This window comes from Pelophylax lessonae (genome assembly GCF_965119305.1).
Source record: "Pelophylax lessonae genome assembly, chromosome: 13".
Classification (NCBI taxonomy): Eukaryota; Metazoa; Chordata; class Amphibia; order Anura; family Ranidae; genus Pelophylax; species Pelophylax lessonae.
In genome coordinates this window covers 54,899,910-54,971,998 of record NC_138780.1, presented here as the reverse complement: position 1 = coordinate 54,971,998, position 72,089 = coordinate 54,899,910, and positions in this window count along the sequence as shown.

The window sequence follows — 72,089 nt, the reverse complement described above, 5'->3', positions numbered from 1 at the left end:
GGTTTAAATAGGCCACTGGGCGTCGCTGCATTAGTGTGGGCAGAAGATTCAGCTCTCTTGTGGGAAGTTCCCTGACAGTGCCCCCCCCCAAAGGGCAGCCTCCGGATGCCCAATTGGGCCTGCTTCTCAGGATGCTTGTTGAAAAATTCTCTAAGAAGTTTGGGGGCATGAACGTTATTTGCAGGCTCCCATGAACTTTCCTCAGGTGAATACCCTTTCCACTTAATCAGGTATTGGACCTGTCTTCCCCTCTTTCGGCAGTCTAGGATGGCCTCTACCTCATACTCAAATTCCTCACCCACAGAGATGGGAGGTGGAGGTGGATCACCCCTTCCTGAGAAAGGGCCAGAAGAGGCAGACTTGAGCAAGGAGATATGGAAAACAGGATGGATCCTGTAGGAATCCGGTAAGGAAAGTTCGAAGGCTACAGGGTTGATTTCCTTCTTGATTTTGAAAGGGCCAATGTACCTTGGACCCAACTTCCGTGATGGGCAGGGTAGTTTGAGGTTTGCCGTTGAGAGCCACACTTCATCCCCCATTTTCAAGGCTGGATTCTCCTTTCTCTTCTTGTCATATGACCTCTTGTAATCTTCCTGCGCTTTACGCATGGTTGCCTGGAGGGTTAGGTAGTTCTCTTGGATAAAGGTTAATCTATCCTGAACCGCAGGTACCGTTGCTTCTGGCACAGGGTTGGGTAAAAAAGAGGGGTGAAAGCCGTAATTGGCCCAGAATTGGGACTGGTTGGTGGTGGCATGAATAGAGTTATTGTAAGCAAACTCTGCGCAGGGCAGTAAGGCCACCCAATTATCCTGTGAGAAGGAAGAAAAACAACGAAGGTATTGTTCCAATGTTTGATTTGTTCTCTCCGTTTGGCCATTGCTCTGGGGGTGATAGGCAGAAGATAGGCAAATCTTGATATCCAAAGCCTTGCAAAGGGCCCTCCAGAATCGAGAGGTGAATTGTACCCCCCTGTCCGAGACAATACTGTTTGGTAGCCTTACAATCTCCTTGATGAAGATATGTGCTGTGTCCATGGCTGAGGGAGTGCCCACCATAGACAGGAAGTGTGCCATCTTTGATAAGCGGTCTACTACTACCAGGATAGTGGAAAAACCTTCAGAAGGGGGCAGTTCTACAATAAAGTCCATAGACAACATCCTCCAAGGCTGGTCCGGAACAGGCAGAGGTCTTAGCAAGCCCCAAGTCTGCGTGAGACTTCCTTTACTTCGGGTACAGGTCGTACAAGAACTTACATAGTCTTTGCAGTCCTGTCTAAGGTTGGGCCACCAATAGGAACGTTGGATCAGTTCTAATGTCTTGCGGACCCCAAAATGGCCTGCCAGCTGGTGGTCGTGGAACGTTTTAAGAACCTGGACTCTGGCTCCCTCGGATAAAAATCTTATCCCCGTGCCACAAAAGACCTTCCTGCCTTCTAAGTGTGGGGATTTCGGACTCAGGGCACCGGGCAGAAACCTGTTCCAGGGTGGCCCTTAGATCAGGCTGGATAAGAAGAAAATTCTGGGGAGACAGAATGGTGCTGGGGGTGGCAGTATTTGGGGTCTCAGGGAACATTCGTGACAGAGCATCCGCTTTACCATTCTTGGATCCTGGGCGATAGGTGAGGTGAAAATTAAACCTTGAGAAAAACAAGGCCCACCTGGCCTGTCGTGGTCTTAAGCGTTTGGCAGATCTGAGATACTCCAAGTTCTTATGGTCGGTGAAAATCATAATTGGGTGCGCTGCACCCTCCAGGAGATATCTCCACTCCTCCAGAGCGATTTTGATGGCCAGCAGTTCCCGATCCCCAACATCATAGTTCCTTTCCGGCTGAGAGAGCTTTCGGGAGAAGAAAGCCACTGGATGCAAAAGTGCTTTAGGGCCCAGACGTTGAGATAGGACGGCCCCTGTGGCGACTTCAGATGCATCAACCTCCAGTACGTAGGGCAGGGCGGGGTCGGGATGCTGCAGGACAGGGGCAGAAGTGAATAACGCCTTTAATTTATCAAAAGCCTCTTGAGCCTCTTGGGACCACTGGAAGCGGCAGTGTTGGCGGGTTTGCTGGGTAATCGGGGCGATAATGCCAGAAAAGTCCTTGATGAACCTCCGATAGAAATTCGCAAACCCTACGAACCTCTGAATGCCCTTTTTGTCCGTGGGAGCTGGCCACTCCAGGATGGCAGATACCTTCTGGGGGTCCATGGCTACCCCATCAATGGAAATGATCAGACCCAAAAATTGTATAGAAGTCTTTTCAAAGGAACACTTCTCTGCTTTTGCATAGAGTCCATGTGCCCTTAGTGTGGACAGCACTTTCTTGACATGGATTCTATGTAGTTCCAGGGTAGGGGAGAAGACAAGAATGTCGTCCAGGTACACAATCATGAAGTTATCCAGGTATTCTCTAAAGATATTATTCACAAAGTGCTGAAAGGTAGCTGGAGCATTACATAGACCAAAGGGCATAACCAGGTACTCAAAATGGCCAAAACGTGTTCGAAAGGCTGTTTTCCATTCATCGCCCTCGCGAATGCGTACTAGGTTGTAGGCACCGCGCAAGTCCAATTTAGTAAAGACCCGGGCGGTACGGAACCTCTAAAAGAGCTCAGGAACAAGTGGAAGAGGGTACCGGTTTTTAATGGTGATTTTATTGAGCTCTCTGTAATCCACACAGAGTCTGGGGGTATGATCTTTCTTTTCTACGAAGAAAATTCCGGCGCCAGCTGGAGAAGATGAGGGGCGGATGAATCCCTTCTTTAGGTTTTCATCAATGTACTGGCGCAACACCTCAAGCTCAGTCTCTGAAAGTGGAAAAATCCTTCCAAAGGGAACTTCTGCACCAGGTAATAGCTCGATAGGGCAGTCGTAGGGGCGATGAGGTGGTAGTATATCGGCCTTCTTTTTGTCAAAGACGTCCAGGAAATCCTGGTAAACTGGAGGAACGTCCTGGCTGGAGTCGGAGACTGGCTGGACGGTCAGGCAACTGTAAGGAGACACAGGTTTGGGCATCAGACAGTGCTGAAGGCAGTAGGAGGACCCAAAGAAGATCTCCCTTCGGATCCAGTCTATCTGCGGGTTGTGTGCCTGCAACCATGGTATCCCCAGAATTATGGGGAACATGGGGGAACTTAAAATATCAAACGTCAGGAACTCTTGATGGCCACAGTCAGTAATGGTAAGAATAGGTACCGTCTCGTGAGTAACAGGCCCGGATCGAGGAGTGGTACCGTTGGCCAACTGGACCTTGAGTTTAAGTTCTTTAGTCTGAATAGGAATCCGGAAGTCCTTGGCAAGGGTTACATCCATGAAGCAACTACATGCCCCAGAGTCAATTATTGCTGGGAGTCGGACCTCCCCTTTCGCTACCTGTAGGGAGACATGGAGAACAAGATGACTAAGGGAAGATCCTGAGACTTGCTGATACATGGAGTTGTGTGGGGAAGACTTACTGGGCCTCACAGGGCAGTTGCGGAGAAAGTGTCCAGCCTCCCCACAGTAGAGGCAGAGGTTAGCCCGCCTGCGGCGGAGTCTCTCATCAGAGGTCAGGGCAGAATGAACCATGCCAATTTGCATAGGTTCTCCTTCAGAGGAAGTTGGTGTGGCCAGAATAGGTGCAGGGACAACTGGGACCTTAGGCAGCATCCAGGAAGGCCGGAAGGACTGAACACGCTCAGATCGCCGCTCCTGCAGGCATCTGTCCAGTTGGATGGCGAGCTGAATGAGGCCCTCCAAACTGGTGGGGCTTTCTACTCATGCCAGCTCATCTTTGAGGGCCTCAGATAGGCCAAGTCGGTACTGGTACCTGAGGGCGGCATTGTTCCATTCAGTATCCGCTGACCATTTGCGGAAATCCACAGTGTAGTCTTCAGCAGGGCGCCCCCCCTGCTGCAAGGTATGGAGAGCGGCCTCTGCAGTGGCCCTGCGTTGTGGGTCATCATATAGTTGGCCCATGGCTTCAAAAAAGGTGTCCAAAGTGTTGATGACAGGACTTTTTTGTTCCAACAGGTGATGAGCCCAGGACTGCGGTTCATCGGAGAGCAGAGAGATGACAAATCCCACTTTAACTGTTTCCAGGGAGAAGGTCCTTGGTTGCAAAGCCAGGTAGAGAGAACAGGCATTCTTAAAGGCCCTGAACTTCCACCGATCGCCCGAAAAACGCTCTGGAGTGGGCACCCTTGGTTCAGGAGGAGGAGCCATAGGAGTGGGTGAGTGACACTCCGGAGTCAGTGAGGCTGAGGCAAGACCTGCAGAAGGAGGAGCTGTAGTTGCGGAAGATACTGCCAAGTTCTGTAAACGACCCTCCAACTGGAAGTACCCATCCTGTAGGTTGGTCACTGCTTGAGTGAGGGCTGCGACTTGCTGGCACAGAGCCTCGAGCTGGGAAGCACCTCTGTCGGCCTCTGACATATTGTGGCTGGATGATACTATCACGTACCTGATCAGAGGCCGAGGTGCTGAGAGGGCTTCCCTTGTGGCTAAGTGCAAGGCACCCCTGGAGGTGGAGACAGGGAATGCTGTGCCCAAAGGAACAGGGGTCGCCAGCTGCGGCAAGCTCCGGTGAAGAGGTGACTGCTGTGGTAGTAGACACGTAGTGCGTGCTGAAATGCAGGATACCTTGAAGGTGACTGGAGGAGGTAGCCAGGCGTGCGACAAGAGCGAGGTCAAGGTCAAGCCAAGGGGTCAAACACAGTTCATCAAGCAGCAGAGGAGTCCGTAGGAGCAAGCCGGGGGTCATACACGGGAACAGCAGACTGGAGCAGAGTAGGTAAAACAAGCTGATGGTCGGAGCCAGGAGCCACAAGACAGGTGAGACAAGCCGGGTCGGTAACAGGTAATCCAAGTAAACAGGAACAGGAACTCAGGAAACAGGAAGCTGAAGATCATCCAGCAACTAATGGCTGGAGCAGGCTGGTTTAAATAGGCCACTGGGCGTCACTGCATTAGTGTGGGCGGAAGATTCAGCTCTCTTGTGGGAAGTTCCCTGACAGGGATAGTCTGTGTTGGTACGTGTGAGATCCACCTTTCCAAGTTTTTGGGGTTCATCTCATACTTCTGAAGATTTGAGGGTGCTGCCTGTTCCATACTCCCCCTACTCCTCATCCATCCTTTAAGGGTACAAACAATAGTAATTGGGGCCTAGTGTGGTTGTGTACGTGTGAGATACATACATTTTTTTGGATCATATTTTCTTTTCCGCTATTTAATCAAAAACCTTTGGGGATCAGTTAAATTGGAGGATAGTCTGTGTTGGTACGTGTGGGAGAGATTCACCTTTCCAAGTTTTTGGGGTTCATCTCATACTTCTGAAGATTTGAGGGTGCTGCCTGTTCCATACTCCTCCTACTCCTCATCCTGCCTTTAGGGGTACAAACAATAGTAATTGGGGCCTAGTGTGGTTGTGTACGTGTGATATACATACACTTTTTTTTGGATCATATTTTCTATTCCCCTATTTAATCAAAACCTTTGGGTATAAACAATTAAATTGCGTGATAGTCTGTGTCGGTACGTGTGAGATACACCTTTCCAATTTTTGGGGCGCATCTCATACTGCCGAGGATTTGAGGGTGCTTCAGTCTGCCTCCTGCCCTTTCCGAACTCCTCCTACTCCTCATCCTGCCTTTAGGGTACAAAAAATTGTAATCGGGGCCTAGTTGGTGTTTGTACGTGTGAGATACGCCATTTTGTAAAATTTGTCCTATTCCGCTATTCAATATACACCCTCTTTGAGTGTAAACAAATTAAATTGCGGGATAGTCTGTACCGGTACATGTGAGATACACCTTTTTAAATTGGTTTGGTGCATCTCCTTCTACCGCCGAGGATTGCAGGGCGCTTCAGTTTGCCTCCTGTTCCCAACTCCTCCTACTCCTCTTCCTCATCCTGCCTTTAGGGTACAAAAAATTGTAATCGGGGCCTAGTTGGTGTTTGTACGTGTGAGATACACCGTTTTGTAAAATTTGTCCTATTCCGCTATTCAATATACACCCTGTTTGAGTGTAAAAAATTTAATTGCGGGATAGTCTGTACCGGTACATGTGAGATACACCTTTTTAAATTGGTTTGGCGCATCTCCTTCTACCGCCGAGGATTGCAGGGCGCTTCAGTTTGCCTCCTGTTCCCAACTCCTCCTACTCCTCTTCCTCATCCTGCCTTTAGGGTACAAAAAATTGTAATCGGGGCCTAGTTGGTGTTTGTACGTGTGAGATACACCGTTTTGTAAAATTTGTCCTATTCCGCTATTCAATATACACCCTGTTTGAGTGTAAAAAATTAAATTGCGGGATAGTCTGTACCGGTACATGTGAGATACACCTTTTTAAATTGGTTTGGCGCATCTCCTTCTACCGCCAAGGATTGCAGGGCACTTCAGTTTGCCTCCTGTTCCCAACTCCTTCTACTCCTCTTCCTCATCCTGCCTTTAGGGTACAAAAAATTTGAATCCGGGTCTAGTCTGTGTTTGTACGTGTGAGATACACCGTTTTTTATCCTTTTTCCTATTCCGCTATTCAATATACACCCTTTTGGGGTAAAAAACATTAAATTGCGGCATAGTTTGCATATTTGACTGATACACCCGTGCGATACTGTTGTTGTTTTGTTCCGCTATTCAATAAACACCTTTCTAGGGCAAGATCATAAATTACAGAAATATGAGGAGACCGCCAAATAGGGGCCGTGGCCTGGGTCGTGGTGCTGCTGGTAGAGCTCCTGTTGCAAGGAGAGGACGTGGTCGATCTGTGCCAGCTACACGCACAAGTGAAACACCTTCCACAAGTGTGAGTAGGCGACAGAACCTGCATCAGTATTTGGTAGGGCATCATGCGCCTCTAGACGTGATGAGGCCTGAAGAAGTACAGGCGATAGTAGATTGGGTTGCTGACAGTGCCTCCGGTTCCTTCACATTGTCTCCCACCCAGTCTACTGCAGAAAGGTCATAGTTGGCACCTGCAGCCAATGTCCAACCGTCTTTCACCACACCCCCTTGGAAATCAGGCAAGCAGTCTGAGCCCCAATCCATACAGCAGTCTCTTCTTCTTTTTGAGGACTCTGTCAGCAGGGTTTCCCAGGGCCATCCACCTAGCCCTGCCCCAGAAGTTGAAGAGATTAAGTGCAGCGATGCCCAACCACTTATTTCTCAAGATGAGTACATGCAAGGACCATCGCAGCACGTCTCCGATGATGACGAAACGCAGGTGCCAACTGCTGTGCCGTTCAGCATTGTGGAGACCGACAAGGAGGGCAGGGGTGAAGACTGGGTGGAAGATGATGTGGAGGACGATGATGTCCTCGACCCCACATGGAATGAAGGTCAGTTTGGAGGAAGAGGCAGTGGTCGCGCAGAGCCACCAGCACAGCAGAAGAGGGAGCAGGGTGCAGAAGTGGAGCGGCCGTGCCCTAGACACTACGCCCGCTACTGCCCAACGCAGCAAGGGAACGAGCGCACCAAAGTCAGCTCAAAGGAGTTCTCTAGCGTGGAAGTTCTTTAGAAAATGTGCTGATGACAGGACACGAGTGGTTTGCACCCTGTGCAATCAGAGCCTGAAGCGAGGCATAAACCTTCTCAACCTGAGCACAACCTGCATGATCAGGCATCTAAGTGCAAAGCACGAGCTGCAGTGGAGTAGACACCTTCAAAACCAAGAAACGTCTCTGGCTGATCCTGCTTCCTCTTCTGCTGCAGTCTCGGCCGCTCCAGCCACATCTGTAGTGATACCGGCACCTGCCACCCCGCAAACAGAGGATCTGTCAGCAACACCACCACCTGGGTCACCAACCATCTCCACAATGTCCCGTGGAAGCGTTCAGCTTTCCATCTCCCAAACACTTGAGAGGAAGAGGAAGTACCCCCCTACCCACCCGCGATCCCTGGCCCTGAATGCCAGCATTTCAAAATTCTTGGCCTTTGAAATGCTGTCATTCCGTCTGGTGGAGACGCACAGTTTTAAAAACCTTATGTCGATGGCTGTCCCACAGTACGTCGTGCCCAGCCGCCACTACTTTTCCAGGCAAGCCATCCCTTCCCTGCACAACCAAGTGGGGGAAAAAATCAGGTGTGCACTGCGCAACGCCATCTCTGGCAAGGTACACCTAACTACCGATACGTGGACCAGTAAGCACGGTCAGGGGCGTTATATCTCCCTAACGGCACACTGGGTAAATGCAGTGGCGGATGCGCCTGAGGCGGATAGCAATTTGGCGCATGTCCTTCCACCACCGAGGATTGCAGGGCGCTTCAGTTTGCCTCCTGTTCCTAACTCCTCCTACTCCGCTTCCTCATCCTCTACCGCCTCCTCATCCAGACAGCATAACACCTTCACCACCAACTTCAGCACGGCCAGGGGTAAACGACAGCAGGCAGTTTTACAACTTGCCTGTTTGGGGGACAAACCACACACCGCGCAGGAGATGTGGAGGAGCATGGAACAGCAGACAAATGAGTGGTTGCTGCCAGCGAGCCTCAAGCCCGGCCTGGTGGTGTACGATAACGGGCGAAATCTCATAGCAGCTCTGGGCCTAGCCGGTTTGACGCACATCCCTTGCCTGGCACATGTGCTGAATTTGGTGGTGCAGAGGTTCCTTAAAAACTACCCCGATATGTCAGAGCTGCTGCAGAAAGTGCGGGCCGTCTGTGCGCACTTTCGGCGTTCTCACCCTGCTGCTGCTCGCCTGTCAGCGCTGCAGCGTAACTTCGGCCTTCCCGCTCACCGCCTCATATGTGACGTGCCCACAAGGTGGAACTCCACCTTGCACATGCTGCAAAGACTGTGCGAGCAGCAGCAGGCCATAGTGGAGTTTCAGCTGCAGCACGCACGCGTGAGTCGCTCTGCAGAACAGCACCACTTCACCACCAATAACTGGGCCTCCATGCGAGACCTGTGTGCCTTGTTGCGCTGTTTTGAGTACTCAACCAACATGGCCAGTGGCGATGACGCCGTTCTCAGCTTAACTATCCGACTTCTATGCCTCCTTGAAAAAACAATTCGGGCGATGATGGAAGAGGATGTGGCACAGGATGAGGAGGAGGAGGAGGAGGATGAGGAGGTAACATTTCCAAGGCTTTCAGTGCAGTCATTCGCAAGGGGCTCCGAGGGTGGGTTCCTGCACACACAAACGCCAGGGACACAATTGTCCAGCAGGGGCACAGTTCTGGAGGATGAGGAGGAGGAGCTGGAGGAGGAGATGGAACCATGTTCACAGCAGGGTGGCACCCAGGCCAGCTCATGGCCATCACTGGTGCATGGCTTGGGGGATACAGAGGACACGGACGATACACCTCCCACAGAGGACAGCCTTTCGTTGCCTCTGGGCAGCCTGGCACACATGAGCGATTACATGCTGCAGTGTCTCCACAACGACCACCAAGTTGCCCACATTCTAACTTTTGCTGATTACTGGGTGGCCACGCTGCTGGATCCCCGTTACAAGGACAACGTACCGTCCTTAATTCACTCACTGGAGTGCGATCGCAAGATACGCGAGTACAAGCGCACGCTGGTAGACGCCATGCTGCTGGCATTCCCACCTGACAGCGGGGCCACAGTGGAAGCACAAGGCAGAGGAGGAGGAGGAGGAGGAGGAGGAGGAAGAGGAAGAGGTCGCCAACGCAACCAGGGCACCGCCAGCACCTCAGAAGGCAGGGTTAGCATGGCCGAAATGTGGAAAAGCTTTGTCAGCGCGCCACAACAAACAGCAGCACCAGCAGCTCAGATGGAACGTCTTAGCAGGAGGCAGCATTTTACCAACATGGTGGAGCAGTATGTGTGCACACGCCTAGACGTACTGAATGAGGGGTCTGCCCCCTTCAACTTCTGGGTCTCCAAGTTGGGCACATGGCCTGAGCTTGCCCTTTACGCCTTGGAGGTGCTGGCGTGCCCTGCAGCCAGTGTATTATCTGAACGGGTATTTAGCACGGCTGGGGGCGTTATCACAGACAAGCGCAGCCGCCCGTCCAGAGACAATGTGGACAAGCTCACGTTCATTAAAATGAACCAGGCGTGGATCCCACGGGACTTTTCCGTACCTTGTGCAGAATAGCGATGGATACCGACCTTACCCACCCATTGTTCCATGGATTTGTAAAAAAATCTGATCACTTTTATTGCTGTCACAAGCAATGTAAACATCCCTTGTGACACCAATATGTAGTGACAGGTACACTTTATGGAGGGATCGAGGGTCTAAAAGACCCTAGACCCCTCCACTACACTTCCCTGTATGCAAAACGCCGAAAACGGCATTTTTGCATACAGCCGTTTTTCAAATGTGCCGCCTTTTGCCGCACAGTAACCCGGAAGTGACGTCATGGACGCCGCCTCCGGGTTACGTCATCAGAGACCCGATCTATGCCGTTTCCAGCATTCATCGGGACTCCATCCAGCCGGCGAACGTGCCACGGAAGGACGTCCCCTCTCACCCCCCCCGGGTAAGGATCGAGCGGCTCCCGAGCCGCATCGGTCGTTACCGACGGAAAGCCGACCATCGGCTTCAAACAACGGTAATGGGATGATGCCTCTAGTTAGAGGCATCATCCCGGTATAACCCCTTAAAGTCAGCCGACATAGGTCTACGTGGCTAGACGTTAAATGGTTAATTATAAAGAGCGTCTGCAATCGCTTGATTTATTCTCCCTGGAGAAGAGACGCCTGAGGGGGGACATGATAGCAATTTTTAAATATCTCAATGGGGATCTCAGCTTAGAAAAAAAGCTGTTCAGTCGAAGGGATTGCATGAGGACTCGGGGGCATACAGTGCGATTAGAGGAGAAGCGTTTTAACCTCAGGCAACGTGAGGGGTTCTTTACGGTTAGAGCTACAAGATTGTGGAATTCTCTACCACAAGAGGTGGTTTCTGCGGGTAGTATGGTGGCTTTCAAAAGACTATTAGACGTACATCTCAAGGATCAGAACATACAGGGGTATTTGAGATGATTGCAGCCACACACACCTACACAGGTTGAACTGGATGGACTGTTGTCTTTATTCAACCTCACCTACTATGTAACTATGTAAATTATTAAGGGGGACTCCGACGGCATTATTAAGGGGGACTCTGACCGCATTATTAAGGGGGGACTCTGACCGCATTATTAAGGGGGGACTCTGACCACATTATTAAGGGGGACTCTGACCGCATTATTAAGGGGGGACTCTGACTGCATTATTAAGGGGGACTCTGATGGCATTATTAAGGGGGACTCCGACCGCATTATTAAGGGGGACTCCGACCGCATTATTAAAGGGGGACTCCGACCGCATTATTAAAGGGGGACTCTGAACAGGGGCACTTTAACCGGGGCTCATACAGGGGAACTCTGACCCGAAAACATAAAGGAACACTGATGTAAGGAGGCACTCCGATGGGGACACTGATGTAAGGAGGCGCTCCGATGGGGACACTGATGTAAGGGAGCACTCCGATGGGGACACTGATGTAAGGAGGCACTCCGATGGGGACACTGATGTAAGGGAGCACTCCGATGGGGACACTGATGTAAGGGGGCACTACAATGGGGACACTGATGTAAGGGAGCACTCCAATGGGGACACTGATGTAAGGGAGCACTCCGATGGGGACACTGATGTAAGGGAGCACTCTCCAGTGGGGACACTGATGTAAGGAGGCACTCTGATGGGGACACTGATGTAAGGGAGCACTCTGATGGGGACACTGATGGAAGGGAGCACTCTCCAGTGGGGACACTGATATAAGGGAGCACTCTCCAGTGGGGACACTGATATAAGGGAGCACTCTCCAGTGGGGACACTGATGTCAGGGAGCACTCTCCAGTGGGGACACTGATGTAAAGGAACACTCTCCAGTGGGGACACTGATGTAAGGAGGCACTCCGATGGGGACACAGATGTAAGGGAGCACTCCGATGGGGACACTGATGTAAGGGAGCACACCGATGGGGACACTGATGTAAGGGAGCACACTCCAGTGGGGACACTAATGTAAGGAGGCACTCCGATGGGAACACTGATGTAAGGAGGCACTCCGATGGGGACACTGATGTAAGGAGGCACTCCGATGGGGACACTAGATTCGATTGCTAGATTGCTAGAGCAACAGGGACGCAGTGCGTGACAGGTCGGACAAGGAGGCTGATGAGGGAGAGACTTAAAGATATTAAAAGGACATTGTATGAGGAAACTTATACTTGGAATTGCATAAGGAAACTTATACTTGGCAAACCCTTTGACTGTAATTATTGTGGTGAAAAAAGCGAACAGAGCCATGATTAATTTTTAAAGGAAAAAAGCTGTTGCTGTCAGGAAAAGGATCATTTAAACAGAGGAAAAAACCTGTCACACTCAGCAAAGCAAATCTGCGACTGTAGAAACGCTGTTAAAGGGACATTGCCTGATTGGAATCTACCACTGTAAGTGCATTACTGTAAAAAAAAAACCCGCAGAACATAGACACGCTATTAAAGGGACATTTATAAGCAAACTGACTTTAGTAGCAAAGTGTGCCTACAGAAAATCTGCGAGTGTGATTGCGAAACCTTACAAAAAAATGGAAAGTAAAGACACGTTTTGAACGGGACATTTGCAAATAGAAAGACTGCAGACGCAAAACACACCTGAATGAAATCTGCGACTGTAGGTGCATTACTGTAAAAAAAAAAAAATTAAAGGGACATTTATAAGCAAACTGACTTTAGTAGCAAAGTACTGGAACAAGTCTATTTTTACAAATGTTTGACCACATATGTTCTAGTGCCCGTTAATTTAACTGGCTTAATGTCTATTGTATATATATATATACATATATATATATATATATATATATATATATATATAGATATATATATATATATATATATATATATATAGATATATATATATATATATATATATATAGATATATATATACAGTATATATATGTATACATACTTTAACTTATTTATAGTTTTTTATTATATTATAATTTATGATTTTGTGTTTCAAACTTTATCATACCCGAGAAGTTATAAAGAAGAACGCACAGAAAAAAAAATCATATGTAAATAGTTGGTTTGGGCTGCTCATTCTTAAGAATTACATGCAAAATAATGGTACCGCTTTCAGCACCTAAAATCCGAAAGAATCATACCTCCAGGGAGGTTAACTCAATAAAACAACAACTTTTTTATTTAGAAAATGTGTGACAAAAAGAAAAATATATATGCTGAAGCAAAGGAACGATCTGCCCACTGACCATCCCAGGCCCCTAATGCTTGGGCATTTACGTTCTTTTTTTTAAATGCGGATGAGAAATCTCCTCCAGCAGCACAAAGCAAACAACAGTTAACAATAATTTTGCACCTGGAACTTAAAGCAGATGCAATGAGTTCTTGTTGGAAGACCTTGCAGCATTCTTGCTCTTTGAGTACATCAGCCACGTTTTTTTCCACTTTCTCCATATTGGGTAGTGTTCGCCCATAATACACCTGGTGAAAGCTTCTTTTGTGTTCAGTCTTGGCTTTTGCAAAGCTGCACCATTTGACCTGGTGTCGGCCGTATGTTACCAGGAAGTACCCCAGTTTACTCAGTGTCACCAGAAACCAGCTCCTCCACCATTCTCACATCCGCTGGACTTTCTTCTTCAGGAATATGTTGTCAGGGTGCCAGGAAACCAGACCACACGGGGATGAAGGTAAAATAAAGCAGTTTATTGGAGAAAACAACAATAAACGCACAGCAAGAGTGAGGAAGTGGGAGGAGGAACAAGCTAGGGTCAAGTCCAGAAGCGGGTAGTCATCCAAGCTGGGGTCAAGTCCAGAAGCGGGTATTCTGTCGATGCCGGGTCGTCTGCCGATGCCAGGTCGAAAGCCAGGAGAGTCGCCAGCCAAGCCAGATCATACACGGAGGAACACGGAGAACTGAAGACTGCTAGCAGAGATGCACCTTGGAGCACAAACACAAGGGCAAGGACTGCAACCCATCAGGTAATAGTTATAGTCAGGTGTGCAGCATCAACACTCATCGCCCAGGCAGCAGGCAATCAGAGTCTATAAGAGACAGCATTCTGCACATGTCCAAGATGGCTTCCAACAGGAAGGCAAGTAAGACCTTGACAGTACCCTCCCCTCAATGGCCCCTGCTCCACAGAGCAAAATATGTTTTTTGAGGAAAATGAGCATGGAAAGCACAGGTAAGGGTGCCTGGAGCATGAACATCAGCAGAGGGAACCCAGGAGTGCTCCTCAGGACTACAACCCTTCCAGTGCACCAGGTATTGAACCTGACCTTGGAACAGATGAGAATCCAAGATGCTACTAACCTCATACTCCTCATTATTGTCAAGAGGAATGGGAGGAGGGTGAGAAAGTGAAGAAGTATAGCGATTGCAAACCAGTGGCATCAAAAGTGACACGTGAAAGACATTGGAGATATGCATGCCAAGGGGAAGACCAAGGGCAAAGGCCACCGGGTACACCTTACGGAGGATGCGAAAAAGGCCCTACGAAATGGGGTGTCAGTTATGGAGTGGGCACCTGGAGGTTGAGATTACGGGTCGTCAACCACACCCTCTCCCCGACCTGGTGTGAAGGAGCAGATAAAATGTCTTCGGTCTGCCTGGAGCTTCTGACATTGTGCAGAGACCAGTAAAGACTCTTGAATCTGCACCCAAGAGGAACAGAGGGCACGAAGATGATCCTCCACTGCCGGGATGTCTTGTGGCGAGAACTACTCGGGCAACACAGCGGGTTAGAACCCATAATTAGCCATGAATGCAAACATTCCGGAAGACGAGTTGATGCCAGAGTTCCTGGAAAACTCTGCCCAGGGTAGATCAGGGCAGATCAACCCAATTGTCCTGATGGTCAGAGATATAGCAGCAGAGAAATTTCTTCAGAGCTTGGTTGGAATGCTCAGCAGCACCATTGGACTGCGGAAGGTAGGCCGAGGAGAAGGAAAGTCGAATACCCAACTGGGAGCAAAAGGCGTGCCAGAACCTGGAGACAAACTAGCTACCACGGTCTGAGACAATCTCCCTAGGCAACCCATGTAAATGGAAGACCTCCCTGGCAAACACCGGGGCATGCTACTGAGCAGTAGGTAGCCACTTAAATGAACACAGTGGCACATTTTGGAGAACCGGTGGACAGCCATGAGGATAACTGTGTACCCTCAAGACACAGGAAGTGGCACAATAAAATCCATGACCAGTGGAAACCAGGGACGCTCCCCATTGGGAATGGGATGCAGAAGGCCCAAGGGAAGGTGCAGAGATTTGTTATGGGCACAGACTGAACAAGCAACCACATACGCAGCAACATCAGTGCGAAGAGATGGCCACCAGAACTGACAGAAAATAGCCCAGGATATCTGGTTCTTACCAGCATGACTGGCAGTCTTGGAATTGGGATACGTGCACAACAGTCTGATGCGCAACCCTTCAGGTACACAACATTTGCCAGCAGCAGGTCTCTCTGTGGGAGCATCAGGTTGGGCAGTCAGGATCTGTTCCCCAAGGAGAGGTTAAGATGGTGTGGATGGCAGCCAGGATATGATCTGAAGGTATGACCGGTATCGGCACGGAGTCCTCCCTTGGACAACTCAGAATACTGGCGAGACAAGATATCAGCCTTAACATTCTTGGAGCCGGGCAAATAGGAGACCACATAGTTAAAATGAGACAAGAATAAGGCCCATTTGACCTGACAGAGTGTGAGCCTCTTGCCCTCTGAGGGATACGTCAGATTCTTATGATTGGTGAGAATGAGACCTGGAACCACAGAACTTTTGAACCAGTGGCCAAGAGCTCTTTGTCTCAAATCTTGTAATTGCATTCAGCTGGAGACAGTTTCTTGGAGTAGAACCCACAAGGAAGTAAGGGTCCATTGTAATGGATGTAATACTGGTTATATTAGTGAAATGTCTATTTCACCTTTTGGTGGATACCTTATGTATATATGTATATATGTTACTGCTGAGATTTACTACCTTACTCAAAATGCAATTAGATCACCCCTCCTTTCGGAGAAGCAAGATGGTGCTTGAACAGGGAGACTACACCCAAAATAAGACTTTGTCGTGTCCTGGAAGGAAGACATAGACACATAGATACTCCAATCATCCAATCACCACCTTATACGTATTATATATGACTATTTCCTGGAAATGACTTTCTTCAGTCTTTATAAAGATAAAAGAGGAACTAATAAAATCAGAACGAACTAATGGCTGAACTGAGTGTCTGAGTTTGGTTTATTCAATGTGTGCACATTAATTTCTGGTCCAAATCCAAAACATTTGGTGGCCCGTAAGGGGACCTTGGGTTCTGTCCAACGGTAGCCGATAAAGGGGAAGCTGAGAGAAATCAACACATATGAGGGCAGAGACTGATCACCTCTGAATATACGGTAAGACATATTTTAAATCTTGCCTGTATACCCTGTGTCTGTGATTGATTATCTTTGTGTCCACACTGGCTGCCTGCGGTCAGCAAAGACAGGTAACGTAACTTGCCCAAGGTCTATTCACAAGGAACCTGCAAAAATGATATCTGCTGCCTGTTTTGTTATATGTGTGCTGGTTTGTGGTGGGGTGATGATTGAGGTGTCCGATACTGAGACAGGAGGGCGCCTACGCATCCACCTCTAGGACAAAGGGCAAACCAGGATTGGGATGAGACAGAATGTGAGCCGAAGCAAGAGCAGACTTTAGGGCCTTGAAAGCTTGGATGGCAGCAGGCTTGCAGTTGTAGGAATCACTGCCCCTCTTGGTCAGATCTGAGATAGGTTTGGCCAAAGAGGAAAAGTTCCTGATAAATTTCCCATAGTAGCTGGTAAACCCAAGGAAAAGCTGAATGGAACTGAGACCACTGGGGCGAGGCCATTTTAGAAAAGCCGAAACCTTCTAAGGGTCCATGGAGAACCCTTCAGCAGAAAAGATGTAGCCCAAGAAGGCAACCTGAGACAGGTGGAATTCACATTTCTCAAGCTTACAGAAAAGCCCATTCTCACATAACTGTTGAACCACCCGTCTGACATCCAGGTAGTGTGATTCAATGGAGTCTGAGTAAATCAAGATGTCCTCCAAATAGACTACCATGCATTGCTGCAACATATCTTGAAAGACATCAGTGATGAACTCCTGGAAGACAGCGGGCGCATTGCACAAGCCAAAGGACATCACCAGAGATTCGTAGTGATCAGTTCTGGTAATAAATGTGGTCTTCCACTCGTTGCCCTCCTTGATTCTTACGAGGTTATACGCAGCCCTTAGGTCAAGCTTTGTAAAGACCATTGCTCCCTTAAGGCGTCGGACAATTCAGTAATCAACGGAATCGGGTATGCATTCTTGACCGTGATGTGATTGAGGCCTCGATAATGAATGCAAGGTCTCAACTCACCCCCTTTTTCTTTACAAAGGGAAAACCGGCACCTACTGGAGAAGTGGACTTGCGAATGTGCCCCCGGGCAAGCGCATCCGTAAAGTACTCCTCCATGGCCTTATTCTCTGCAACTGAGAGAGAGGATAAACCCTACCACGAGGGAGAATGGCACCAGATTGCAAGTCTATGGCCCAATTGTACAGAGCGTGCACCTTGTCAAATACATCTTGATACTCATGGTATTGAGTAGGCAACACTGAATCCAAGGAGGTACAAAGTACTCTAACAGGCCCATGGATACAAACAGCGCCACACTGTGGAGACCAAGAGAGGATTTTGACCGACTGCCAATTAAAGGTCGGATTGTGTTTCTGAAGCCAAGGGTACCCCAAAACAACGGAGTAGTGTGGGGACTAAATAACCTGGAAACCCATGGGACTGTCCAGGTTGATATGGACTCCCTGTGAATAGCCTCTATATCCATATCAACCAGAACAGTCTCATGGGTAACCTGTGCCGGTTGCAGGGGTCTGGAATCAATCACCTCGATAACTAGTGGAGAAACACAAGGCTGCAAGTATATGGAGTTAGCAGTAGCAAACGTGCTGTCAACAAAGTAACCACCAGCACCACAGTCTACCAACGCCTGAGTAACCACTGAACCTGCTGTCTAGGAGAGGACAACTGTGTATAGCGATTTATTTTTTAGGGAAATCCCACCCAAGATCTGCCCCTGACAGGACTTTAGGTGCGATCGTTTCCCGGATGGGTTGGACAAAATTTTAGGAAGTGCCCACCAACACCGCAATACAGGCACCGGCTCTCCCTCCTCCTAAAGGCCCGCTCAGTCTCTGAAAGGTGAGGGAACCCCAGCTGCACGGGTTCACAGCCAGACATACCATCCCCTGGAGGCGTGGAGGTCAGGGAGGAATGGGTTGGAAAGAAAACGTAGGAGCCAATCTGGTAGGAGGTCTCCCCAGGTGCTCCTTAAACGATGGTCTCACCCTGAGCCTGATATTGATCAAAATCAGGAAGGAAATGAGAGCCTCGAGCTTGTCAGGGAGATCCTTGGCCGAAATCTCGTCCTTCAATGCATCGGAGAGACCATGATAGACAGCCACCAGAGCCTCATTATTCCAGCCTACGTCTGCTGCAAGGGTACGAAATTCGATGGCATACTTGGCAACAGTTTGTATACCCTCAAACAAGAGATTAAAGTGTTCCCACAAATATATCCCAATCACCCAGCACTTTAGGAATTATAAAACTATAAATATCTTTCACAATCAGTGCATATACTGTAAACGCTGAAGCTCCTGCCTTATAAGTAATCAATCAATAATGATGTGTATAACTCCTCATATAGAAATCTCCATAAAGTCAAACACATAAGCAGCGCTCAAATCACATACAACCCCCAAAGGGAGGTATTAGCTGGTGAGTGAGCATTACCTAAGGTGGGGTCACGTGGTGCGGTGAAGGCGTATATGCTATTTCTGCTACACTTCGTGGTGATTGGCCATCCTATCCTTCGGATTGTGCTATTAAGATTGTGGACTCACCTGTGTATATCCCCCTTTGGGGGTTGTAAGTGAATTGAGCGCTGCTTATGTGTTTGACTTTATGGAGATTTCTATATGAGGAGTTATACACATTATTATTGATTAGGTTCGTATACCCTGTTGAATGGGCAGGAGAAGCTTAGCAGCAGAGGCAGAGCGAGCAGGCACATTGAATACCCTATGAAAGGGGGCAACAAAACTCGGGTAATCAAGTATCACAGAATATCATTCTCCCATAAGGGATTTGCCCAGGCCAAGGCCTTGTCCGAGAGCAACAAGATTAGGAAGCCCACCTTTAGAAGGAAGATCCTCCAATCCCAGTGGATGCCTGTTGAGGAGACACGTGTGTCGGGTGGAGAAGCCCCATCGTCACTGCAGCGCGATGCGCACTGCAGGCGGCCGTGCATGTTCTATGCTGGATCTTTTTCGTTTTAAAATGTAAGTGCAATTTATCCAAATAAAAGTCTAAATAATGCACTATCTAGCCTTCTTTTATTAATATGGTCATCGGGTTGCTGTGGAAGTGGAGTGAAAGCCGTATAAAGATTTATTGTGGTCCCTAGCTTTTTAACCCTGTCACATACCCCTAAGAGACGCTGTTCATTTTGAGTAGGCTGTAAGTGTCCCAGAGGAGAAAGAGAGGAATCTAGTTCCTATACTCTTGGCTGGTTTAAAGCTATTTCTGGTAAGCTGTCATCTATTTAGTGTGTGAAAACACCGTGGGACTGTATGCAGCACTGGTGGAAACTCTGCAAAACTGTTTTAACTCTTGTATATCCAGAAGGACTTTACACTATAAAGACTTTTGGGCTCATTTTATATGCACTTTATTTTGCTGGGCACACATTTAGGTCTGGCATCCTCCTCTTTTGTTTGGTTTGGATGTCTATGATCCTTTGTCATCACTGCCAGTTTACACCGTTTACATCATTTTTTGCACTACACACTGTGCACTTTCATTGTCAATATTTGTGATGTTTTGCTCATCATATGTATTTTAGGACTATGTACTAAGATTGATTAATATTTTTTTATTTTTGATTCAATGCCATCACTGTTAGTTCATAACATTCTTGCACTTGGCACCGTGCACTTTACATATTCATCATTATTAATTAATATGTTTTATCTATCATATGCACCTCATACTGTATATCCTGTACTAATCATTAGGAATCTGTTATCATTTCTTGGTAAGAGAGCAGGAACACATATCTGTTATTTTTGAATATTAAGTATTTTTTAATACTCTGTCATCTATCCTGCGTTCCGAGGAAGCAGGAGATCAGGTATAATTACATATTTTATACCTTACTTGCACAAAAAGGAGCGCACTAGTACATACACCTTCTATTCATTTTATTTTCCTTAGTCCAGGGACTTCTAGTTGCTGCTCTAAAGAGAGTTAGCGCATCCTATACATTCTGCAAATTTCCAGGAAAATAAAAACCACTAAAATATATTTTATTGAACACAAACACAATGTTATACCCAATTTTTGGTAAAATATAAAAGATGGGGTTCTACTGAGTACATACCAAACAGGTCAAGCCTTAAAATTTTGTGCCTGGGAAAGTGCAAACAAATTATAGTATGCAAATTTCTTCATAGGCAATGCTTTGCAGGCTATTAGTTTAGAGTTATGCCCCATACACACGTGCAGATTATCTGAAGACTTTTGTCTGCAGACTTACCAAAACCATATAATATGAGGTCAAACCTAAACACTTTCAATTTGTATGCAATCCGGCAGGCCCTTGCACTACATAGAAAAGGTAAGTCTGCAGACAAAAGTCTTCAGATAATCTGCACGTGTGTACGGGGCATTAACCTAAACTATTGCTCTCAGTCTGACAGTCGCATTTTTTCAAAATGTTGTTTTTTTTTTCCCCCTAAAACATTTAAAGCCAAGTGGATATTAAATATTACAAAAAAGAAGGCTCTAATCTTTCCAGGGTGGCATGGCCCAGTAATTGTCACTCAAACTATCTGCACTGAAAAACAGGACAGGAATGGGGTGTAACATGCTGTTCCTGAAGTGGTCAAAGGAAATCTATAAGCAGGTTAAATGGTGCCTTTTTATCTCTGTCTTAAGTTTTATGTTTAAAATAACTTTATGCTGGTCCAAAGAACCTTTGTGAACAACCAAGAGGAAGACCAGGCGAATAGGTTACCTGTTGTGGGGCATTTTTGGTAGGGGACACATTGGCGGGTAAGTGTCCAATACTTGTACAATACGGCAAGTGTCTACACCCCACAGAGTGAAATTTAGTTTCACATTAAAGTCATATAAAACCGGAGTTAAGCCCCGTACACACGTACCGATGGTCGGCATACAAATGTTCCTCTTTTCTCCCCGGGATGTCGGTGTCTGCTGAAAAGTGCAAAGACAGCACAAGGACAGCACAAGAATTTTGTCCGCCGACTGCAGAAGTGATGTCATGTAATGGTTAACTTTCCCTGTGTTTTCTATTTTCTGAGCATGCCCAGTCTTGCAAATCTGCGGTCTGTCGGCCGAATTGTGTACTGACAGGCGAACAATCGTCCGTTCTGGTGTCGGCATACAAAAATTTTCATGTTTGCAAGAAAGACTTTTGTCCGCGGATTGTGCGCAGACATCTGTCGGAGGCACCATACTAACACGCGTACAATCGGCAGATCCTTCGTCCACCGACGTTTGTATGCCGACGATCGGTACGTGTGTACGGGCCTTTAGACTTATGCCCCATACACACGTGCAGATTATCTGCAGACTTTTGTCTGCAGACTTACCAAAACCATATAATATGAGGTCAAACCTAAACACTTTCAATTTGTATGCAATCCGGCAGGCCCTTGCACTACATAGAAAAGGTAAGTCTGCAGACAAAAGTCTGCAGATAATCTGCAGGTGTGTATGGGGCATTACTGGTAACTCTGTTTCCATGAGTCTTCGAGGACAGCCCATAAGACATAGCACCTCCTCCAGGAACAGGAAATGTATCACCAAGTAACCTTTAATAGGAAGTCCCTCTGCTGAACCAGTCAGTTTTAAAACAAGAACCGAAGAACGAAACATCATAAAACAAGGGTGTAATGGGCCATACACTATAAGATTTTCTGAAGACTTTTTTCTTCAGACTTACCAAAACCATATAATATGAGGTCAAACCTTAACACTTTCAATTTGTATGCAATCTGGCAGGCCCTTGCACTACATAGAAAAGGTAAATCTGAAGGAAAAAGTCTTCAGAAAATCTTATAGTGTGTATGGCCCTTTAATCCGGCTGTTCTGGAAGACTCATGGAAACAGAGTAACCAGTAAAGCCCCGTACACACGTACCGATGGTCGGCATACAAATGTTCCTCTTTTCTCCCCGGGATGTCGGTGTCTGCTGAAAAGTGCAAAGACAGCACAAGGACAGCACAAGAATTTTGTCCGCCGACTGCAGAAGTGATGCCATGTAATGGTTAACTTTCCCTGTGTTTTCTATTTTCTGAGCATGCCCAGTCTTGCAAATCTGCGGTCTGTCGGCCGAATTCTGTACTGACAGGCGAACAATCGTCCGTTCTGGTGTCGGCATACAAAAATTTTCATGTTTGCAAGAAAGACTTTTGTCCGCGGATTGTGCGCAGACATCTGTCGGAGGCACCATACTAACACGCATACAATCGGCAGATCCTTCGTCCACCGACGTTTGTATGCCGACGATCGGTACGTGTGTACGGGCCTTTAGTCTAACTATGGTTATCCCAAATCGTTTTCAATTACAGCCCATGAGACAATAAGCAAAAACTTACTAGATTAGGGAGGGTCATAAAAAGCTCAAAGACCTTTACCACCCTCGGGATTACCATAAATAACAGATATGGTGGACCAAATCCTCAACAGAAAAACAAAAGTAGGAGACCTGGTTGCAAGGAAAACTCTAGCAATCTTTGCAAATAAGAGCTCAAAGTTACATGGATTCCAAAAAAATCATTATCTGTAATAAAAGAGGCAGCTCTTATGAGTCCCTGGTCAATTAAGGACAGACGAAAGCATATGTGGCCAAAGAAACAGGATAGTTAAATCCCACTGTAGGGGAAGACTTGACAGCAAAGTGTAAAAATACTGGCCCCAACCGACCCTACATGGAAGAACTAGTACTGAACTTACGGTGGAGATATAAAAACACCACCTACAGTATATACCGTAGGATATAAGCACATAAGCATTTGCTACAAAAGCAAAACAACTGGTGACGTTTCATTACCTTCATCCTTGTATAGGAATGTGACAAAGCCCAGTGCCATGAGACATACATTATCCTTCAGGGACCCGTGGTAATCTCCACTGTGTAATAACAACCAGCTATATACACACACACACCAAAATTTGTTATAAGGAGACAAAGCTACTGTGCACCTATTGCCACCTGAAAAAAGAATAAGCATTAGGGTGTTGGTCTAAAATGCTAACATGACTACAATACTTCAGGAATTTTAGAGGATGCTTAAAATCCACTAGAAAAAGCCTTCAAATGCACCCCTTTATCTAATTGGGGCTCATGTATACCTAATTGCACATGAGACTATTTATTCACACCTGCAACCACTTCCACCTCACTTATTGCAATCATGGCTGCAGATGAGGAGACACTGCTGCTGGCTGTGTGTCGGAGCCTTCTGTGAAGCGGCAGAGGAGGCACAGAACCAAGTTGCTGCACCTATAAACCCTCTTTGCCAGTCAGAGCATTTAGCACCACTTGCACATGTGGAAACATGCAGGACTCTGATGTCATGGTTGGATTTGAACCGATGACCTTAGTGTTGTTAGGCAGAAGTGCTAACCACTAAGCCACTGTGCTGCCCATGCAAAAGATGGCTAAAAGCCTGTACCAACATTTCTTGTAGAACAAGGCCACACACTACATAAATGCAGCAATATAAACTAGCATACCATCTACACACAAAGTCCTGGAAGAGGTATAACATTTGGATACAGGATAGACACCGCCCAAAATGCACAAGTACAAGACAAGACATGCAAAATAGACTTAGGTTTGTAAATGTAAATTTGCTGCAACACTCCACACTAAGTAAAGCAAATGGAAGACATTCTATAAAATGTCTATAAACATTGGAGAAACCAAGTTTCTACCCATGTGCAAGGAAGCTCTGAAGAGGGAACCCCTGTGGTTCAAGATAGATACCCCCAGCGCTCAAGTAAAGCACATGTAAAAAGATGTAGTGTTAATGGTTCTAGCATTACACTAGTGCTGCAGAGCAAGCCCAGGACATTCTCTATACGTTATAAATAGATGATTCATTCATTACAAGGAAGTCCTGTAGAGATCTAAATCTGTGGTTTAGGATGGAAAACACCAAAAGAACACAAGAACCACACATGTTCTGTCGGTCCTAGTATTAAAACACTAATTGGCTGCACAACTCTTTAAAACCAGTATTAACATTGCGGTATGGGATTGACATCAGAAGTACATGAGTACAACTCATATCCTGCCAAGGGCTTATAGCGTAACTGGCTGCATCACCAGACCAAAATGAAGTGCTGAACTATGCAATCAGAACATACATAAATATTAGACATACAGAGGTTAATATTGTGGTAAAAGGTAACCCCACCACAATACCTGTAAAGGCAAAGGCATGTAAAAAGTAAAAGTTAAATATCTTCTGCTGACACATAAAAGCCATGCAGAAGACCCCTGCTGCCCCATTGAAGCCTCTTCTGCTGCCTTAGCTACAACAGATTATCCAGAGAAACATCCAACTTTCAGAGTATCTCTAGAGGTTACAGGTGGCAAAAAGCAGGGGTGAAATACAGCAGCAGGATGCATAAATAAACCCTGGACCTGAACAACTTCAGCCCCTGGCCAAAATCTAAGCATAAAAGAGTCCCATGCAAACAATGTGGATCCACATACAAAACTGGTAGCGCAAAAATGGTTACCATACATCAAGCCAAATATGCAAAGTACAACATAACATCTTAGACCCAAAAAGACAGACTTGTGCCAACACTGCCAAGGCTGTAAATTTACCCTGAGACAGACCTCTATCACAGAGAATATGTTTGGTAAAGAAAACCCCCACATAACCACTGAGGTTTGTATAGTCAGATCCCAAGTAACAAGTCCTTCATCAAGAGCTGAGAAGTTTACAATTCATCCTCCCAGCTCTGCACTAGTGGGAATAGAAAGCTCTTGGAGACAAGTGGAGATTAAACTTCTGCCAGCTGAGTTGTTTTTATCAGACTGCAGATTGTAACATTTGTAGGAAGGAAAGCCATACACCTGTGAGGCAGCCACACCCTGGTAACAGATAATAATAATAATGCAACTCCACATGCAAACCCAGGAGCAAAAAAATGATTACCACACATCAGATCCAAGTACAACATAAAACCTTAGGCTCACAAGACAGACCTGTGCTAAGACTGTATACAGTCAGGTCCATAAATATTGGGACATCAACACAATTCTAATATTTTTGGCTCTATACACCACCACAATGGATTTTAAATTAAACAAACAAAATGTGCTTTAACTGCAGACTTTCAGCTTTAATTTGAGGGTATTTATATCCAAATCAGGTGAACGGTGTAGGAATTACAACAGTTTGTATATGTGCCTCCCACTTTTTAAGGGACCAAAAGTAATGGGACAGATTAACAATCATAAATCAAACTTTCAGTTTTTAATACTTGGTTGCAAATCCTTTGCAGTCAATTACAGTCTGAAGGCTGGAATGCATAGACATGACCAGACGCTGGGTTTCATCCCTGGTGATGCTCTGCCAGGCCTCTACTGCAACTATCGTCAGTTCCTGCTTGTTCTTGGGGCATTTTCCCTTCAGTTTTGTCTTCAGCAAGTGAAATGCATGCTCAATCAGATTCAGGTCAGGTGATTGACTTGACCATTGCATAACATTCCACTTCTGTCCATCTGCACTGTGAAGCGCCGTCCAATGAGTTCTGAAGTATTTGGCTGAATAGGAGCAGATAATATTGCCCGAAACACTTCAGAATTCATCCTGCTGCTTTTGTCAGCAGTCACATCATCAATAAATACATGAGAAACAGTTTCACTGGCAGCCATACATGCCCACACCATGACACTACCAACACCATGCTTCACTGATGAGGTGGTATGCTTTGGATCATGAGCAGTACCTTTTCTTCTCCATACTCTTCTCTTCCCATCACTCTGGTACAAGTTGATCTTGGTCTCATCTGTCCATAGGATGTTGTTCCAGAACTTTGAAGGCTCTTTTAGATGTTGTTTGGCAAACTCTAATCTGGCCTTCCTGTTTTTGAGGCTCACCAATGGTTTACATCTTGTGGTGAACCCTCTGTATTCACTCTGGTGAAGTATTTTCTTAAATGTTGACTTTGACACACATACACCTACCTCCTGGAGAGTGTTCTTAATCTGGCCAACTGTTGTGTTTTTTCACCAGGGAAAGAATTCTTCAGTCATCCACCATGTTTTCCGTGTTCTTCCGGGTCTTTTGGTGTTGCTGAGCTCACCGGAGCGTTCTTTCTTTTTAAGGATGTTCCAAACAGTTGATTTGGCCACACCTAATGTTTTTGCTATCTCTCTGATGGGTTTGTTTTGTTTTTTTCAGCCTAATGATGGCTTGCTTAACTGATAGTGACAGCTCTGTGGATCTCATATTGAGAGTTTACAGCAACAGATTCCAAATGCAAATAGCACACTTGAAATGAACTCTGGACCTTTTATCTGCTCCTTGTAAATGGGATAATGAGGGAATAACACACATCTGGCCATGGAACAGATGAGCAGCCAATTGTCCCATTACTTTTGGTCTCTTAAAAAGCAGGAGGCACATATACAAACTGTTGTAATTCCTACACCTTTCACCTGATTGGATGTAAATTCCCTCAAATTAAAGCTGAAAGTCTGCAGTTAAAGCACATCTTGTTTGTTTAATTTCAAATCCATTGTTGTGGTGTATAGAGCCAAAAAGATTAGAATTGTGTCGATGTCCCAATATTTATGGGCCTGACTGTATATTCCCTGGGACAGATCTCTCCACTGAGGCTTGTACAGTCAGATTCCAAGTGAGTGAGGACAAAGTATACCAGGTAACAAGTACTTCATCAAGAGCTGAGGAGTTTACAATTCATCCCCCCCAGCTCTGCACTAGTGGGGATAGAAAGCTCCGTGAGAAAGGTGGAGATTAAACTTCTGCCAGCTGAATTGTTTTATCAGACGACCGTGTAGGAGGACTGTGTGTAGGAAGGCAAGCCATTCAGCTATGAGGCAGCCACACCCAGGTAACAGATAATAGAAACTATTAAGGCAAAATGATGTGATCTGTGAGCCTAGAGTTGATTAGTTGATTAGAAAAAAAACGTTCCCTCTCTTAAGCTGTAAACACATGCTAGTATGCAAACACAGACTGGTAACTAGTATAACTAGCATGCAAAAAAAAAAAAAACAGACAGTTTCCCCTTAATGTCAAGCCTACTAAATAGTCCTAAAAAGGAAATCCACACCTTCTAGGGACAATGTACTGCAATTAGTAAGTACACTCACAGATGGAATAATTATCCAGTCCTTAAAAAGTAAGCCAAACTGTTTTCGGGCACCACCTCTGTGGAAAATAGGGAGAGCCCAACAGTGCACTGTCACATTAAGCCTAACACTTAGCCAGGTGACAATACAGGCTAGGTGAAATCCTAGGAGCAAACACATGTGAAAGTAGGTAGATACAGTAACCTCCACTTTACCTCTGTTCTACTGGTGCCAGGGGTGCCTGTACCTGACCAAGCTGTAGTCTACATTGAAGGATCCAAAATGCAGTATCAGCTACTCTACCTGTAGTGTCCTGACAGCCGATCTTGAAGGACATGCTGTTAAAGGCACCAGCCAGCCCTTCTCCGCGCCGACAATGAAGCTTGGAACCAGAGCCTCCAGCGCCTGGAAATGACTATTCCCCTACCGGGATTAATGCCCCTGCATCATCTAGTCAAACAGGAACACAAACAGACCACAAATCCAATGCAGCTACTATGCGAGCCCCTGCCAAAAAGTGCCCTACAGTGCAGACATTGCACACACCAAGACACCTGGACTAGAAACTCACGCTGTCTGTGCCAGTCCCTGTCAAGGGGGTACGCTACTTCCAGATTTGGCCTTCTCTGGACACAGAAAGAGAAAGGGAAATAAGCTACCTCCTTCCCATACTGAGTTGTCTTGGAGGGCAATTTTGCAGAAAAACCTACTAGCTGCTCCCACTGGAGCCAGATAGGTAAAGGCGTAGGTGGAAGAAAAGGATAACTAGATAAACAGAGGCCTCCTTCACCCAGGTCTCAGGTTATGCATCTCCTCCGGCTGGAGGAAACACAAAAACTGACCAGTTTAGCAGAGAGACTTCCTTTAAAAGTGTACTTGGTGATGCGTTTCCTGTTCCTGATGGAGGAGGTGCTATGTCTCATGTGCTTTCCTGGAAGAAGATTTGGGAAAGCTACATTTCCATCTGGGACTACCCTGCCAAATAGAAAGGTAATAATGCTTTTCAATTCCTGTGTTTAGTGTTGTCACTCTGTTAAAAGAAGTGGGAAAATAACACTACTGTTAACTATATCTACTGGCAGGATCAACAGGTACTAAAACAATGGGGAAGCCCCCAAAAAGTACTGTAATGCTAGTGAAAGACTGCAACATTCATTAGATTTTTCGCTTTTCCCATAGTTACAGTTTAGATCTCCTTTAGGCCTCTTTTACACGGCCGCTCCGTTTTTTATCTCCGCTCCGGCACTTTTTTTTTTTTTCACGGACACGGATGACATTGTGTCATCCGGTTCGTATGTCCGCATATCATCCCATCCGTTTGCGGATAATATATACGGACATAATGCATGTCTATGGGAATTGCGGATGTCAGCGGATGACACCGTTGATATCTGATTTTGCATCCGTTCCGTTTTTTAAACGGAAGAAAAATAGGGTTCTGTTCCGTTCCAAAAAACGGAACAGAGCTGAAAGGACGCAGATCGGATGTCAGTGGATGGTTATCCGCTGACATCCGCAATCCCATTGACATGCATTATGTCCGTATATCCAGAGATGTATAAAGTACTCGAAACCCATACATGAGTAAAAGTAAAAGTGCTCGATCAAAAAGTGACTTGAGTAGAAGTGGAAGTGCTCGATCAAAAAGTGACTTGAGTAGAAGTACTAAAGTATTCAACATTTTTTGTACTTAAGTATTGAAGGTAGTTTTTTTTTTTACATTTTGCTACTCAAGTACTGAAAGTAAAAGTACCAGTAGTTTTGAAAAAAAATTGCTACTCAAGTACTGAAAGTAAAAGTACAAGTACTGTGTTATGTAGTTATTAAAGAAAGAAGTCAAAAGTTTGAACATCATATTGTTTTTTATTATTTCAAATGCAGCTTTTATTTATACATACAGTAGCTTTTATTTTCGTATGCGCTGATAATACACATGTTTTGAGCTTCATGAAACCTGCCATCTACTGTTCTGGCAGTGGTAATTTTTATAATAGTAACGAGTAACTATGCAGCACAAAAGAAGTATTGAAATCATGGAAAAAATGTAGTGAAGTAAAAGTGGAAGTAGGAGAAAAAAATTCTACTCTAGGAAAGTACAGATACCGCCTTTCGGTACTTAAGTACAGTAGTGAAGTAGTTCTACTTAGTTACTATACATCTCTGCGTATATCACCCGCAAACGGATGGGGTGATATACGGACACACGGAACGCCTGTGTGAAAGAGGCCTTAGTCCCCGTTCACACTAAGGCGACCTGTGAGGCGACCTGGTCGCCTCACAGGTCGCCGTAGGTCGCCTTCCATAGGGAAGCTGCGGACCCGTTCTAATAGGAGCGACATAAGTCGCTTCGACTTAGAAAAAGGGTCCGGAGCTTCTTTGGGGCGACCCAGAGCGACCGTCATAGACTTCAATGTTATGAAGTCCGTGCCGGCCGCTCCGAGGTCGCGGCGCGCTGCTCGCACCGCGACCTCGGAGGTCGCCCCCCCAAGTCAGCCTCAAAAGTGTGAACGGGGCCTCAAAGTATTTGCAATATGCACAGAAATAAAAACAAAAAAAGAGAAACAAAAAAAAAAAAAACAGTTGTTTGTTGTCAGTTTTAAAACAATTAGGTGAAATTAAAAACACAATTGTATGTGACCATTAGCAATGCAGTTTTATAATGAGTCCACAAGTAAAGAATTAATGGTTAGCTCTTTTTTACATTGAAATTAGAAAACTATTTATTATGTTTATATTTCCTAACATCTTTATGCAGTCTATAAAGTAAAATATGATTAATAAAAGTATGTTTTAATATGTATTTAATTTAATAATGAACCCTGGATAACTGCTGTAGGACGACTTCTTTTGTTGCTGCTGTATTATCCTTCTGCAGTGTGAACAGGGTTAAACTGAATTAAATTAACTGAATTAAAGCAGATGTGCACCAGCCATCTTTAAAGGTGGTCAATTTTCTCATCTATGGAGTGTCTCCAGTGCAAGGGGGAAAGCCATCTTGGCTGTGTCTTCTTGGAGGACAGTCATTGCCTGATGCAACAAAGCAAGAAAAGGTGGGTCCACAGGCTGCTAAGAGGAAAAGGGAGGACAATCTTAAACCTAGCAGGGGGTCAGAAAAAGAGATCCCTGCCATAGCTGACCACAATCAGGTGGGACCTCAGCAAAGCAAAGAGACTACTCACCACACACAACTTTGTATTGGAGATTGGGAGCTTTCTCCCTGGGAAGGTGGGAAGTGTGATCAGACTGTACTAGAGAGCACCACCACAGCAACTTCTATCCCTGTCTGAGGACTTAAATATGTGTTATGTCCTAGTCATAGCATGTGTCCAGAGACCCAGAAGAGGGCACTCTGGGTCTGTTGAGACTAACACTACACAGGTTAATCTGTTGTCTGCTGAGAACTGTTGTGCTTTCTTAAAGGGCTCCAACGTTGCTAGCCAACTTTTTCTTTCTTTTTCATCAAGGACAGATCCAAGCAGTACTGCATGGACCTCGATGAAGGGGACATACCCCCGAAAGCTTGTCCTGAAAAATTGTATGTTAGTGCAAATAAAAAAAGTATCACGGACAGTACTCAATTTGTCTCTGAAAAAAAAAAAAAAAACAATATTTTTCACATATATATGACATTCCCAAAAAAAAAAATGTAAAAATCAAAATTTTAGGCCAATTTGTTTTCTGCTACATATTTTTGGTAAAAAAAATTGCAATAAGCATATTTTGATTGGTTTGTGCAAAAGTTATCGCGTCTACTAAGTACGGGAAGAATTTATGTCATTTTTTTTTTTTTTACTAGTAATGGCGGCGATCTGCCATTTTTTGTGGGACTGCGACATTGCGGCGGACAGATCGGACCCCTAACTGACATTTTTGACACTTTTGGGGGTACCAGTGACATTACTACAGTAATCAGTGCTAAAAATGTGTACTGTTACTGTAATAAAAACATTGGCAGGAAAGGGGTTAACCCTGTGGGTGATCAAGGGGTTAAATGTGAGCCTTGGGGAGTGATTCTAACTGTGGGGGGGCGTGGCTTCTGAAATGACCATAGAGACATGTGATCCTATATAGCAGGATCCCACGGGCTCTATGATCATCCCAGGGAGAAGGACGGTCGGCTGTGTTTACAACAGCTGACCGTCCTTCTCTCTCATCGGGGAATGATCGCGGGTGTCAGGCGGCAATTGGAGCCACCTGCCCGCTGCATCGGCTTCCCCGCTGGAGCACGCTTGCCCCCTAGCTGCATCGGCTTCCCCGCTGGAGCACGCTTGCCCCCTAGCTGCCACCTGGCGACCGTCGTATACCTACGTTAGTTTGCCTGGGAGAGCCACACTGCCGCAGTATATATGCGGTAAGTGGTCGGCAAGTGGCAAATATTTCAAAGTAATGTTGTCGTATTTATTGTTTATATAAGTTCACTAGCTAATCCTCTTATTTTTTTAGCTATGCTTGGCCTAAGAATTGTTTTGAAATACCTCAAGGTGTGTTGGCAAGTGCTGGGTGAGTAAGGTGTGTCATCTTCAGGTGTGTAGAGAAATTGCAAAACAATTCTGCGGCTTTTCTACAAGAATATAGGAGTGAAGGTCTGATAGAAGTGGTCATTCCATTAACATGTCAAATTAATTTTCCTAGCTAAATAGAAAACCTCTTATTTCTTGCAAAATTCCAAAATTACTGGGGAAACACAGGGGGAAGGGAAGATCTTGACATGAAAATACTGAATTAGTCGGTATGCTTAGTATTTTATCACAAGTGTTCTTGCCATTTATCTAGTGAAACTCCTGTAACTGTAAACATTATGTCACAGGATGTTAAAGATTGTGCCAGTGCCAACGCCCATTGGGTGAGGTTCAGTGTTCATTAGAGCAAAAGCTCTTTCTTCCCAGCAGAAAGAACAGGAAGCCTGTAAGTCTGTTTTGAAGAGTGTCATGGTAACATAAAAACAACAACTTTTTTGTCTGCTTAAAAAAGACAGCAAAAGGTCTAAGTTTAGTCATTAAATGTCACCTATTTGGTAAGCCACATTTTCAAGCTACTTTAGGAATGTATTTTCCTGTTTCAGCTCAAAGCTAAAACTGACATAGGATTAACAAAGAATGTTTATGCCATTATATTGTTAATGTAATAAGGGCAAATAGAATTCCAGATGTCTTTGGAAAACTTCCTTTCTTGCAGGAAATCTTTCCTACAAGTAATTTAACCACTTGCCTACTGGGCACTTGAACCCAAATCCTGCCCAGACTAATTTTCAGCTTTCAGTGCTCTCACACTTTGAATTATAATTACTTAGTCATGCAACACTGTACCCATATGAATGTTTTGTCCTTTTTTTTTCCCTTACAAATAGAGCTTTATTTTGGTGGTATTTATATCGACGCTGTTTTTTTTTATTTTTTGCACTATAAATGAAAAAAGACTGAACATTTTGGGAAAAAAAAGCATTTTTCTTAGTTTCTGTTATACAATTTTGCAAATAAGTACTTTTTCTTCATAAATTTTGGCCAAAATTTATACTGCTACATATCTTTGGTAAATATAACCCAAATAAGTGTATATTATTTGGTCTGTGTGAAAGTTAAGCCCCGTACACACGTACCGATTGTCGGCCGTAAATGTTCGGCCAACGTCCGATCGGCCGATTGTCGGCTTGTTAGTATGATGCTTCCGACAACCGACTGCGACTTTTCGGCCGAACAAAATCTGGTGTGCATGCTATAAAATTTTTGTTGGCCGTCACCAGAACGGCCGATTGTTCGTCAGTCATTACAGATTTCGGCCGACAAAAGCCAGATGAGCAAGACTGGGCATGCTCAGAGAAGAAAAAACACACGGAAAGTTAACCATCACATGACATCACTTCTGAAGTTGGTTGTTGTTGGCTGACAAAATTCGTGTGCAGTCTTGAGCACTTTTCAACCAACACGACAGCACTGGACAAAAGGCGGCCGATCGTTCGGCCGACTATCGGTGCGTGTGTACGGGGCTTTAGAGACTCTACAATCTATGGTGCTAATCATTGAAAATTGATTACACCTGATGTACTGACAGCCAAACAAGCCAGAAAAGTACAAATGCCCCCCTTTTGGAAAGTAGACATTCCAAGGTGTTTAGTAAGAGGCATGGTGAGTTTTTTGAAGTTGTCATTTATCCCCACAATTCTTTACAATATATATATATATATATTTTTTTTTTTTTCCACAAAATTGTCATTAACAACAGGTTATTTCTCTCACATGGCATATGCATACGTGCAACTACACCCCAAAACATATTCTGCTACTCTTCCTGAGTATGGAGATACCCCATGTGTGAGACTTTTTCACAGCCTAGCCACATAGAGAGGCCCAACATGCAGGGAGCACCATCAGGTGTTCTAGGAGCATAAACTACACATTTAACTTGTTCACTACCTATTACTATTTTGAAGGCCCTGGAGCACCAAGACAATGGAAACGCCCAAAAAATGACGCCATTTTGGAAAATAAATACCCCAACATATAATCTATGAGGCAAAATGAGTGTTTTGAACATGGCATTTTTTTTAGAAGTTTTAGGAAAACATGGAAAAAAATTAAAACACATTTTCTTTTCGTACATCAGGGGACACAGAGCCATCTCGGTTCTCGCTTCTCTGCCTTTTGGCTAAGATCAAGTGTAGTATCTGTTCTTATCAGTGTCGGTATGGAACCGGAAGGTTAGTATCGGTGGTGGCCGAAGTTAACCGGGGCGCTCTGGGCGTAACTGGAGGACCGGAGTAGGCCAAACCAGAGAAAGCCGGATGGTTCCAGTGCCTTCCTGATTTGAATGGGTCCGCCCCTGTCAGTTTGAAGGGAGCGAGAAAGCCGGGCGACCACGGTTAGTATTGCTCCTGGATGTAATTGGTGGGAGTGCGGATGGTGAGGGGAAGGGCCCCTCCTCCTGGGTGAATTTGGCTGAGAAGGGGGCCATTTTCTTTCCCGGTCGAGGTTGGGCTCTCCCTGAGCTGTCTGTATTCCTGGCCTCCTGACAGGAAGGGCTACGCTTGGTCTGGCCATGGGCTGAGACCGAAAAAGCCCGTGGTGTACGTGCCCCTGGGGTGGCAGCCCAGGGGTGCCTCAATTTCACTGGTGAGGGGCAGCTCACCTGAGTTTTTGTGGCACCTTGGTCACTGCACCATCACACTTTTTCAGCACCTGCCTCTTGGGGTGGGCCTTTTGGCCAGCACCAGAGGAATTTTTTTATTCCTGGCCGGGGGGCCTGCCAATGTCCTGCACTTTGGCACTACCCAGCACTTCTCCACTTCCTTTTTCCCCACTCTGTTTTTCTTTGTTTGTGTGTTCACGTGTGTCCCTTTTTGGTTGTTTGTCACTTGCACGACTTGGATGGCGTAGGTCCTCAGGCCTGCCCTGTAAGTCTTGGGAGGGGGTGGATATGGCCTTTTGGCTTAGTTCGCCCTCTCCCATGGGGTCTCCCTTTGGGGGAGCCCCACCTAGTACTCGGGGTGGGCTGTTTCGGCAGTCCCCCTGAAGAATGGGGTCTGCCCGGCTTCGGGTGGGTGGACCAAAGTGAGTACCTCAGTCCCTGTCAGGAGCTTTGCGCCCCAGGGGATCAGGGTCAGGGCCCTTCCTCTTCGGAGGAGGGCCATGTGTACGCCTTGTGCACTTTTTGTGTGTCTCACGTTTGCGTGTGTGCACTTTTTTATGCACCGGGTGTAAGTCTTTTGAGTGTGTTTCACACACCACGGCTTAAAAAAAAAAAAAAAGGGGACACAGAGCCATAAATCATAACATATGGGTTATATAGCCACCTACAGGTGAAGGATACTGGCAACCAATCAGAAAGGATGTCCCCCTATATAACCCCTCCCACACAGGAAGTACCTCAGTTTTTTCGCCAGTGTCTAAAGGTGATGGTCACTGTAGAGACTCTCTCCACATTTCTCCTCAAAGAAGAAAGAAGATATGCTACATACCCCGATTAAAGATCACTGAATCTAAGGGGTTAGCTATCAGATCCATCTAAAACAGTCAATGGACTAAAAATATGGTACCTGAGCCTCGGGAAACAGATACGAGGTTTTGCCTGTAATGCTGTCCTTTTTGGCCACTGGACCCTGTGACCCGGACCCTTGGAATACAAAACCCCAAAGGCACTCCGTGTAGGGTGCTCTACAGGTCCCAGGACATGGCCCCTCTAAAACAAGGGGACCCAGTCCTTGAAGGTCTCCAAGACAAAGCTCACCGTGATGGGTGAAGATTGGATTTCTGTTTCAAAACAGACTCCTGCAGCAGGACTGGTTAGTCCAATTTAAAATATTTACACATACAGTAAACCTTGAAGGTAAAAATTGCTGGTATAATTGCAGATTGTAAATATTTTATGCCCTGTTCCCTTTAAAAAAGATAACATAGACTGAGTGTCATGTGAGTCTCTGAATGAGACTATGGATGTTAAGCCTAGGCAATATACATCCTGTTAAAGCATTATTTCTGTGCTTGTTTTTCTGGCACACTGTTTCACCCTGTGCTGATAACCTGGTATCAGCTGTGACAAACTAATGTGTGTGAGACTGTGGATGTTAAGCTATGCAAAATACATCTTGTTGAAAGCTCTGGCTTTTCGTTAGGGATTAATTGTGCCATTTATATCAATTGTGATTATATGAGCTTGTGCAGTTGTGGATGGAATTGATGCAAAGTTTGTTTAAAACATTTTTTCTTTGCCTACTGTTATCACACTGTTTTCTTGCCCTGGGCTGATCACCCAAAAGGTGTCAGCTGTGACAAACAACATTCAGCCTAAGCTGCTCTCACTCCATGTGGTTGCTGTTTTCGCCTTGGCGCATAAGCGCCTGCGTGTTCATCTCCTGCCTTGATAGTGTGTCTGTGGTGAAGGCCCACTTGCACGCACGCGAGAATCATCATTTTTTAAAACAGGTGTACGCCGCATTGAGGGCGTGTTTGAACGCAACTGGTGTGCACGTGGACACCACATACCACACCGTGCATGCGATATACAGCATAAATGGGCGCGATTTAGAAGGAACTGTTTCCAATGTACTAGCCTCTGTCAGAGGCTGAAGGGGACACAGAGCAGCAGCAGCTGGGTTGCGCGAGTCACTGTGGTTGTATGTTACTGGCACAAATAGTTCCTTCATCTTGGGATAATCAGTGCTGTGTGCCATAGGCTGTATATAGGCCATAGGCTGTATAAGCTTGGCATAAGCCTTGAGTACACTTAAGTTAGTACCTCAACTTTGTCTTCCTATAAAGCAATGTCTGAAAAAGGGCTGGGGGGGCCACCGTCAGGCCTTGAAGGTCCTAGCCGTGCTTCCACTGTGTCTACTCCTCCTGAAGAGCCAGAGGCGACTAGCCAATCTGAGCCATTACGGTTGTCAGGCATAGTAGCTACTCCAAGTACTTCTGCCACAACCTATGTCACTAAGGACGATTGCATTTCGGCATTAGCCAATCTTGAGGGTAGGATTACTGGCATGATTGCAGCTTTAAAAGGAGGTAGGAAATGTGATAGATCCCCCTTAAGGAAGGAAATACCCCCCCCCCCTACCCACCCGTGATCCCTGGCCCTGAATGCCAGCATTTCAAAATTCCTGGCCTTTGAAATGCTGTCATTCCGTCTGGTGCAGACGCAGAGTTTTAAAAGCCTTATGGCGGTGGCTGTCCCACAGTACGTCGTGCCCAGCCGCCACGACTATTCCAGGCAAGCCATCCCTTCCCTGCACAACCAAGTGGGTGACAAAATCAGGTGTGCACTGCGCAACGCCATCTGTGGCAAGGTCCAGCTAACTACGGATACGTAGATCAGTAAGCACGGTCAGGGACGTTATATCTCCCTAACAGCACACTGGGTAAATGCAGTGGCGGCTGGGCCTGAGGCGGATAGCAGTTTGGCGCATGTCCTTCCACCACGAGGACTGCAGTGCGCTTCAGTTTGCCTCCTGTTCCTAACTCCTCCTACTCTGCTTCCTCATCCTCTACCGCCTCCTCATCCGGTCAGCATAACACCTTCACCACCAACTTCAGCACAGCCAGGGGTAAACGACAGCAGGCAGTTTTAAAACTTGCCTGTTTGGGGGAAAAACCATACACCGCGCAGGTGTTGTGGAGGGGCATTCAACAGCAGACCAATGAGTGGTTGGTGCTAGTGAGCCTCAAGCCCGGCCTGGTGGTGTGGGATAATGGGCAAAATCTCGTAGCAGCTCTGGGCCTAGCCGGTTTGACACACATCCCTTGCCTAGAGCATGTGCTGAATTTGGTGGGGCAGAGGTTCCTTAGAAATTACACCAATATGTCAGAGCTGCTGCAGAAAGTGTGGGCCGTCTGTGCGCACTTTCGGTGTTCTCACCCTGCTGCTACTCGCCTGTCAACGCTGCAGCGTAACTTCGGCCTTCCTGCTCACCGCCTCATAAGTGACATGCCCACAAGGTGGAACTCCACCTTGCACATGCTGGGCAGACTGTGCGAGCAGCAGCAGGCCATAGTGGAGTTTCAGCTGCAGCACGCACGCATGAGTCGCTCTGCGGAACAGCACCACTTCACCCCTAGTAACTGGGCCTCCATGCGCTGTAACATATGCAGACTAGGCCGCAATGTAATATTTTTTCCCTTACAGTGTTTACACACTGGTGTTCTGATCTGCTATTCAAAAATCAACAATTTAAGGGGAAAAAAAATATTTTTCAGTTTTTCATTCAAATGTTTTTTTTTTATTCAATAGAGGAATAGAACAACAGTATCCAACCTGTTAGGCGCGCGCCGTGTAGCAGCCATGTAATGCAAGCTCAGTGCATATGTGTCTGCTTAATCTGGATTAAAAAAAAAAACTTTTTTCCTTCATATTTTACTGTGACATACAGTGTTTAGACACTGCTGTTCTTATCTGCTATTCAAAAATCACCAATAAAAGGGAAAAATAAAAATTTTTTATTCATCTGTGAGATACACCCTTTGGATACTGTTGTTTTATTCTGCTTTTCAATAAAAACCCATTTAGGGAAAAAAAAAAATTGCGGCCTAGTCTGCATATTTTACTGTGAGATACACCCGTTGGATACTGTTGTTCTATTCCACTTTTCAATAAAAACCCATTTAGGGAAAAAAAAATTGCGGCCTAGTCTGCATATTTTACTGTGAGATACACCCGTTGGATACTGTTGTACTATTCCACTTTTCAATAAAAACCCATTTAGGGAAAAAAAAAAATTGCAGCCTAGTCTGCATATTTTACTGTGAGATACACCCGTTGTATACTGTTGTTCTATTCCGCTTTTCAATAAAAACCCATTTAGGGAAAAAATATTAAATTGCGGCTTAGTCTGTATCTGTACGTGTGAGATACACACTTTGGATACTGTTGTTCTATTCTGCTATTCAATAAACACCCATTTAGGGGAAAGAAAGATATTAAATTGCGGCTTAGTCTGTATCTGTACGTGTGAGATACACCCTTTTAGATACTGTTGTTCTATTCTGCTATTCAATAAGCACCCATTTAAGGGAAAGAAAGATATTAAATTGCGGCTTAGTCTGTATCTGTACGTGTGAGATACACCCTTTGGATACTGTTGTTGTATTCTGCTATTCAATAAACACCCATTTAGGGGAAAGAAAGATATTAAATTGCGGCTTAGTCTGTATCTGTACGTGTGAGATACACCCTTTTAGATACTGTTGTTCTATTCTGCTATTCAATAAACACCCATTTAGGGGACAGAAAGATATTAAAGTGCGGCCTAGTCTGTATCTGTACGTGTGAGATACACCCTTTGGATACTGATGTTCTATTCTGCTATTCAATAAACACCCATTTAGGGGAGAGAAAGATAATAAATTGCGGCTTAGTCTGTATCTGTACGTGTGAGATACACCCTTTGGATACTGTTGTTCTATTCTACTATTCGATAAACACCCATTTAGGGGAAAGAAGGATATTAAATTGCGGCCTAGTCTGTATTTGTACGTGTGAGATACACCCTTTGGATACTGTTGTTCTATTCTGCTATTCAATAAACACCCATTTACGGGAAAGAAAGATATTAAATTGCGGCTTAGTCTGTATCTGTACGTGTGAGATACACCCTTTGGATACTGTTGTTCTATTCTGTTATTCAATAAACACCCATTTAGGGGAAAGAAAGATGTTAAAGTGCGGCCTAGTCTGTATCTGTACGTGTGAGATACACCCTTTTAGATACTGTTGTTCTATTCTGCTATTCAATAAGCACCCATTTAAGGGAAAGAAAGATATTAAATTGCGGCCTAGTCTGTATCTGTACGTGTGAGATACACCCTTTGGATACTGTTGTTCTATTCTGCTATTCAATAAACACCCATTAAGGGGAAAGAAAGATATTAAATTGCGGCTTATGCCCCATACTGTAAGATTCTGGTACCTCTGGTACCCTTATTTTCCATTTTCTTTCAATATGCGTCCCACCTTTCTAATTAGGTGGTACGCATACACCTTTAAGATGGATGACGTCATCGCCGAGCGCCGCAGAGCGGCTATTTCAACCGCCGGCATTCTCTCTCACGTTGTTCGTTCAACCTGCCTGTGTGTCCACATGCTTACAAGCTTGTCTTGCTGCCGGAACCTCCAGCCATTCTCTTTTACTTGGAACAGACCGGAACCTCGCTACTGATCCCTGTATCTCGCTACTGGATCACTCCCTCACTACTGGACCCTTCTACTACTAACCTTACTAGTGATAAGTACCCCACAGGGGAATCCTCCATAACCTTACTTACACTATCTACCTCTGCACATTAAGGACTGTTACTATCTATGCATACTAATTCTATCATCTGCACTGTTACATAGATTGCTAGCTCTTGAGTCTACTACCATCTATCCTTGCACTGGGTTAGTCTATCCTGTATTTGTCATCTGCTGTCCTTACCACCTATTACCATACTCGATTACTAACCTATCTGCATTCTACCTAATACCATCTAATACTCTCCTGAACATTTCTATCAAGTGCTTACCATCTCTGTCACTGTTCACACCTGTCCCTTCAGCACATCATCTTCATACTATTATATACATCCTATCACTCCAGGAACATCTTATTGAGTGTGTATATCTGTATGCTGAAGCTGACAGGCCCACAGTGATGAGTCTGGAGAGTTGGATCTGGTTATTCAACACATCTCTACATGACTACTGAGTGGAGATTCTGCAGCTGCAAATCCAGCCTACTACAAAAACTCAGGAGCGTTACAGATTGAACGAACCTAAAAAATGGATTCAGCAGAATTACCCACTCAAGTGACACAATTAACACAACAAGTAAATGCATTATACTTGCTCTTACTGAAGTAAAAGAAGAAAATCAGACTCTGACACAGCAGGTAACCCGTCTTTTACGGCTTACTGCTGCTCAACCCCCTGAACCTAAAATAAACCCTCCTCTAGTGTTTACAGGTGATCGGAAAAAATTTCGTGAATTCAAAAACGCATGTCAATTGCTTTTTTTGTTAAAACCTCGTACATACCCTACTGATCAAATCAGGGCCGGACTGGGAATAATATTCAGCCCTGGAAATAATTTCATACCAGCCCCATAGCATTATTATACCGACCCAACAGCATAACGTCATTATTTTATTGTTCATAAAAGGGAAAATCATGCATTTTAAAGCAAATTTGAAAAGTGTATTATACATAGATAAGATAGATATGAAAGCATGTAATGCTTCATATGTATATGAGCAAATTCTGGTTAAAAGTGGTAAAAGTGCGGCCATGGTACAGGAGATGTTGGGCGCTGTGCGGGCATGGTACAGGAGATGTCGGGCGCTGTGCGGGCATGGTACAGGAGATGTCAGGCGCTGTGCGGGCATGGTACAGGAGATGTCAGGCGCTGTGCGGGCATGGTACAGATGTCAGGCGCTGTGCGGGCATGGTACAGATGTCAGGCACTGTGCGGGCATGGTACAGATGTCAGGCGCTGTGCGGGCATGGTTTCTATGCACAGTGACCAGCGTGCCCCCTTTCTATGCACGGAGACCAGCGTGCCCCCTTTCTATGCACGGAGACCAGCGTGCCCCCTTTCTATGCACAGAGACCAGCGTGCCCCCTTTCTATGCACAGAGACCAGCGTGCCCCCTTTCTATGCACAGTGACCAGCGTGCCCCCTTTCTATGCACAGAGACCTGCGTGCCCCCTTTCTATGCAGTGACCAGCGTGCCCCCTTTCAATGCAGAGATGCCAGCGTGCCCCCTTTCAATGGAGAGTGACCAGCGTAAGCGTGTCCCCCCTCCCCCCGCGTGAGACCACCAGTGCACTTACCTCAGGCTGTTTTTGTCCTATGAATATATTTTTGATGTGTGCAATTGTCAGACATCACTGGGATCAATAATTCATGGCTATGAAGATAGAAGTGTTTGGGGGATCTGGTGAGTCACGCAGTGTCTTTATATAGAGCCGGGCTCCTCAGCTGCTGCACACACATTCCGATCTTCGAGCGGATCCCCAGCAGTCACCACCAACAGGGCGGATCTGTTACGACCGCCGGGAGGGGGGACTCACAGTCACGGGGGGTTGGGATTGAAGGAGACAGAGCCGGGCTCCTCAGCTGCTGCACACAGTCCGATCTTCCTCCTGAGGATCTCCAGCAGTCAGCACTGTCCGACAGGGCGGATCTGTGCACACCGGGAGATTGAAGGAGACTGCTCGGCCGGCCGGCCCGCACCATCACGGAGAGGAGAGGGCTGAAAATATATTTAAAAATGGCTCCCGCTAGATCTGACGTCATGCCGCTCATAGCGGCTGACGTAGGAGAGACTTCAACAGGGCTGCAGCGGCCATCACAGTGCGGCCGCGGCGCGGATCCAATAGCGGCCGCGTCTTAAAGCGGCCACAATGTTAAAGCGGCCCCAGGGCCGGCGGCCCACCGGGGAATTTCCCGGTATCCCGCTAGGCCAGTCCGGCCCTGGATCAAATTAAAGTCTGTACCGTTATCTCATACTTAACGGGTGATCCATGGGCCTGGGCAGACTCTCTCTTTGAGAAAAATGATCAGCTTCTCAACTCCTATTCTTTATTCCTAGCGGAACTCGCTAGTTTATATGATGACCCCAACAGGCAGAGTACTGCTGATATTCAATTGAGGGCTTTAAAACAAGGAAGGAGACCTGTAGAAGACTTTGTAGCTGAGTTCAAAAGATGGACCCTTGATTCAGGGTGGAATGATACATCTCTGCGAACTCAATTCAGACTCGGGTTGTCAGAAGCTGTTAAAGACGAGCTCGCCCGAGCGGATTTACCTGGCACCTTGGATGCCTTAATACAACTCAGTATCAACATCGACAGGCGACTGCGTGAAAGAAAGGCTGAGAAAATGGGAATGCCATTGTCTAGTCCTTCTTGGATTTCGGCCGTTGACCCTACTCCCATGGAGGTAGGAACCATACGCCCACCTTTATCAAATACTGAACGAGCCAGAAGAAGATCCAGAAACCTCTGCATGTACTGCGCATCCCCGGATCATTTGATAAGCGTCTGTCCCCTTGTCCGCAAAAAAGAGGGTGAGTGTTCACATGTCTTGCTAGGAGGATTAACGACTTCCATTTCTAACCCCTATCTCTTTGTTCATTTGACATTGCAGTGGGACCAGACTAGGATTACCACCAAGGCTATGATCGACACCGGATCTTGTGGAAACTATATTGATACATGTTTTGTTACCTTAAATAAAATACCTATTATTTCAAAACCTAAACCTGTTTCTGTTAGTTTCATTAACGGTATTCCACTATCTTCTGGTCCAATCACCAACCAGACACAAGCACTCCTTGTCACTGCTAACGAGTCTCATATGGAGACCACCACTTTTGATATACTATCTTCCCCCCATTTTTCTATTATTTTGGGACTCCCCTGGTTACACACACATCAACCAATCATCGATTGGAAAAGACGGACTTTGTCTTTCCCTTCTCACTATTGCGAGATTACGTGTAACCTCCCATCTTATGGAAAGATCCTGTCTGTGGTGTCAGATGAGATTGCACCACTATGCTATCAGGACCTGTCCGAAGTATTCCTTGAAAAAAATGCTCAAGTGTTGCCTCCCCATAGGGATTATGATTGCACTATCGATCTACTCCCTAACAGCAAATTGCCTTTCGGTCATGTTTATCCTCTTTCACAGGATGAACTTTCTCATCTCAAGGAATACTTGGATGAGAATTTGACAAAAGGGTTCATCAGACCCTCTACTTCTTCCACAGCTGCAGGACTTTTCTTTGTCCGCAATAAGGATTCAAGTCTTAGGCCTATTATTGATTATAGGCAATTAAATACGATTACAATAAAGGATCGCTATCCTTTACCGCTCATCCCTGAACTCATTGAACAAGTGCTTGGGGCTACTTACTTCTCTGAATTAGACCTGAAAGGGGCGTACAACCTAATCCGAATCCGTGACGGAGATGAGTGGAAAACAGCATTCAGAACCAGATACGGATTATTCGAATATCTTGTGATGCCATTCGGGTTGTGTAATGCTCCCGCAGCTTTCCAAAGGTTCATAAACGACATCTTTAGAGACTTACTTGATGTCTGTGTTGTAGTATATCTGGACGATATACTTATCTATTCTCGATCTCTCTCTGAACATATAAAACATGTAAGACTTGTGTTATCCAGATTACTCGCACACAATCTATACATGAAATTAAAAAAATGCCTATTTCATAAAGAATAAATATTATTCCTAGGATACATCATATCCAAAACCGGAATTAAGATGGATATGAGCAAGATATCCTGTATTCTGGACTGGCCTATACCAACAACTCGTAAGGCATTACAGCGATTCCTTGGATTTTCAAACTTCTATAGGAAGTTCATCAAGAACTTTTCTGCCATTGTGAGACCTCTCACACAACTGACAAGTATAAAGAAACCATTCAAATGGTCAGAAGAAGCAAATCGAGCTTTCTGCTTGTTAAAATCAAGCTTTACTTCTGCTCCCATACTACGCCATCCAGACCCATCCCTCCAATATATTCTGGAGGTAGATGCGTCAAATATGGCAGTAGGAGCAGTTCTCTCCCAACGACCAACAAATACTTCACCACTCCACCCAGTTGCTTTCTTTTCAAAATCATTAAGCAGCCCAGAGGTGAATTACCCAGTGGGTGAAAAGGAGTTGCTTGCCATAAAACTGGCACTGGAGAATTGGCGACATCTACTTGAGGGTACCCGGTTACCAATACTCATATATACAGATCATAAAAACCTTCAATACCTCCAGACTAACAAAACTCTCTCCCACCGGCAGGTACGATGGTCATTATTCTTCCTAAGATTCAACTTCTTAGTGACCTACACGCCTGCAGACAAAAATAAAAAAGCGGATGCGCTATCACGATTAACCGAAGATAACTGCGCTGAAATCCCTTCTATTCCTATAATACCCTATGAACGTATTATTGGGGTTGTTCGTTCCCTGAAGGAAGATTTTGTACAGTATAGGATTGGATTCACCTCCACCACAACTAAGTACTGATGCAGAAGGCTTCCTCTATTACAACGACAAACTCTACATACCCCCTACTATGCGCACCAAGATCTTGGAGTTATCACATGATGTGCCCATGGCAGGACATATGGGTATGACGAAAACCCTTAATTTGCTTACTAGGCAGTTTTGGTGGCCTGATATGAAGACGTCTGTACAAAAATTTGTATCTTCATGTGACATCTGTGCAAGGTCCAAAATTGACACTACAAAACCATCTGGTCTACTCTGCAGTCTACCAATACCCCAGGTTCCATGGGAAGTTGTGTCCTTAGACTTTATAGTAGAACTACCACCCTCTAAAGGATTTAATACCATTCTAGTGTCAGTGGACCACCTGACAAAGATGGCACATTTCATCGCTATCCGTAGACTACCTTCATCTAAACAAACAGCGGAACTACTGATGAAACATGTGTTCAAGTTACACGGAATTCCAAAGACTCTTTTATCCGACCGTGGTTCACAGTTCATCTCCAAATTTTGGCAAGCTCTTTGTCAAATATTACGGATTGAGTGAAAGCTCACTTCTCCCTACCACCCTCAGACCAACGGACAGACTGAAAGAGTCAACCAGTGTATAGAACAATATCTGCGTTGCTACACATCATACCTACAGGATGATTGGGTGGACCTTCTCCCTCTGGCGGAATTTGCTTATAACAACGCAACCCACAGTACTACTAAGCAAAGTCCGTTCTACTTGAACTATGGGTTTCATCCCACACTTCTTCCACCACGCATCCTACCATCAAGTAACCCAGTAGCCTCAGACTATCTTACCCAAATAAAGGACTCTCTGGGTTTACTTAATACCACTATCTCACATGCCCATAGCCAACAAAAAAGGTACTACGACCTACGTAGAAGACCTTCTCCTCAGTATGCTATTGGGGACCTCGTTTGGCTATCGACAAGAAATTTAAGATTAAAGATCCCTAGCAAAAAGCTTGGACCTTTATTTCTGGGACCCTTCCCAATTAAGAAACTTATTGGAAAAGCTGCAGTACAGCTCACCTTACCAGCAGATCTCAAGATCCATCCCATCTACCATGTGTCGCTACTGAAACCCCATGTTCCTAATCAAGGAATAAGGCCTACCATCTTGCCTCCACCTCCAGTACAAGTTGAAGGCGGAGAAGAATATGAGATTAAGGAGATTTTGGATTCTCGTATCCACAGAGGAAGACTCCAGTATCTCATAAGATGGAAGAACTATGGACCCCAAGACGACACCTGGTTGGATACCTCTGATGTTCACGCACCTAGGCTTATACGAAGGTTTCACTCGAAATACCCGGAGAAACCAGTACTATAGGCCTTCCGGAGCCGGCCTTAAGGGGGGGGTACTGTAAGATTCTGGTACCTCTGGTACCCTTATTTTCCATTTTCTTTCAATATGCGTCCCACCTTTCTAATTAGGTGGTACGCATACACCTTTAAGACGGAAGACGTCATCGCCGAGCGCCGCAGAGCGGCTATTTCAACCTGCCTGTGTGTCCACATGCATACAAGCTTGTCTTGCTGCCCGAACCTCCAGCCATTCTCTTTTACTTGGAACAGACCGGAACCTCGCTACTGATCCCTGTATCTCGCTACTGGATCACTCCCTCACTACTGGACCCTTCTACTACTAACCTTACTAGTGATAAGTACCCCACAGGGGAATCCTCCATAACCTTACTTACACTATCTACCTCTGCACATTAAGGACTGTTACTATCTATGCATACTAATTCTATCATCTGCACTGTTACATAGATTGCTAGCTCTTGAGTCTACTACCATCTATCCTTGCACTGGGTTAGTCTATCCTGTATTTGTCATCTGCTGTCCTTACCACCTATTACCATACTCGATTACTAACCTATCTGCATTCTACCTAATACCATCTAATACTCTCCTGAACATTTCTATCAAGTGCTTACCATTTCTGTCACTGTTCACACCTGTCCCTTCAGCACATCATCTTCATATTATTATATACATCCTATCACTCCAGGAACATCTTATTGAGTGTGTATATCTGTATGCTGAAGCTGACAGGCCCACAGTGATGAGTCTGGAGAGTTGGATCTGGTTATTCAACACATCTCTACATGACTACTGAGTGGAGATTCTGCAGCTGCAAATCCAGCCTACTACAAAAACGCAGGAGCGTTACACATACACACGTGCAGATTATCTGAAGACTTTTGTCTTCAGATTTACCTTTTCTATGTAGTGCAAGGGCCTGCCGGATTGCATACAAATTGAAAGTGTTTAGGTTTGACCTCATATTATATGGTTTTGGTAAGTCTACAGACAAAAGTCTTCAGATAATCTGCACGTGTGTACGGGGCATTAGTCTGTATCTGTACGTGTGAGATACACCCTTTTAGATACTGTTGTTCTATTCTGCTATTCAATAAACACCCATTTAGGGGATAGAAAGATATTAAAGTGCGGCCTAGTCTGTATCTGTACGTGTGAGATACACCCTTTGGATACTGATGTTCTATTCTGCTATTCAATAAACACCCATTTAGGGGAGAGAAAGATAATAAATTGCGGCTTAGTCTGTATCTGTACGTGTGAGATACACCCTTTTAGATACTGTTGTTCTATTCTACTATTCGATAAACACCCATTTAGGGGAAAGAAGGATATTAAATTGCGGCCTAGTCTGTATTTGTACGTGTGAGATACACCCTTTGGATACTGTTGTTCTATTCTGCTATTCAATAAACACCCATTTAGGGGAAAGAAAGATATTAAATTGCGGCTTAGTCTGTATCTGTACGTGTGAGATACACCCTTTTAGATACTGTTGTTCTATTCTGCTATTCAATAAACACCCATTTAGGGGACAGAAAGATATTAAAGTGCGGCCTAGTCTGTATCTGTACGTGTGAGATACACCCTTTGGATACTGATGTTCTATTCTGCTATTCAATAAACACCCATTTAGGGGAGAGAAAGATAATAAATTGCGGCTTAGTCTGTATCTGTACGTGTGAGATACACCCTTTTAGATACTGTTGTTCTATTCTACTATTCGATAAACACCCATTTAGGGGAAAGAAAGATATTAAATTGCGGCCTAGTCTGTATTTGTACGTGTGAGATACACCCTTTGGATACTGTTGTTCTATTCTGCTATTCGATAAACACCCATTTAGGGGAAAGAAAGATATTAAATTGCGGCTTAGTCTGTATCTGTACTTGTGAGATACACCCTTTTAGATACTGTTGTTCTGTTCTGCTATTCAATAAACACCCATTTAGGGGAAAGAAAGATGTTAACGTGCGGCCTAGTCTGTATCTGTACGTGTGAGATACACCCTTTGGATACTGATGTTCTATTCTGCTATTCAATAAAAACCCATTTAGGGGAAGAAAGATATTGAATTGCGGCTTAGTCTGTATCTGTAAGTGTGAGATACACCCTTTTAGATACTGTTGTTCTATTCTGCTATTAAATAAACACCCATTTAGGGGAAAATTTAAAATGTTGCAGCGTTTGCTGATTATGTTACTGTGAGATACACCCTTTAAATTGGTTTGGGGCATCTCTTTCCACCACAGAGGATTGCAGGGCGCTTCAGTTTGACTCCTGTTGCTAACTCCTCCTACTCCGCTTCCTCATCCTCATCCACTACCGCCTCTGCATCCGGAGCAGTGATCATTTCCAAGGCTTTCAGGGCAGTCATTCACAAGTGGCTCCGAGGGTGGGTTCCTGCACCCACAAACACCAGGTACACAATTGTCCAGCAAGGGCACAGTTCTGGAGGATGACGAGGTGGAGGAGGAGGAGATGGAGGTGGAGGAACCATGTTCACAGCAGGGTGGCACCCAGATAACTGAGAATAACATATACTACACTTGATCTTAGCCAAAAGGTCGAGAAGCGATGCTGGTGGCATTCCCACCTGACAGCGGGGGCACAGTGGAAGCACAAGGCAAAGGCAGAGGAGGAGGAAGCCGCCAATGCAGCCAGGGCACCGCCAGCACGTATGAAATGTGGAAAAGCTTTTTTCGGCACGCCACAACCAGGACCACCAGCTGTTTTTTTTTTTTTAAGTCCGTGGTGTGTGAACACACTCAGACTATCACCCGGTGGGTGCATAAAAAAGTGCACACCAAAAAAGTGAAACGCAAAAAGGGCACAGGGTGTACACATGGTCCCTGACCCTGATCACCCGGGGCGCTAGGCTCCTGACAGGGACTGGGGTACTTACACTGGATAACCTGGCCAAAACCAGGCAAAACCCCGTTCTTTAGGAGGTCTGCTGAAACAGACCACCCCAAGTACTAGGTGGGGCTCTCCCGAGGAGAGACCCCATGAGAGAGGGCGAACCAAGCCAGAAGGCCATATCCACCCCCTCCCAAGACTTTCAGGGACAGGCCCAAGGACCTACACCCTATTAATCACGCTGTGCAAAATAAAGTGTACGCCACAATAAAAAACACAAAACATGAGACACGCAACACATAAAAGTGGGGAAAGGGATAGTGAAGGAGTGCAAGGTTAGTGCCACGTTGCAATACTATGGCAGGCCCTTCGGCCAGGAATAAAAAATTCCTCTGGTCCTGACCAAAAGGCCCGGCCCTAGAGGCCGGTGTGAAAAACGTGTGTAGGAAGTGCAGTGTCCTTGGTGCCATACTCATATTGTTGCCATCCACCGTGAATTATGGCACCCCTGGACTGCCACTCCAGGGGCACATATACCAAAGGCTTTTCAGAATCCCAGTCCCTGGCAAGACCAGTGCAGCCCTGTCCCTACCAGAGGGCCTCAGAACTTAGACAGCTTTGGGAGAGCCCAGCCCACAACCAGGGACACATACCTTTTCCAAGGCCAGACTCAACCCAGAAGGGGGAAAAAAGCCCCCCGCCGCCATCACCGTTCCTTACCATATACCATATACAGTTCGTTACCGTTCCTTACGTACTATACACGTAATGAATGAAGGGTCTGCCCCCTTCAACTTCTGGGTCTCCAAATTGGGCCCATGGCCTGAGCTTGCCCTTTACGCCATGGAGGTGCTGGCCTGCCCTGCAGCCAGTGTATTACCTGAACGTGTATTTAGCACGGCCTGGGGGCGTTATCACAGACAAGCGCAGCCGCCTGTCCAGAGCCAATGTGGACAAGCTCACGTTCATTAAAATTAACCAGGCATGGATCCCACAGGACTTGTCCGTACCTTGTGCAGAATAGACATGTATACCGGCCTTACCCAGCCATTGTTGTATTTTTGATCTTTCTCACTCTTTTGGGGTGTACCCTAATTTAAAAAGAAATAAAATGAAAAACAAAAACCAGTGTTGGCTACTTCGTCCTCCTCCACCGCCGCTTCCACCTACACCACCACATCCACCGCCACCTCAACCTTCTACTCCATATGGGCCTCGTCCTCCTAGATCAAGATGATTATTTTTTATTTTTATGTTTTTTATGTTATTTTAAGTTATTTCCACATTTGTTTGCAGAGCACTTGCCTTAAGAAGATTTTGCTGCCATTTTCAGCCCTCTAGCCCTTTCCATGTTTTTTTTAGAGCCATTTTAGTGCTCAAAAGTTTGGGTCCCCATTGACTTCAATGGGGTTCGGGATCGGGGTAAAGTTCGGGTTAAGTTCGGGTCACAAGCCTGGACTTTTTTTTCAAGTTCGGCTGAACCCGCCGAAGCTGGACATCCAGGTGTTGGCTCAACTCTAGTTACGAGTACAAGCGTGGGTCCAATGCGGGCAGTGTGGTTATCTGCTGCTCCGGGCAGAAAAGAGCGAGGGATGTCCTAAAAAGCTCTCTGTTATGTGGGAATCAGGCTTTACTCAGGAAGTGACCAGGACTGAATTTAAGTTCCTCCACGGAGCCGGGAGGGGCATGTTCCGGCTGATGATTCAGCTAGAGGCTCTGCCAGCAGTTGGTGAGCCTGCAATTTGTGGAAAGAGGACTCGGCCGCAGAGTTACGTAGGGAGGGGATCCATGCCCGCACCCACAATCGGAGGGTGATCGGAGGACATAACTACCTCAGTGGTCATGGCAGGATCCGTCCCACAGCATCCAGCAGCCTGACAAACCTGCAGTGATTCAAGCCTCCCCCTCCAGTACTAGTAGTGAGGGGGGAAAGTGTCCTGTACGCATTGATTCCCTATCTTTCCAGAACCGATATACAGTAGGTTAATCGAGAAAGGGATTGATGATTGGGGGTCTATGGATGAGACCGAATGGGACTTGGGGTCAGAAGCTGGGAGCAGCTCCCCGGGTCCTGAAGTGACAGTATCACTGGATCAATGTCTAAGGAAGCCATAGAGAGAGGGGATTTGGCTCAGAAATTGGGGTTTTGTGATGCCTAAGTTGAAAGGGTCCCAGACCTCACCCCTCCAGGAAATATTGCTCGGGTGAGAGACCAGAATGCGGCCTATGAGCACCTGATACAAAAGGTATATACTCCATTTTCTCCCCGAGGGAAAGGAAACAGGAGGACTCTGCAAAGGTGGATGCAAAAGAAAGTTGCCCTTGAATTTGGGTACGATTACCCATATGCACCAAGAGAAGTAATGCTGCTAGTGGAGACATTCCAGGATTTTTGGTGTGATGAGATGATTTGGGATTTCCTGTTTGTTCCCAAGCCATACAGGGATTCCCCAGAGGAAAAGCTGAAGGAAAAGTTCAATAGTGTGAAAGCTCAGTGGAACTTTGGGCGCTCTATCTACATAGACAGGGTGAAGATCCATCGCCCAGATGGGTCAGGGCGTGCCTGGTCCATCAGAGTCAAAAACAAACAAGGAGAATATGTCCAAGTCCCTCACCCTGACTATTAGATTTGAGGGCAGCAAGTGTTCTGTTTGAAGGAGAAAAAAAAAGAAAGATTCAAAAGCAAGAAAACATGTGTTGGCCAGCTGGCTATCACAACTGACCAAGGAACTTTTGAAAATATAATGTTGAGTTTACAAGTTTGAAAAGTGTTCTAGTTCAATGCAAACCCCTTGGGGCATCTGGCCAGGGTCTTTGGAGAAGTTGTTTGCTGTATTAGACCACTTGGGCCATTGGGCCAGGGTCTCTGTGGATTACAAATAACTGTGTGGGACGTCATCCGCAGTTTTGACAAGGTGAAGATTTTTGCAGAGTTCAAGTGTCCAGAAACTTTGGTGGGGGGTGTTACATATTTACATAGTTACATAGTTTGTGAGGTTGAAAAAACACATCAGTCCATCCAGTTCAACCTATGATGTGTGTGTGTGTTTGCTGTTAGCCGTACATTGTATACCACTGTATGTTGTGGCCTTTAAGGTGCCCATCTTATAGTTTTTTGAAACTATCGATGCTATCTGCTGATATGACTGCTTGTGGAAGAGAATTCCACATCCTTACTGCTCTGACAGTGAAGAACCCCTTACGTATTTTAAGGTTAAACCGTTTTTCCTCTAGTTTTAGAGAGTGGCCACGTGTCTTATTGTATTCCCTTTCTCTGACAAGTTTGTTCCTTATGCTAGGGTCATCACCAGTACAGTATTTGTACATTGATATCATATCCCCCCTCAATCGTCTCTTCTCCAGAGAGAATAGGTTCAGTGCTTGTAGTCTTTCCTCATAGCTGATGTCCTCCATTCCCCTAATTATTTTTGTTGCCCTCCTCTGGACTCTCTCCAGTTCCAGCACATCCTTTCTGAGGACCGGTGCCCAGAACTGGACAGCATACTCCATATGTGGCCGGACCAGAGTCTTGTAGAGTGGGAGAATAATTCCTTTATTTCTGGAGTGAATCCCCTTTTTTTATACATGCCATTATTTTGTTGGCTTTGCTTGCAGCGGCTTGGCATTGCATGCCACTGTCAAGCCTGTTGTCCACTAGTACCCCCAGGTCCTTTTCCATCCTAGATTCACCCAGAGGTTTCCCCCCTATTGAGTAGCTTGCTTTCGTGTTTCTGACGCCCAAGTGCATTACTTTACATTTTTCAACATTTAACCTCATCTGCCATGTAGTTGCCCACCCCATTATTTTGTTCAGGTCCGCTTGAAAGGTTTCCACATCCTGCATAGAAGATATTGGCATGCTTAGTTTAGTATCATCCGCAAATACCGAGATTGTGCTAGATATCCCCTCCTCTAGATCATTTATGAATAAATTAAACAGTATTGGTCCTAGGACAGAACATTGGGGGGACCCCACTTTCCAGACCCGCCCAATCCGAGTTCTCCCCATTTATCACCACCCTCTGGACTCTCCCCTGGAGCCAGTTCTCTATCCAGGTACTCACCGTATGGTCCATACCTATGTACCTTAGTTTGTACAGTAAGCGTTTGTGGGGAACTGTGTCAAATGCCTTTGCAAAGTCCAGATACACCACATCCACAGGCTTTCCTTTATCTAGATGGCAGCTCACTTCATCGTAGAAGGTTAATAGATTGGTCTGGCAAGAATGATTTTTCATGAAACCATGCCGATTACTACTAATAATACCGTTTTCATTACTAAAGTCTTGTATCTAGTCCCTTAACATCCCCTCCAAATTCTTACAGACTACTGATGTTAGGCTGACCAGCCTATAATTACTATATAGTCTATATAGCCTATATATCTCGGCCCTCCTTTAAATATTGGTACCACGTTGGCTTTTTTCCAATCAGCTGGCACCATACCCGTCTGTAGACTATCCTTAAAGATCAAGAATAATGGTCTGGCTATCACCTGGCTTTAAGAACCCTCGGGTGCGAGCCACCCGGTCCTGGTGATTTATTTATGTTAAGTTTATTTTTAAGTCTATCCTCTGTTAGCCATGGGGGTACTTCCTGAGGTGTATTATTTAGTTTAGCATTACAAGCTGGGTTAGTGTAGCCCCCAAATTATTTTGTGAAGACTGAAGAGAAGAAATAATTTAACACTTTCGCCTTCTCTCTGTCCTCTCTGGCCAGATTTCCTTTGTCGTCTTTTATGGGGCCAATGTGTTCTGGCCTCGATTTCTTACTATTTATATACTTAAAGAATTTCTCTGTTTTTTTTTTTTACTCTCTTCTGCTATATGTCTCTCTTGTTCTATTTTAGCCACCTTGATTTCGCCTTTACATTTCTTAGTACACTCTTTGTAATGCTTGAATGCTGCCTATGACCCCTCAGCCTTGTATTTTTTGAAGGCCTTTTCTTTAGTATTAATATGCATTTTATGTTGGAGTTTAGCCACCCAGGGTTTAGTTTTGCTCTTTTATATTTATTTCCCTTTGGAATGCACTGGCCAATCCCTTTGTTTAGTATGCTCTTGAAGCACTCCCATTTTTCATCCATGTTCTTAGTTCCCAGGCTTCTATCCCATTTGATATTTTCTAGCAAAGAGCACAGTTTTGGGAAATTGGCTCTTTTGAAATTCAGTGTCCTTATATTACCCTTGTGTTTCCTATTACTATGATTAATACTGAAACTAATTGACCTATGGTCACTGTTTCCTGAGTTGCCCCGTATTTCTATATCCATGAGCAGGTCTGTATTGTTGCTAATCAGTAGGTCTAGTACCGCATTGTTCCTTGTTGGTGCGTTCACCATCTGACCCATAAAATTGTCCTTCAGAACATTTAGGAACTGCCGAACCTTGGCTGAATGGGCGGTTCCTTCTGCCCAGTCTATATCTGGATAATTAAAGTCCCCGATTATAATGACATTTCCCATCCTTGCTGCCAATACAATCTATGAAAGTAGGTCTGCTTCCCCCTCCTCCCTCTGGTTGGGGAGTCTATAGCATATGCCCAATGTAACTTTCCCCATAGTGCCTTCCCTTTGAAGTTCTACCCATAGGGATTCTACCTCATCCATAGCTCCATTATTATCATCCCTCATATTTACCTGTACATACCCCGCCCCCTTTTTTACCTTTTCTATCTCTGCGATAAAGGGAATACCCCTGAATGGTCGCTATCCAATCATGATAGCCGTCGAACCAATTTTCTGTAATCCCCACAAAATCGAAGTCCTCCTCATACATCAGCAGCTCCAGCTCTCCCATCTTGTTGGCCAGTCTTCTGGCATTGGTATACAAACCTCGTAATTTTGACCGGATACACACCATATCCTCATTTGATGTTGTTTTTAGGCTGTTCTTGTGATTTTTTCCCCATACCCACCTACGAAACCCCTGTGTTACTTCCCTGACTCAGCAGGATTGCAGGTCATACAGAACTGTGACTTGCCCTGTTCCTCTAAGAAGTACTTGGAAAGACAGCCAGATGGCGCTGTGTTTGCTTCAAACTCTGCATAGTTAGCCAGTGACAGGGCACAGACTTCTTACTGGAAAGGAGAGAACCCCGGCAAGTCAAGATACTGGTCAGCAAGGGTAGTCAGGGAAGGAAGTGGAAAGGTCGCCCTTAGAGTAAAAGGAGGGTCTTTCCACTCAACTGTCAAGATAGTTAGGCTTGCATTTTCCTATGTGTATGCAGCTGACTAACTTTTGCTTCCATTTCTCTCTACAGGTGGGACCATCTTAGAGATAGTCAGTTAGGGTATTTGCATTGTTTTTTTCCTCTTAGTCCTCACCAAACGAATTTGTTTGGTGGAGGGTGCATCAGTTTTATGCACCTTAAAATGTTTGTAAATGTGTACAGCAGAGTGTAAATCTATATTTTTTCACCATAATTTATTTGTACATTCGTTTTTCCCTTCTCCCCCTTTCCATGATTGTGGGATACTCCTATGTTTTAGGCAGTGTTTTGAGTCAGAGGCACCTGACTTGTTTGGTGTGGGGTGGATGTAGCACCCTACAGGTAGGTGCTAGGTAAAGTATAGTGGGCCTTGGCTGCCTAACAGCAGGGCCATGATTTTAGCTGGCTGTCATGTCTCCCAGGTGTGTCTGCTGAGAGGGGAGTCTCCCCACTGTCTCCATGAGAGGATTCTCATTGGACAGTGGAGGAAACCCAATCAGAGACACACTCAGACCTGTATCTACCCCAGAAAGCAGATTCTGCCGCAGAGGATTCTGGGAGTGGGTATAAGTTCTGAGGGAACGCATGACGCAGCATCTTTGGCGGGAAGCAGAGTCCCAGGAGGGAGAGTACAGCTGTCTCTCCTCCTGTCAGAGGTCTGGGAACCCAAAGAGCATGGAGTTGAGCTGCAGAGGGGATCCGTTGTGCCGAGAACCAGCGGAGAGAAAGAGGGGTCCAGTTCCAGGAAAGCCTACAAAGGTCGTGAGTACTGTGGATTGCCTAGTGTCAGAGGGGACCACTCCAGAGAAGGTTCTAGGGATCCAGGAGTCAGCTGACTGTAAAAGGGGGTGCCTAGTCAGAGGACCCTGAAGTATTAGAGGGGGTACCTACTCAGAGGACCCTGAAGTATTAGAGGGGGTACCTGCAGTTTTGGCCCTGAAGAGTCAGTGTACAGTGTGAAGTGTACAAAGTTGAGAGTAGCAGCAGCACAAGGAGTATTAAGGAGCTACCTGAGCCACTGAAGGGTTAGAAGGAGCTGTTCAGTGACTTTTGAGCTATACCAAGTATCAGGAGTCAAGAAGTCTACTGTCCAGGATCTTCTGAGCTAATAATCCTAGTTAAAGTCGAGGTTTCAGCATTAATCCAGTCAAGCAGCATTTGGAGCGTCAGGTAGCGCTGATGGGCATTCAGCTGGCACCAAGACAGCATTAGTGAGCATTTTTGTACAAAGTCCCAGTTAAGCCTAGAAGAGCCAGAGGAGTATCCCACTAATTCCCTTCTCTCATCCCCAAAATACAATAAAAAAAAAAAAACAAAGATGCCGGAATGGTCATTGTCTTAGTTCTCACGCCTGGGTTCACAACTTAAATGTGTTGGAAGTGCTACCGGTACTGATGGCAGACCCACCTCAGGTCCCAGGCCTGGAAATATTGCTACATATATATATATATATATATATATATAAAATGGAAGGTGTGCTCTCACTGTGTCCCTAAATATGAGTGCCACATCCCGATATGAGAAGCATATTTGAGGATTCCCCTTGGGGTGGGACTTTGAAGGTCACTCAAAAAATATACAAAAAATTGTATTTAAATATATATTGGTTTTATTACAAAAATAATAAAAAGTAAACATACACAAATAACATTGAAAGCTAATAAAATTATTGGCAAAACTGATATTGATATGAAGGTGTGCAAATCACTCAACCAATTATTCCAAGCAAGATCCGACGTTTCAAGGTAAAAACCTCTTCTTCAGGGATTTTTTGGGGGAATAATTTTATCTGTAAGTATTGAAGAAATATATCAAAGCAAACAAGCAGTTGTTGATAATATAAAATATAGCAACAGAGTATTCATATGAACATGTTTTTGAGTATAGACATACATTCATTATAGAACAACATTGTAAGTAAAAAAAAACGTTGTATACACTTACATGGTTGAAGGATGCATGAACACCACAATTGTTTTGCCATAGATTAAAAACATGGAACATTAGCAACACCCACAGAAATCATCGTCAGCCTTGTCTATAAAAGGGAGGTTTGGTATTTGGAGTGGATCCAATAAAGAATATAGCATATGGTGGAAAGTGTGCAGACCAAAGGGGGCCCAAATTGCTCCAGCTGGAGTCCAAATTGGCTCAACCAAGGGGGCGAGGTCAGTCACAGTAATGCTGTAAATAGCAAGGAGATACAATGAATAAGACGTAACAGATAAAAATAAAATACAAAAATGTTTGTTTTATCTGGGTACAATGTACAGAGAGTACAATGACGCGGCAAAACCAAAAATATGCATATATATGCAAATACTACATATATAAAAGGCAATAGCCCGATAGATCTATGTCTAATGAATGCATATGTGGCATCTTACTAGGATCAGGCATGGTTGATAGCACTGCTAAAAAAAAACTAAATTAGAATTTTGGAAACGCATGTACAAGCATATTAGAAGTATGCGCAAACGTGACCCCGATTTGCCTTTGGGCCGCCATGTGTCCAGTGCACATGGGGGCAAATTCCCTAAGATCAAGTTTTTGGCCCTTGACCGGATCCATCCCAGCCCCAGAGGAGGCGACTGGAATAAGCGCCTCCTCCAAATGGAGCTGAGATGGATCCACTCGCTAAGGGCAACGGAACCCCCAGGCCTTAACGACATGGTGTCGTTTAGACCCTTTTTGGAGGGGTTTGCCTCTGGAGGTATGGAGAGATGACATCTTCCTCCTCCCAGAGTTTCTCACATAGTACGCTCTCCCTACCAAGCTCCCTGGATACTCTGTATATTCACCTGACTACCCACATTTTTCTGTCTATGCAATGCAATGGATTTATTTGAAATATTCTGTAAAGAGACATGGAACTGACACCACCTACGGCCTCGTCGATTCAGCCTTGATACTAATATGTATTATATATATTCTTTTTGGTCACTAGAGCAGCTGAGTGTATGTTTGGCTGCCTACTAACAAGTGGCCAATTGGCACCTCTATAGCATAAAATAGCCCAAGATCATAACAGTTGATATTATTATGGTCACAACATGTAGACATCTCTGTTTCTAACACTTGCATGTATTATATAGAGTACATGCATCTGTTTGATTGACATTCTTTTATATAGATATGTTCGTGCATCCTCGGGGACCCTTTGCTCTAACCCGGCACGGGGTCCGGGTCTGTTACACAAGACCCAGAGATTCCTGGCGGTGGGGACCTTCCCTGCTGACATCTCCGGATGTCCTCTCCACTTCCGGGACATGCCGCTGTACGCATTCATGCGCCTCAGTGACGTCACATCCCGTGCCGGTGGGAGACGTCCGCCGGCTTCGCCTCTGGCCTCTCGTTCCGGTAACGCACTTCCTGTGGTCATCGAGGCGTGGTTATGGGCGGGTCTGGCGAGCGCCGCTCAGGGAGCCCAGGGCCACCAGGGGGCGGAGATGCAATCAGCTTGATTGCTCTCATCGGACTGCGCCCCTATTTAGGCACCACTCCCAGCATGGAGTACTGAGTACATCCACTGCTGGGAGGAAGTTTGCCTTGGAGTCTGCTGTCTTAAGGTCAGTTCTCATTGTCTCAGAGGGATTTGCCAACCTTTATTCATATATAAATATGCACATTTAGCCTATGTCATGACTATATTTCATCTTTATATGTCCAGTCTCACTGGCCATCCTCTATAGTCACAAAATTGCTAGAGCATGGGCTCTGTTTAACTCTATGCACTGGCTTCTTTTTTAGCAGTGCTATCAACCATGCCTGATCCTAGTAAGATGCCACATATGCATTCATTAGACATAGATCTATCGGGCTATTGCCTTTTATATATGTAGTATTTGCATATATATGCATATTTTTGGTTTTGCCGCGTCATTGTACTCTCTGTACATTGTACCCAGATAAAACAAACATTTTTGTATTTTATTTTTATCTGTTACGTCTTATTCATTGTATCTCCTTGCTATTTACAGCATTACTGTGACTGACCCCCGCCCCCTTGGTTGAGCCAATTTGGACTCCAGCTGGAGCAATTTGGGCCCCCTTTGGTCTGCACACTTTCCACCATATGCTATATTCTTTATTGGATCCACTCCAAATACCAAACCTCCCTTTTATAGACAAGGCTGACGATGATTTCTGTGGGTGTTGCTAATGTTCCATGTTTTTAATCTATGGCAAAACAATTGTGGTGTTCATGCATCCTTCAACCATGTAAGTGTATACAACGGTTTTTTTTACTTACAATGTTGTTCTATAATGAATGTATGTCTATACTCAAAAACATGTTCATATGAATACTCTGTTGCTATATTTTATATTATCAACAACTGCTTGTTTGCTTTGATATATTTCTTCAATACTTACAGATAAAATTATTCCCCCAAAAAATCCCTGAAGAAGAGGTTTTTACCTTGAAACGTCGGATCTTGCCTGGAATAATTGGTTGAGTGATTTGCACACCTTCATATCAATATCAGTTTTGCCAATAATTTTATTAGCTTTCAATGTTATTTGTGTATGTTTACTTTTTATTATTTTTGTAATAAAACCAATATATATTTAAATACAATTTTTCGTATATTTTTTGAGTGACCTTCAAAGTCCCACCCCAAGGGGAATCCTCAAATATGCTTCTCATATCGGGATGTGGCACTCATATTTAGGGACACAGTGAGAGCACACCTTCCATTTTGTACATTTTGGTAGCAAATACCGTATCCCCGCTCGCTCCCACTGCTGTCCCTGTTTGAAGCCTTTAAAAGGCTCGGGATGTTGCTTGGCTCACATCCCCTGTCCTTTGCTTCATGACAATTTTTTGACTTTTTTCTTTCTTTATGACTGTTTGGATCACTTGTATTCTACATTTAATATTATAGTGGTATTTCATTGCATAAGACATTAACATTGTGGGTGATCATAATGTCCGGGTTTGTAGGAGATGACTGGGAGACACTTATGTCTCAATATACAGATGAGTACAATCAAAAGGAATACATAGATATCGAGATTTTTTCATGTTTTTTTCAATTAACAAAATTATTAGAAAAGAAGTCCTCTTTTTTTTGGCATGTAAAATCTTTTGGCGACTACCTCAGAGATAACATCAATCCCTTTGGACTTAGAGTCCAAATTTTCCCCACACTGGATGACATAAGTCCATCGTTCAAATTGAAGTGGGAACAGTCACTTCGTGACTGTTCGACCTCTTTAATGAAACATCTCGTCGAGGAGTATACCCTGAGATCAAAAAACTTGGATACAGAAATTTCTTCACTTTGTGAAAAAATTCAAAACTTCAAAACCCATAAGACATTTAAGGATCGCGAGTCCAAATTAAAACAACACCTAGACCTATTTAACAAGAACATCATGAGTAAAAAACAAAAAAAGTTTAATCGTGATAAAAACACATTTAAATTAGGAAAAGCTTATGATTGGACAACACGTAAACATAATTCTAACATCAATAGAAAAACCGATCCATCTATACCAACAAATGTTCAACATCCTTATTCCAATCCAAAAACATTTAATAATGATCGTCCCAAAAGACCCTTCCCAGGTGATATACATGGCAATCAATCTTCCTCAAAAAAACCTAACACAAAATCCACTTCTAAAAATGTCTATCCCCTTTTCAAATCACCTGCTACAAATCAATTAGCTGAAAACAACCTTCAACCACCACCACATCACCAGACCTCATTAGTTACTAACCCCCCATCCACCCAACCCCCCTCTTCTTTTACCAGCACCATTGATTTACAACACGCCTCTTTTTTAGAGATTCTTCACCAACAAGCCCACCAGCTATCCCCACAGCCCCACACATCAACACCACCCATCTAATTACTCCCCTCTCACCCCCCACAGAGTCTACTATTATTAATTTTTCAAGCCATATCTTAACGGAAGATGAATCCACGTCTCTTCGGAAGGGATTAAGCTTTTGTCCAGATGCAGGCCTTGACAAATTTGATTTTGTCAAGGACCTGCATCTATTTGCACGCAAATTAAATTTCAAAGTATTATTCAACAAAGAACCCAAAGCTACATCTCTGAATACTCCGCATAACCCTGCTCTTGAAACTTTGATCTCGCTTTTAGAAGAAAACGAGGATCTCATTGACCGCATTGATCTTCCCCTGCTATTAGCAAGCGTTGATCAAGCACCCAATGAATCTTCATGTCCTCATCCTATTGTGAAGAAAAAATCCGATAAATGTCCCCCGATACAGAACTCAAATATAAACGCCTTTTTGAAAATGGTTTCCAATGACGTGGATAATTTAAGAATTAAGTCTCCACATGCATCTAACATTACATTCCAACAACGTCAAGCTATAAACTCCCTTGCTAAAAACAAATCAATTATAATTAAGCCATCGGATAAAGGGGGCAACATCGTCCTAATGGACGATGTACAGTACATCCATATGTGCCAAAAAATATTATGGAACCGTGAATGGTATAGACCTATTACCAATGATATTATAACCAAATACAATACTGCATTCTATAAGTTAGTAGACACAGCTTATTTGCATAATGTTATCACCAAAGACACTTGGGAGTACATTCGCCCATCTTTTCCGGTGGTTCCAACCTTTTATGCCCTCCCCAAGGTCCTTAAGGACCTTGGGGACCCCCCAGGGAGGCCCATCATCTCTGGGTGTGGGTCTATTACAGACAGCGCAAGCAAAGTCCTTGATAAATTTTTGAAACCTTTTGTTGTCAAACTCCCATCTCACATACGCGACACTATACATTTCCTACAAAAGATCAGTGATCTCACCCTGCCTCCTGGGTGTCTTCTGGTGGCGATTGATGTTGAGGCATTGTACAGCTCGATCCCCCATTCTAGGGGGGTCGCAGCTGTACGCCACACAATCGCCACCAGTATGGGCCTGGACGCATACGGGGAGTTTATGCTGTCTATGTTGGAATTCATTTTAACACACAACGTTTTTTCATTTCAGGGCTCCCACTTCCTCCAGGTACAAGGCGTAGCGATGGGCACATGTTGTGCCCCATCCTACGCCAATTTGTACCTGGGGGAGTGGGAGAAAACAATTTTGGCAGATGAAAATCTCACGATATACACCGATTGCATCCGCACATGGATGCGATATATTGATGATGTTTTTGTGATTTGGGATGGACCTAGAGAGCTGCTTAACCACTTGCCGACCGCCGCACGACTATCTACGTCGGCAGTCAGCCCCTCACAGGCAAAGTGACGTAGGGCTACGTCACTAGCTTGTGAGGGTCTAGGGAGCGAGCGCGCGCCCCCGGAGGCGCGCTCCCGCTCCCGAGTGGTCACGGACCCCCCCGCGCGTGTGACCGGCGGACCCGATGTCCGCCGGCCACTCTGCGATCGGCGGGGGAGAGGGAGAAAGTCAGGCAGCTTGTGTAAACAAGCTGCCTGTCATTCTCCTCGCTGTATGAGAGCTGATCATCTGGATCTACTATGTAGATCCGTTGATCACTCTGCATACAGCTGAAGCCCCAGCCAATCACAGTTAGAATCACGCCCCTAGGGACACACACAGCCCCTCCCTCTCAAATAAAGTTAACCCCTTCACTACCAGTGTATTTTTACAGTAACAGTGCATATATATAGCACTGATTACTGTAGAAATGTCACTGGTAACCCCAAAAGTGTCAAAAATGTCAGTCAAGGGTCCGATCTGTCCGCCGCAATGTCGCAGTACCGCAAAAAAAATCGCAGATCGCCGCCATTACGCGTTAAAAAAAAAAAACAACAAAAATGACAAAAATCTTTCCCTTAGTTAGTAAACGCAATAACTTTTGCGCAAACCAATCAAAATACGCTTTTTGCGATTTTTTTTACCAAACATAGGTAGCATAAAACAAATTGGCCGAAAATTTAAAAAAATTTTGATTTTTACATTTTTTTTTGGGGGAATTTCATATAAAAAAAAGGGAAAAATATTGCTATTTTTGCAAAATGGACGCTCTTTTTTTGTTTATAGCGCGTGATCAAAAAATCGCACAGGTGATCAAATACCGCCAAAAGAAAGCTCTGTTTGTGGGAAAAAAAGGACACCAAATTCGTTTAGGTACAGCGTCGCACGACCGCGCAATTCTCCGTTAAAGTCACGCAGTGCCGAATCGCAAAATACCCCCTGGTCGGAATGGGGGTAAAATCTTCCGGGGCTTAAGTGGTTAACAGATGCATGGAGAGACTTAATCGTAATGAATTTAATCTAAAATTCACGATGCATGCCGATACCACTAGGATAACTTTTTTGGACGTTGAGGTCTTCTGTGATGGGGATGGTGTTCTCCGCAGTGGACTTTATCGTAAGCCCACTGCTGGGAACACCATCCTCCACGCCACGAGCTTTCACCCCCAACCGCTTATTCGCTCAATCCCGTTGAGCCAATACCTACGTCTACGCCGTAACTGTACCAACGTGGATACTTTTAAAACAGCAGCCACCGGTTTGAGGGATAGATTGCTTGCGAGAGGCTACTCTCGCAAGCTGCTAAAATCTGCATATAAGAAGGCACTGTTAAGCGACAGAGACTCACTTCTTGTCCCTAGAGTCCGTGAAAGTGATGATACTCTGAGGATTATTACCACTTTCTCTCAGCAACATCAGGACCTAAGGAAAATTATTGAAAAATATTGGCATATTTTGGCCTTAGATCCAGTTCTAAGCCCACACATACCTTATAAACCATCAATCTCATACAAACGGGCACCAGCTTTGAAGGATAGACTGGTGCATAGTGAACTAAAAAGCCAGTCTACTTTCGATCCATGCAAGTACAAAGGTACTTTTTCCTGTGGGGCATGCCATTATTGTAGTTACATGCATACCATGCAGAATCCCATCCTCCCCAATGGCCAGAGGTTTAAGGCCAAGCACTTTGTGAATTGTAGGACTATCGGCATCGTATACCTTTTGATTTGCGAATGTAATTGTTTTTATGTTGGAAAAACTAAATTAGAATTTTGGAAACGCATGTACAAGCATATTAGAAGTATGCGCAAACGTGACCCCGATTTGCCTTTGGGCCGCCATGTGTCCAGTGCACATGGGGGCAAATTCCCTAAGATCAAGTTTTTGGCCCTCGACCGGATCCATCCCAGCCCCAGAGGAGGCGACTGGAATAAGCGCCTCCTCCAAATGGAGCTGAGATGGATCCACTCGCTAAGGGCAACGGAACCCCCAGGCCTTAACGACATGGTGTCGTTTAGACCCTTTTTGGAGGGGTTTGCCTCTGGAGGTATGGAGAGATGACATCTTCCTCCTCCCAGAGTTTCTCACATAGTACGCTCTCCCTACCAAGCTCCCTGGATACTCTGTATATTCACCTGACTACCCACATTTTTCTGTCTATGCAATGCAATGGATTTATTTGAAATATTCTGTAAAAGGACATGGAACTGACACCACCTACGGCCTCGTCGATTCAGCCTTGATACTAATATGTATTATATATATTCTTTTTGGTCACTAGAGCAGCTGAGTGTATGTTTGGCTGCCTACTAACAAGTGGCCAATTGGCACCTCTATAGCATAAAATAGCCCAAGATCATAACAGTTGATATTATTATGGTCACAACATGTAGACATCTCTGTTTCTAACACTTGCATGTATTATATAGAGTACATGCATCTGTTTGATTGACATTCTTTTATATAGATATGTTCGTGAATCCTCGGGGACCCTTTGCTCTAACCCGGCACGGGGTCCGGGTCTGTTACACAAGACCCAGAGATTCCTGGCGGTGGGGACCTTCCCTGCTGACATCTCCGGATGTCCTCTCCACTTCCGGGACACGCCGCTGTACGCATTCATGCGCCTCAGTGACGTCACATCCCGTGCCGGTGGGAGACGCCCGCCGGCTTCGCCTCTGGCCTCTCGTTCCGGTGACGCACTTCCTGTGGTCATCGAGGCGTGGTTATGGGCGGGTCTGGCGAGCGCCGCTCAGGGAGCCCAGGGCCACCAGGGGGCGGAGATGCAATCAGCTTGATTGCTCTCATCGGACTGCGCTCCTATTTAGGCACCACTCCCAGCATGGAGTACTGAGTACATCCACTGCTGGGAGGAAGTTTGCCTTGGAGTCTGCTGTCTTAAGGTCAGTTCTCATTGTCTCAAAGGGATTTGCCAACCTTTATTCATATATAAATATGCACATTTAGCCTATGTCATGACTATATTTCATCTTTATATGTCCAGTCTCACTGGCCATCCTCTATAGTCACAAAATTGCTAGAGCATGGGCTCTGTTTAACTCTATGCACTGGCTTCTTTTTTAGCAGTGCTATCAACCATGCCTGATCCTAGTAAGATGCCACATATGCATTCATTAGACATAGATCTATCGGGCTATTGCCTTTTATATATGTAGTATTTGCATATATATGCATATTTTTGGTTTTGCCGCGTCATTGTACTCTCTGTACATTGTACCCAGATAAAACAAACATTTTTGTATTTTATTTTTATCTGTTACGTCTTATTCATTGTATCTCCTTGCTATTTACAGCATTACTGTGACTGACCCCCGCCCCCTTGGTTGAGCCAATTTGGACTCCAGCTGGAGCAATTTGGGCCCCCTTTGGTCTGCACACTTTCCACCATATGCTATATTCTTTATTGGATCCACTCCAAATACCAAACCTCCCTTTTATAGACAAGGCTGACGATGATTTCTGTGGGTGTTGCTAATGTTCCATGTTTTTAATCTATGGCAAAACAATTGTGGTGTTCATGCATCCTTCAACCATGTAAGTGTATACAACGGTTTTTTTTACTTACAATGTTGTTCTATAATGAATGTATGTCTATACTCAAAAACATGTTCATATGAATACTCTGTTGCTATATTTTATATTATCAACAACTGCTTGTTTGCTTTGATATATTTCTTCAATACTTACAGATAAAATTATTCCCCCAAAAAATCCCTGAAGAAGAGGTTTTTACCTTGAAACGTCGGATCTTGCTTGGAATAATTGGTTGAGTGATTTGCACACCTTCATATCAATATCAGTTTTGCCAATAATTTTATTAGCTTTCAATGTTATTTGTGTATGTTTACTTTTTATTATTTTTGTAATAAAACCAATATATATTTAAATACAATTTTTTGTATATTTTTTGAGTGACCTTCAAAGTCCCACCCCAAGGGGAATCCTCAAATATGCTATATATATATATATATATATATATATATATATATATATAACATGTGTATCCTGAACACAATATTTAAAAAAATATGTGATTGAAGGTGTATAGCCAAAGCAATTAACACATTAATAAGTAAACAGTGTTCAACCATATGTGTGTATACAAAACTATATATGGAACAGTGCTAATGGTGAACAGTCCTAGGGTTTTGATTACAACAAACCCATGTGTAATATGGTGAAAACAAAGTCCAATTTCCAATCCTTTTGATTAGAATATAATAGACAGAACGTGTTCTGGTGAAAAAGTCCAATATTAACTCAATAAAGTGATGAATGATTGATCCCTCCACCTGGTGAAATGCCTCCTTACCCGGCGGAAATAAAGGTAAGTGCCCAAAAAATTAAATTCCTGTGAAGATGCCTCGTATAATTCTTATGAACACCAGCAAACGTGCACACCCCCAGGTGCAAACAAGCAATAAGAGCCTCTTACCAAATAAAAGGGGAAAACAGCCTTAAATCAGCAGATGAAACACTGTAGGCACTCCTCCTCTCTCCTTCCTTCAGGGTTGGTAACTCACTCAGTGGTGCGGCAAGGTACATAGAAAATATGGAGGACTGAAACTTTACGATCTTTTGAAGGATGTCAGACCTGTGTGCCATAAAGGAGTCCTGATAATTTTAGTAAGTCCGTAACAGCGGTCCTTTGGGGAATACAGTGTGAACTGAAGGGATGATCCCCTGTTCCAAAGGCGGCTCACAGCCACCTTCTTAGTATATCCACTGATTCTGTTTCAGACACAGAAAACAGAATCAGTGGATATACTAAGAAGGTGGCTGTGAGCCGCCTTTGGAACACGGGATCATCCCTTCAGTTCACATTGTATTCCCCAAAGGACCGCTGTTACTGTTATGTAATCAGTTCATATAATACAACCAGTTGAATTTAACCCCTTAGGTTGTAAACTATCTAATGTGTGTATCCATTGAACTTCACGTTTTCTCAACTTCAATTCCTGATCACCACCTCTGCGATTCCTAGAAATTCCATCAATGACCATAAATTTACGTTGAGAAACCGCATGTTTTTGCTCTACAGAATGTCTAGCTAAAAGTAGCTGTACAAATTTATCATGAATCAAATATTTATGTCTAGTGATTCTATTTTTGATTTCTTTGTGTAGTTTCACCAACATATACTAACCCGCACAGACATTTAATAATATATATCACATAATTTGATTTGCACGTATAGTGCTGTTTTATTGCAATGTTATATCCCTCATGTGGGTATGTAAAACTTTTACCTTTAATCATCAAATTGCATTGTATGCAATTCAGACAGGGATAAGATGCGTATTGCGTGGTCCTAAAAAAGTAATAGCAGGTTGTGATATGTTGTAATGATCAGTTTTCACTAGTCTTCACTAGTCTATCTTTTATCGTTCGACCTTTTCTAAAGGAAGCTAGAGGTGGTGCATGAAATTCAGCAATTAAAGGATAGTTTTCTTTAAGTATTTGCCAATGCCTACGCACAATTTTTAATATACTGGGTGAGAATGGATGGAATTGTGACACAAAGGAGATCCTTGTATTTGCATTTCTCCTAAATGCTACTTTATCCAAGGTTTTCCTTTCACCTCTAATTAATGACAGGGAGTAACCCTTCTGTGTCAATCTTCCCTCCATCTCATCCAGCCTATTTTCTCGTTGAACTGGATCACTCAAAATCCTATTAACCCTAAAGAGTTGACTTTTAGGAATTGGTTTAAATATACTAGTACAATGAAAGCTTCTATACTGTAGGAATTGATTGTGATTTGTAGATTTAATATACAGGTCACTTTCAATTTTATTGTCTACAATCCTTAAAAGGGTATCCAGATACGCAATCTCAGTAGTGGAGTACACAATATTAAACTTCAAACCGGTATTAATAAATTAAGATAATCATTAAATAAAAGTAGGGTTCCAATGTCGCCACCCCACATAGCAAACACATTGTCTATAAATCTAAACCAACCTTTGCAATGTTCAATAAAGAAACAATTTTTATAAATGAACGATGTTTGGATCATATCCATAAATGTGTTGGCGTATGGGTGTGCGACATTGGAACCCATCGCTGCCCCTCTCAGTTGTAGATAATGTGTATTTTTAAACAAGAAATAATTCTCCTCAAGCACCACTTTCAATAGCTCCAACAGAAACATAATCTGTCTATCTGTAGATGTCCCCGATCTGTGAAGGAGGCGACGGACAGCCTCCACACCCAGATCATGGGAGATATTAGTATACAGACTACCAATGTCCCAGGTGACGAGCATATAACCAGACACCCCCCCAATTTGCTTCACTTTATACAAAAAGTATCACGTATATATGATCTGGTATTCACACTCAAAGGTGTTAAACATTTATCAAGAAACTTCGCTAGGGCTGCTGTGACAGATTCCATACCCGACACAAGATAGAATTGCTAGACATAAATATTCGATTTGTGATAAATTGGTACAGCTACCTTTAGCTAGACATTTTGTAGAGCAAAAACATAAAGTTTCTCAACTTAAATTTATGGTCATTGATGGAATTTCTAGGAATCGCAGAGGTGGTGATCGGGAATTGAAGTTGAGAAAACGTGAAGTTCAATGGATACACACATTAGATAGTTTACAACTAGTGTTGAGCGAACACGGACTGTATTATTCGTGTTCGTACCGAATAATTGGATTTTTGTTACCCGAACACGGACCCGAAAACTTTACTGTATGTTCGGGTTTAAAATCCGTGTTCGATCATTTTATTTCCAGGTTTGTATGTAATGGCGCGCTTTTAATGGCGGGCTTTCAACAGCCAATCAACAAGCGTTTAACTGGTGTGCCTTAAGCCATCCCAGCCATGCCTACTAATGTATTAGTAGCTGTGATTGGCCATCTGAAGCATGTGACCATGTCTTTATAAGTTCGAGAGCCCCAGCGCGCTGCTTCATTCTGCTGTAGTTTAGGGAGAGAGCACACATCATACGTGCTGGCTGCTGATTAGGGACAGACAGTGAAAAATTGTATTGTGTCCGAAAAGAATGCAGGGTCAGGTCGGAGTGCAGGCAGGGCGAGTTATTAGGGCATTTTAGGGCGAGGCTGGAGAATAGGCAGGGTCAGTGTTCTACATCAATTTTGCTGTGTGGGGGGTTGGTTGTGCAGTGCCAGTGAACCATCTTATTGACAATATTAGGGCGAGGCTGGAGAATAGGCAGGATCAGTGTTCTACATCGATTTTGCTGTTTGTGGGGTGGTGCAGTGAACACAATCTTTTTGCCCGCTGAGGAGGAGGGAGAAAAAAATCTATTTTTATCAGTCAGTTGTGTGCAGCGTTTTTGCTTCAGTGCTGACTGTGATAAGACACTGCTGTGTTCACATGTGCTATTATTGACTGATTTCAAATTTTATACACTTTTTTCTATTCCACTATTCAATATACACCCTTTTGGGTTAAAAAAATTAAATTGTGGCATAGTCTGTACTAATCTATTTAAAAATTACAAACTTAAAGGGGAATTTTCTTTTTTTTTCCCCTTCATAGCCTGCAGCAGACCTAACTGACATAAGACACTGCTGTGTTCACATGTGCTATTGAAAAATCACCAATTTTATATCATATTTTCTATTCCGCTATTCAATCTACACCCTTTGGGGTAAAAAGAATTAAATTGCGGGATAGTCTATATCGGTACGTGTGAGATACACCTTTCCAATTTTTGGGGCGCATCTCATACTGCAGAGGATTGCAGGGTGCTTCAGTTTGCCTCCTGCCTAATCCAAACTCCTCCTACTCCTCATCCTGCCTTTAGGGTACAAAAAATAGTAATCAGGGCCTAGTCTGGGTCTGTACGTGTGAGATAGATACACCTTTTGATATCATATTTTCTATTCCGCTATTCAATCTACACCCTTGGGGTAAAAATAATTAAATTGCGGGATAGTCTGTATCGGTACGTGTGAGATACACCTTTCCAATTTTTGGGGCGCATCTTATACCGCCGAGGATTGCAGGGTGCTTCAGTTTGCCTCCTGCCTGTTCCAAACTCCTCCTACTCCTCATCCTGCCTTTAGGGTACAAAAAATAGTAATCAGGGCCTAGTCTGGGTCTGTACGTGTGAGATAGATGTCAGGGTCCGGACTGGTAGCAGGAGCGGTGCAGGGAGTGGATCCGCTGTGTCAGTGAGGGATTGGCGTGGACCGTACCGGAAGATCGGTTCTAAGTAGTTACTGGTTTTCACCAGAGCCCGCCGCAAGGCAGGATGGGCTTGCTGCGGCGGTAACTACCAGGTCGTGTCCTCTTGTTGCGGCTCAACCTCACCGACTGCTGATATAGGCGTAGTACAAAAGGGACAGGCAGAGGCGTAGTCAGACGTAGCAAAGGTCAGGGCAGGCAGCACAGGTTCAGAGGCGGTAGTCGTTAGCAAAGGGTTCGGCAAAAGACAAGGGATAATACAAATAACGCTTTCACTAAGGCAACAAGGCAACAAAGATCCGGCAAGGGCAGGAAGGGACAGGCCGCTTATATAAGAAACAGGACACAGGAAACAGGAAGGGAGGTTTGGACCAGGCACCATTACTGGTGCACTGGCCCCTTAAATTTCAAACAGCCGGCGTGCGCGCGCCCTATGGTGCAGGGGCGCGCGCGCCGGGAACCATGTGAGCGGGGAGCGGAGGAGGGAGCTGGAGCAGGCACAGGTGAGTGGATCTGGAACGTGTTGGAGATACAACAACTTTAAAGCTTAGCCTATTATAGATTAACTGCAGTTCACAAATAGGACAGTAGAAGTCGCTAATGCTAAGTGATATGCTATGCATTTTCTATGCTTATCTCTTCCTGTCTGTGTTCTTATTACAATGAGAAAGTGACATCTTTGATATCTGTGATTATGTTCCAATAAAAGAAGCCAGTTCCTGTTTACTCCACACTGTCTGATCTGAATGGACTCCGCTGCACCCAGTGATCGCACTCTGCAACAGGTTATGGGCCCAGGATCCAGATAAAGATCGACATAAGGAAGGTTTCCAGTGACATCTCCAATAGACAAGTAAGACTGTTTATATATAAAGGAGGGAAAAATGGCCGGAAACTCAGAACTTAAACTCTCAGTGGCCAAGCTGAACAATGACAATTATCAGCTATGGAAGTTTAAAGTGGAAATGCTATTATCTAGAGATGACTTGTGGGAGGTTACCACTACAGAGAGGCCACAGGACAATAGTCAGGACTAGGGCAAGAAAAACAGACAGGCACGGGCCACCATAAGCTTGCTAGTCGAGGATGATCAGCTCATACATATACGCCATGAGGACACAGCGAAAGGCATGTGGGACATACTAAAAAGACTGCATGAAAGATCCAGTTTAAACAACAAGCTGTTTCTACTGCGGAAACTTTACAGAATGAGACTTAGCAGAGAACAGGACATACAGGTGCATATAAATGCAATGCTGGAAGTGATTGCGCAACTCAGATCAATTGGGGAGAATATAACAGACAGCCACGCAGCAGCCATGTTGCTATGCAGTTTGCCCGATA